The following is a 72,089-nucleotide window of genomic DNA, read 5'->3' on the forward strand; positions in this document are numbered from 1 at the left end:
TTATGCTTAAATCAATAAAAGAATATATATGAACAATGCATAAACACTTATAATAATTCCCTTTAAAAATAAAAAGCAAACAAACCTAATAAAAGTACCCGATCTGTAGACAATCTGTTCGTTGTAGAATTGTGATGATTAAGAAATATTATCAAGTAAAACTCAAGTACAAAACTGTGACCAGATTTTTCCTTTTTCTTCCAAAATTAGAACCCTTTGCATGAGTTTAAGAGATGGATTTATAGCCTTCTTTACAATAAGAAAGGGAAACAAATTCTCCTACAAACACTCAACTAAAAACATAACAAATATTATAAAAGTAAATGGTTACAAAAGCATCAAATACTTGAAGTCGAACCAATAGTATTTTCTCATTGGTTTTGAATTTCTAGAAGTAGTGACGACTTTGGAGGAGCTCTAGGCTTGATGTGCACCTGACAGCTCAAAATAGATGCCTTCACAAGTGGAAAAATTTGAATTGTAGGTTTCAACCTCGTACAAAAATTCCTTGCATATAAAATCTAGAAACACAAAATAAACAATGGAAAAAGAATAAAACATATAACAAATATACACAAAGATTTTCCCTTGGATCCAAAAACTGAGACTACTGGATTGATTTTTCATTATATTCCTTTCAATGTTACAATACATATATATACATGTCAAAGCATCCATAAACCCCAATCCATTAACCCTGGATTAGAACATAACTGCAGTTTCCCTAACGGAATCTACAAAATGCCATGGACATAAACCATCATGCCCAAAACCATGTGAAAAATCCATGCACAAAACCATAGGTAAGTCCCGCCACCTAAAATAGTCTCCAAAAAGAATTTCTAGGCGCGTTGTCCCAAGCCCTATGCAGGGGGCTACTGCCCCCATGCATACCCCCTGATAGAGGGGGTATCTTTGCCCCCTGTAACTCTCCTACTGCACCCGACGCAATGTTCAGGGGGGATTACGCCCCCCTTGTGACCCCCCCCCCCCCCCCCCCTCCCCCCCGCACGTCGGGTAGTTGTGGAAAGAATATAACACACACCCAACATGAATGGATGTATTGGTAAGTTCTTTTAGGACTAGACAGTGGCTATGGGGCTTGATCAGAAATTACCAATTAAGCTCAACATTCACCTTGGTTAATTGGTCAATTCTTTTAGCAAACTCTGCCAGTTCCTCAAACCAATCCTTTTCTAATTTGTCTACATTTAACAACAAGTCCTCTAGATGAATGGATATTAAATTTGATTCAAGTAACAAATATGTAATGGATTCCACTATAGAATTAGAAAAATCATGTGATTCATTGACCAACTTCCTTACCAAACGAATTTCTGCTTGTAGCTTTTGAAAATAATATATTTTGGCATTTCATTAAGTTTGGAAAAATCAAAATTCTTTCCCTCAATACTATTCTGCAATTTTAGTAGTTTGTTCAAATCTCATTTGGTGTCATACAGTAGGATTCAATATCAACTAACTCCTCAGTCAATGCATCTCCCATCCTGCACTTTGTTTGAATCAAACACAATGTCTCACAAACAAGTTGATGTTGTTTTTGGAGTTGAGCATTAAGCTAATAGGCATCTTGTTTGAATTTGATTAAATGAGGGGGTTTGACCTGAATCATCTCTAACTTTTAGTGTAAATCCTTGGGTTTTCCATCCATTAGCTTTATCTCTTTATCATGATTATTTACAGTGCATTAAACTATTTCTTCAGCTCTGTCAAGGTGATATCCTTTTGTTTTAACTCTATCTACCACTACGCTTTTAATTGTTCCTTTTATTCTACGTATTCTTGTTCCATGGTGGTTATCCTTTCATTCATCTCATTCAACAATACATGTACCTCTATTGCTTTGTCTATAGTTGCAGAGGCATAGGTACATGTAACTTAAGTCATTTTACCTAGCTCATCTATAGTAGGAATAGAGGATCCTTTCCAAAGGACTTCAAGATAAGTAGTTAAAGGAGATTTTTTCGGGACTAATGCTGAGGACTAATCTAATTTTCTCTTTTCTCTTTCCCCTTTTCACCACAATTTTATGCATTATGCTATAAAAACTATCCATAGGAGGAATATCCTTGATATCCAGGAAGATTTCAGATGTAGGATGAGCAACGATAATTTCTACTTCAAGATGAGTCACTATTGGTGTCTTCTCAGGTGCCATTTGACATGACAAAGTCATTTTCTTAGTGTTGGGATTACTATTTGGATATTTATATTGAGAATTAGTCTCTTCTTATAGACCATGATTTCTTGTGCTCCTTTTTTGAATTGTTTAATGATTTCTTTAAATTCTTGCCATACCTTTTCCCACTTCAAGTCTTCTATATGAACTTTTCCTTCACGGATTCAAGAACAGGTTATTCCCATTTGTTGTAATTGAGTGGAAACCACTATGTCCTTTAGGGACGAACATATTTCTAAAAGAAGTTGTACTAAATTCATAGGTAAAAGGGACAACCTTGAATTTCTAAAAGCGATGAACTACTCTTGTTTTTTACTAACAATTTTTCATGCAAAATTGTTTAAAATCGTGTTGTATGAGGGGGATTCAACAAACAAATCATCAAACTATTGTTCTTTGCTACGAAACTTTCAAACGCCAAAGGTTGTAGCAATGTGGCGTGCTACTCCATTATTTTCATATGTCCTAATGGGGACGATGACCAATTTTAAGGCCTCTATAGGTTGCACCTCTTTTTTTACATGACCATAATTAGCTAGCAATAAATTCTGAGAGGGAGAGGAAACTAGATCCAAACCCTTTTATTGAAGTCTTTGAGTGCTTTAGTTATTCCATGGGCTAACCTCTAGTAAGCCACTTCATTGCATAACAATTTATGAGGAATGTAGAGAGACAGAGCATGAGTTGTTGCATAACTTCCCCAAACTCTTATATACATAAACAATTCCTCACCGAACCATTTCCTAATTTTCTGAAGGTTGTCCATGGCTTTTAGGGACACTGTCGAAGGCTTGGCTTCAAATACTATTTCATAAATAGGAATGATGACTCGGTGGAAGATTTCAGATTGTCAAAGCACATTATGTTAAATATCAATTAGGAGAGGATCAAAAGGGGTCCATTTCCATCCTATGGCTGGGAAATCCAAGGAAAAATAAAGGAAGTCCATAATATATGTAAACATGTAAAATGGTTGAATAATGTTTTCATAAACTGATTTGGATTTAAGGAGGAACACAAAAAAATACAGAGATAACCATAAATACAGAGATGCAGGGGAAATAATACTTCATTTCATTACTGTAAAATACTGAAATATGCTTACAAACAAAAATGGAGATAAACCAGCTAGGGCGACGGTAGCTTATCTCTGAAAAGATATGTGGTGGCTACATGCCTCTGAACTGTGTTACAATGAGGCTCGAAGGCCTATTTATTGTTGAGAAACAATGGAAAACCCTAAACATCCAAAACTTAACCCTAGAAGATGAAATGCCAAATCGTGGGCCCCGTTTGGGTAAATTGGTACATCAACTTCCCGGGGTCGTAACTTTGGCATACGATCTTCATTTGACACGTACAATAGCTCATTAGAAATATCTATTCGAGCACTACAATGTTGGGAAGAGCAACATTGATCCACGGACCCATGTTGCACCCAGATTTCCCAAAAAACGTCATTTAGGGCCTTAAAATGGCAGGACCCAAAAAATCGCCAAAAATAGTAAATTGTGCTACAATTACGAAAACTGAAAAGATGAAAGAGACAGTTGTGAGGGTCCAAGTGGGATAGATGGGTGGCCACCAACATCCACCTAGATCATTCCTCCCCCCTTAGGAAGTAATGGTCCCCATTGCGTTGAGTTCCTCCATGTGTTGAACTTGGTCCCTGGTGAGCTATTTCGCAATCTTTGATGTGTCCAGTAATGGTGGGAAGCATGGTAGGGGGCGATCGACATTGAACACTCGATACAAGTGAAGGAATGGAGGAATGTTGTTCTCCAAAGAATTGTTTCCCACAACCTTGGTATTGGTGTAAGGACCATGTCGGAGTGGTTTGAGCTTCTGATGGGCTCTTCTAAGGCATTCTTTTTGCATATGTCACCAAACTTTGTCGCCCACCTGAAGCTTATGTGTTACCCCTGTGGGTGAAGAGAAGTTGTTCGTGTGTTCTGTCATGACCATATCCCTTTGTTATTGCTACTGCATGGAGGAACCCTTCATGGGGTTTTTATGTGGCTACGATCTTCCCCTTGCTTTGGGAGCGAACTAGATAGAAAATAAATTTCCTAGTCTGGGAGATGATCTCCCTGCATTTCTTAGTAGAGATCAAAGAGGTGGCGATAGGTGGGGCTACCCCCGGTATCCTGTATAATGAATTACCCAAACTGATAATAATAGTGCGAGGCCTTCACCCATACACAACATGTCGCCTCCACAAGTATGGTTGGCCTAATAGTACATCACAAACATCCAGAGGTGCAACATCACACAATACCTCGTATGTGAAGGCCTTGATGCTATAGGGGACACTACATTACTAGAAAACTCAGAGATCTCGTCCTTAGTGAAGCCTCCCGATATTGTACGGCTGTAGGTGTGGTGTAGTCGGTAGGCCCAACCGCTTGATGACCTCTGCTGAAATTAGGTTCTTTTGGCTCCCACTGTCAACAATGAATTGTAGTGGTGAACCCTTCACCCACATTTGTGAGTGGAAAAGTTTCTCCCCTTCCTCTGGATCTTTGGGCTCATTCTTCTGGATCTTGGCAGTGGCAACAGTGGCGCTGGGCACCGCATGAATGATCTACTTTCCTTTTCCATTCCCCTTGTCGGGTTCTAACTCAGGGTCGAAACATGCATCTAATTCTGAAGCCTTCAACTCGACTACCAACGATTTCCTGGCCCGACACTCACTTGTGTTATGAGTGGTGCTCTTGTGGAACTCACACCACTTTCATGTGTCCTTCTTCAACATCGTGGTGTTTTTCTTTTCTTGTGGCTTTGACGGGTTGTCTTGCATCACCCTGCCTTGGCTTTGTCCTTTGGTTTTCGGATTCGCAGATCCAAAGTTTGCTTCTTTTGTTTAAACTTCTGCTCGATTTTGATATCATATCGGTACGTCGTGCCAGGCGATCAGATGTTCAGGAACTCCATCTCCTCCTAGATGTATCTGTGTAGGAAACCACAGTATTTGAGTACCAAATGTAGCTCAGAATTCTTGATACCTAATTCTGTGCAAAGCGTATGAAAAATGTTTGTGAACTTTGGCACATCTTGGCCCCTTCCCTGCCGCAGCATGGTCCATTTCATGTCTTTTTCCTCATAGCTTTTGACAAGGTAGTACTGCTCCTTGATGGCATCCCGGAATGAATCCCATGTGGGTACGACTGAAAATAGTGAGCCTATACTTTCATGCTTCTCCTCGTAGTAGATTTCCCACCAGTCCTTGATGTGGGGGGCTGCTTTGAGAAGAGCGAAAATAATCTTTTCTCGACTGGAAAAATAATGAAAAGAAAAATAACCCTCTAGCAGATTTAATCATTTATCGCTGGCATCTGCCTCTATCTGACCCTCAAATATGTGGATTTCAAAACTAACTTGTACCTTAAATGGTGTGTCGTTACCAGAGTAGCTGTCGGAAGCTGATGAGTCGCCCATGGGTAGCCGATGAAGGATCTGGGCAAAGTTTTCCATCATTGCGTTCCTTTGTCGCTCGAGGGCTTCTTCGAGCAATATTTTGATCGAATCTCCTGCCCCATCGTCTTTCTTTTCATCCGCCATGGGAGGCCGTCGGGATTTGTGAGGCTAGTCTTACAAAGGTTCGACGAGTTGAAGCCCTAACTCTTTATATCCCAACCTCGTTGGGGACATGCAAAGAAAAACAAAGAAAAAGCAGACCGCTCTCATACCATTGATCCGGATTTAAGCAAGAATGAAACAAATTACATAGATAACCATAAATACAGAGATGCAGTAGAAATAATACTTCATTTCATTACTATAAAATACTAAAATATGCTTACAAATATAAATGGAGATAAACCAGCTAGGGTGATGGTAGCTTATCTCTGAGAAGAGATGTGGCAGCTACATGCCTCTAAACTGTGTTACAATGAGGCTCGAAGGCCTATTTATCGTTGAAAAACAATGGGAAACCCCAAACATCCAAAACCTAACCCTAGAAGATGAAAGGCCAAACTGTGGACCTCATTTGGGTAAATTGGTACATCAACTTCTCGAGGTCGTATCTTTGGTATACAATCTTCGTTCGACGTGCACAATATCTCATTAGAAAGATATATCCAAGCACTACAACTTTAGGGAGAGCATCATTGGCCCATGGACCCATGTTGCTCCCAGATTTCCCAAAAAATGTTGTTTAGGGCCTCAAAATGGCTCCGGAAGTTCACAAACCGAAAAACTGCTAAAAATAGTAAATTGTGGTACAATTACGGAAACTGAAAAGATGAAAGAGACAGTTGTGGGGTCCAAGTGGGATAGGTGGGTGGCCAGCAACATCCACTTGGATCACAAACACTTTGAGAGGTGTAGAAATCCATAATGTTCTTAGCTAGGTAATTGGAAAATAGGGTGGCCCAATCAAGGTTATCGCCCTCAAATGACCCATCAATTAGGGAAACCCAACAATATGGAAACTCAAAAATGTTGGGATAAGCATATAATTTTCACAACTCGTGGCAATTTGACATAAAGGAGTAGCAAGTGAGGCTATATAATACTTACTATCCTCCTCTACTTTATGTTTATTTGGGTCTTTTCTCCAATATTTTATGGAATCAATAGCTTCTCCATGTTTATTGACACAATCTTGCACATATTGTTTGTCAAAAGTGCATTGTGGTTCTGAAAAACAGTACATCGCTTGAATGTATTTCAACATGAATGAGACAATCACTATGCCCGGATGTGAATTTTTTTCTTTGAAATGTAGACCTTCTCTACTACACATCTGACCATATCGATATATGGCATTAATCTAGGCCTCACTATAATTCCTTTCAAGAAGGAATTCACTACTTCTTGAAGGGTTGCCTCTGACGAAGGTACTTTGCCATCCACTATCACAATCCTCATTGTAACTCGTGGCCCTTCATCTTAGAAAAATTATAAATATTCTCCCACAAAGTACTCCTTGAATCTCGTGTACAAACTATGTCTGAGAAAAAGCCTGAACCAAGAAGCTTATCATCTATAATCTCCTTGTTCAGGCCCGTAGGTTGCAGTGCAAGATCTTTCCTTTTAGATTTTTCATTCTTCATTTCATCTAGTTGGGAAGTATCAGAGCTCCCCTATGAAAAGAGCAGAAAAAATTAGCAAAGCAAAGTAAATATGTGTAGTAGTAAAAATGAGCAGAGTGGGCCTACTACTAATAAAATAGGCAGTTGTATTATATAAGCGGAATTGGGGCCTCATACTCACAAATAAATCCTATAATATTATATGAGTGGGAGTGACAGCCAAACCTTATCCACATGCTATCCAATAATTGTGATGACGTGGATGCAAGAGACCCGCGTGCCCGTAATCTTTTGGAATTAAACTTTAAATAGTTATGGGTTGCCGGGGTTCTAGGTACCAACTTGCCTAGTAATTAAGCGCCAAATCAAAAGTGCACTTTCCAAAGTGTTTAAGAATATTGGTTGACATTGCAATGGTTTTTTAAAAGGCATATTTTACGATTTTTAAATGCTTAATAAAAGAAAAATGTGTTTTTTAAAGGGTCAATTATAAGCTTAGAAAAAACAAAAGGGTCCCCATTATTATTACAATTTAAAAATTAATGGGGGTTTTTGTTTGCTACAACACAAAGACAAACCCAAATCTGACTAGATAGAATGATCATAGAGGCCTTTAACCATGGGATCACATTCCATCCAAATAAGGTTTTCATTTTGCATACTCGCAAAATCCCATATTGTGCCTGACAATGCTTATTTGCACCAAGCACTAACCAGTCCATACCTAACTAACTCGTGGGTTTTTTTACTAGATCTTCAACATTATGAGAAAAACTTGTCCATCTAACTCGTTTAAGTAAACCAATTCCTATCATATCTCCTATGGCCCCTATGGCCTTCGTGAGCGACCCACATTCATGTGTACATATAAAAAAAGTGAAATCTATCGACCCCTATGGATACAATCTTGTGTTCGCCTCCACCTCTCTCATCTAGAATGAAGGAGGGATGGAATAGACACATTGTTGTAGCTCCACCCAATCACATACACAAAGAAAAACAATCACTAGACTTACCAAAGGAAAGAGAAAAAAAATTCATCCCTACATCATTCTCGAAAGTCCCAATTTCACAATAACTTTTTCTGCTCCAACGAAGATCACCAAAAAAACCATAGCAAAGTGCACCATCACCACCATTGTATGAGTTAATCCATTTAAAAATTAGAATTATAGATATATAGATATTAATTTATAAAATGTTTAAAAGTTTTAATAAAATAATTTATTTAACCTTTTCTTTAGGTTTAAAAAATGAAAATCTTGTTTCATATATATAAAATGTGGAATTCTTATAACTTTTAAATCCGATAGAAAAAGTTAGCTACGTAAGTATAAATACCTTATAATTAATATATAATTTAATGTTTTATTATTGTTTATTAGGTATATAATTTTTAATTTAATTTTAAATTTTCAATAAATGAATTCGATACTATGTATTTTATATTAAGATTGTGCATAATTAATATCTATTTTTTTTGCTTATTAGCGTGGTATATATTTAATACTTATATATAATTTTAAGTGAAATTATAATTTTGAATTTTATTTAAAATATGAAATAATTACATTGAATTTCAGAATTATATAATTTAAATTCTATTTAAAAAAAAAAACAAAAAAAAAACAAGAAGCTAGCTAAAACTGTGCTGTACCAACCAATTTTAAAGAGAAATTAATTTAAAATATTTTAGACGAAAAATAATTAAAAAAACAAACCCGAACACACCAAAAATTCGAAGACTTAAATAAAGCGGTCATATTTTAACCGGATGTCCAATGCCTAACGCTTTATCACTGTTCATTGAGACCAGCTGTGTTTATCATGCCATATTTTTTCTAAACGTATTAAATGAGTTGAGTTATATATATTTATTTTTGGATAATTAATTTGTTAAAATTTAAGTGTGGATATATATAACTAGGCTTATTCAATTATCATATATAAACTACTTATTCTTAACCCATATTTTCACATATACAGATACAGCCATATACAGCCAGACTCATTGAATTCCCATTCCCATTTGCCAAGTACTTATTTTCTACCCATGTTTTCACTGCAGCTATATCATACGTTTGGTGGGCTGAGCAAACCATTTAAGTGAACACTCCAGCTGTCAGGTCATGCGTTTGGTGGGCTGAGCAAACTATTTACGTGAACATCATAGTACCAACTGTGCGTTTTTCACGGCAGTATTCAGGTCATGTGTTTAGTAGGTTGAGCATACCATTTCCGTGAACATCATAGTACCATGACTCTGGCTATAATGCTCGAATTGTGCTTAGCAGTACTGATAGTTTTTCCCTGTAGTTTTGTCAAATGTGTGGAGAATGGTCGGTTCTAGCGTTTTCGTGGTCCAACGACAGCCTAATTGTTAAAATTTTCAATGATTTGGGAGACTGTCAAAAGCGTGCATATGCTGGAGTTTTATGAGAATAATGTTTTTAGCACCATTCTAGAAAACGTATCATTTAAGGATGCCGTTTTATGGGAATAATGTTTTAGCCACCATGCTGACAAACGTATCATTTAATGATGCAGTTTTATGGGAATAATGTTTTAGGCACCATGCTCACAAACGTATCATTTATTGTAAGGCGTGTGTTAAACGGGACTGAAATGGGTAGGATTGGAAAGAAATGGATCCTAAAGAGGTGGACACAAGATTGGAGAGTTGCCTTTAATGTAACTTTTTGAAGTTTCTAGCGTGTCACCTAACAAATTGTGGTGAAATTTTGATTTGTGTTATTTAAACTAGTTTTTTGACTGTATACATGGATTCAGCACTCTGTAAAACTTCTAGGGCACTTCTATTGTGCCAGTTTACCCATAAACTTGTGATTTCAATGAATTCCTACCAAATTTTAGAGAAATTAAACTGGAGAAATCCACCAAAAAAACTTCCAAAAAATAGAAATAGAGACAAATCCCAAGACTGGGATGTGACAGACCTTACACGGTAAGGTGTGATTGTGATACCTTGCAAATCTTGATCATCAAAATCATTTCCGTTGGCACTCACTGGGTAGTGAGAGACCTTACATAGTAGGTTCTCGTTGTGATACCCATACAAGTTTTGTAGGGTCATCCAAATCCTTTCAATTGGCACTATGCAAATTTGAGAGATAGAATGGTCAGTGCAAACACTGACATTTTTCAATCATTCCATGAATTCGCTTTTGAGGTGACATTGATTGAAATATTGAACTTGTAACAATGTCCAACCTTGTTTTATAAGATATAATTAAACATGATTTTCATATCGTTTGTGGCGTCGCCTTAGATTTTCAGTAATTCGGTCGTGTCTATAGAAAAAGTTGAAAATTCTCGATTCATTCTATTCGGCGGAATTTCTGGTCAAATTCCAATCGTCTGTCGTGTGATAAAGTTGAGTCAATCTGATCTGATTGAAGGACTGATGTGATGTCTCAAGTAGACCAACGGGACACTCAAAGGCATTGATGTGATGTTTCAAGTAGACCAATGGGACACTCAACTGCCTTTGCTTCTTAGGATGTTTCTTTCCTAGCGCTACTGGGGACCGGGTGTGGTGTATTGATGTTTTGTCTAATATTTTAGGAATAGGGTTGATGTGACGCCGTCACGGCTTATGTTTTTTTAATGTGAAACCAGGGTTGATGGATGACGAGTGCTTATCTTTCCATGTGGTTGCTCCTTTTATATATATTGGTTATGAATTTGTATCATTTTCTTCTTATCAGTAACCAGACTGAAGCAAGGAGGTTTGTATATGCGATTCCAATCATATCGTAATTGTTCTATAACTCGCTTATGTTTTAAGTTAAAAAGGTCAATAATGGCCCATCGCACACCCCGTGTTGGAGACCCTGAACGCAATATATTAGGAAAGCTCAATGAAGAGAAAAATTAATAAATTTCTATCCTTACTGACTGAATTTCAAACTTTTTCTTAACTATAATGGAGACTCAATTTTGATTAATAAAGGATCCATTCACGAATGGATCCGAAGATATGATAAATGTTGGGCATTTTTTTTACTAAAATATGTTAGTATAATATAATGCAAACTGTGAACAACATTGTTTGATTAGTGCCGCAAAATACAATGCCAATCGTAAACGTTTTTCATTATAATACCGACAGCACGCTCATTCTGGTTGAATTCTGCAACGAACATTTTCAAACTCTTTTTCTCGCCTTCACACGTTAGGGTTAGGTTTTTATTTGCTTGACAATAAATAAACAGTTATCTCTCAAAAACTAGAAAAAGCTTCAAAAATTTTGAAAATTCAAGCCCCATTGCGTTTAAAGCGTCATTATTGCGTAATGAACTTCAAAAGAAATTAAGCCAAAGTATTGTCAAAATGTGAGAAAGAGAGTCCCGCCATTCATTCTGGACGATTTATTGGAAAAGAATAGTAAAATTCCGTAAAATACAACTTTGAAAAAACAGCCATTTTGTAAGAAAACACTGCCCCACCAAAAAAATGTTTGCATCGTGTATAAATTATGGTTTACTGTTTGAGTAAAAATATTGGTTTATACTAGCATAAGATTATTACTGTAAACATATTTACTAATGTGGTTAATACAGGTAGACAAATGTATTTACTAATGTGAATGATATTGGTAGACATGTGTGTTTTTTGGCCGTTGATATATAAAAGGTAGATGGGTAAGCACCTTAGTAAATGTGGTTATGCTACTTAACAACCTAAGCTTATGGGGTGGATTCATTGACTATGGTTAACCAGGGTTGAAAAAGTTCATCATGGTTGAAGAGGTTTGACAAAGGTATTGCTACATCAATCTATAATATTATATTAGTGTTGACATTATTAAAATGTTACATTAATATTGATCATGGTTGATCATTGTTACCCATGATTGACAATGGTTCATGTTAGATTAATATTCATGCTAATTTTACAATAATTTTACAATTAATGTATCAATATATTATTGTTACATCAATATAATAGTGTTACATTAATATTGACATGGTTACTCTGTTACATTAATATTAACCATTGTTCACCATTCTTAACCATGTTTGACAATGATTCATGTTACATCAACTTTAATGTTACATTAACTTTAGAAAAATGGTTGCATTAATTTTGTTGAAGTGGGTTGATAGGGCTAGGCATGGTTCACAAGGTTGATCATGGTTGATGAGGGTTGACCATTGTTGGTCCAGGTAGAGCATGGTGGAATTCAGTTGACAATGATTAATAACTACTACCATGGTTGACTAAGGATTATGATGAAAGATTATGGTTAACCTTGGTTTATCGTTGTTGTCCATCGTTGACCATTATTACTTGGTCAACGTTAATGTTGTCCATAGTTGACCATGATCAACCATGAAATCTTACATTAATGTTAATGCTAATATTATATTATTGCTATAAAAATGGTTACATTAATGGTTCAAGAGGGTTAGCCGGGTTGACCATGGTTGATGAGGATGGCCATGGTTGAAGAGGGCTAACCATTGTTGATCGAGGGAGACAATGGTTGACCTCTCTGGACCATGATTTTAACTGATTACCATGGTTGGGATTTTTTTCTTTGTGTTGTCCAAGAATTTATTAACGTAGAAATTTTGCACAATCTTTTTTTACACAACCACATGTCACATAGCAACAAAAAATTGCTAAGGAAAATATGACATGAAAATTATTTTTTGGATTGTATGTTTGTGTCATTTTATTTATACAACCACATCGAGATGTTAGTTGTGTAATGTGATTTTTCTATAATGTGTAACATTCACCAAAAAGGATGTTGGGAGATGAATAAGCTGGGCGGGATGACAAGAATGCGCTCTGAGGCGATTCGACAGTGAAAAACAAAAACCTAGCCGCCATTACACGGACCTGCCATAGCTGCTGCAGGTTTCTCCACTGACGGCCGCACATGGTACCAGATGCAGGAGGGGAGAGCTCTGCCTCCCCTCCACAGGACATGCACATATCTGACAACAAGCAAAAGCCTGTGACTCTGCCCTCCGCAGACACAGATCCGGAAACAGAAGAAACCCAGCAAAGGACGCAGAAAGAAAAGCTGCATTCAGCTCAGAATGAAGAGGATACAGAAAACAATGATAAGCATACCAATGCGGAACCATCTAAGACAAAAGCGACCTCAGCCACCTGCATACCAAAAGCGGCAGAATCGATCAAGGTGGATCTGCCAAGCCACCGTATCAACAGCGAAATACAATACATGCAGGACTACGCCCTCATTGGAAAGTTTCTGGGATTTTGGCCCACAGAGAAAGCCTTACAAGGCTGGATAGCCTCAAAATGGAAGCCAAAAGGACAAGTGACGTTGCAGCTTGGCCCAAAGGGCTTCTTCACAGCTATCTTCAACTGTCTCGAAGACAAAACGAGGGTATTTGAAGGCGGCCCGTACTTCTTCAACTCCTCCGGTTTGTATCTAACGGAATGGAAGCCAAGATTCAACCCGGACAAAGAAGACTTTAGCTGGGCCCCTGTATGGATAAGAATGTATTCACTTCCTGTGGAATACTGGAAAGAAGAGACGCTGGCTGACATTGGCAACAAGCTGGGGACCTTTATCAAAGTTGCAACCGAAACAAAATCTCGCAAATACACCTCCTATGCCAGGATCTGCGTCAAGATGCACCTAACCAAGACCCTTGCAGACACGGTAAGTCTCTTTCACGATGACTATGAATGGAAGCAGTCTTTAGATTATGAGCACATCCCCTTTCGCTGCAGAAAATGTCATGAACACGGCCATCTCTTCCGTGACTGCCCCTTAAATGTTCAGCCATTGGCTCCTTCCAATGAGGCATCTAAGGATCAAGATGGTTATACCAAAGTCCCCACCCGCCGCCGGCATGCCAAGAAAAACCAAGCTATCCCAGATCTAGGACCCAAGGTGAACCTCCAGAACCGTTTCTCTGTCCTAGCCTCACAGGATTCTCCAAAGCTTCCCCACTCTGAAAACCCTGATCAACAGATTCCCAACGAGCCCCCCTCCAACCGCTCCATCACCTTATTATCCTCGGACCCAGCCTCCTCCAAACCCGCAGATATATCCTCATTGGCGAATATCAAATCTGTCTCAGATCTCGAACCCCCATTCCCTTCCAAAGGGAAAATCATATTGAATGAAAATCAAATAGCATCAGATATGGATCTTGATGCAGCACTAGCCTTGAGTCTTCATGATAATGCAGAGGAAATGGAACAAAACATCCCAATCATTATGGAGGAAGACAGGGTAGATGTAAATCTGGAAGAGTTTGACATCTCTAAGCTTGACATTTCCAAATTGGAGACTGCATGCAAACAAAAAGAGTATGACTCAATCCCCCCCTGGCAAATAGACAAACTTGAAGGAGTTTTGTCGCGAGTACATCACCATAAAAGTCTGGGTATTCAAGGCGGGAGTCACTGGGATGGAAAAAAAATCCTTAAAGAAACAAAGAAAAGAGGCAGAAAAACAGACCTTCAGAGAACAATAACAGTTGGGGAAATACTTATGGATTCGGGGCTATTTCCCAAGCTGACAAAGTTCTACAAACCCACAACGCAATCTCCATGAAGCTCATATCCTGGAATGTAAGAGGACTCAACAGTCCCTCTAAACACAGAATGATAAAAAACTTGATTATGCAAGAACAACCAGCAGTAGTCTTTCTCCAAGAAACAAAAAGCAGTAGCACAATGATAGACAAGCTCGGCAACAAAATATGGGCAGGTAGTAGGTCAATATCAGTAGACGCTTCAGGGGCGTCAGGCGGTTTGGCCATTTTATGGAACCCGCAGATTGTTATGTTGGACAATTTCCATGCCACTCTCCATCTTATTCAAGCCACCTTCCATCTCATAGGCACCAACATTCATGGGCACCTCACCAATGTATATTTCCCTCAGTCGATTCAGCAAAAAATGGACCTCCTGGATACGATCTCCCTCCTTAACGCAAATAGACTCTTCCCCTTGTGGATTGGAGGGGGTGATTTCAATATCATAAAATCAATGGAGGAAAAACAAGGGGGCAGAGTCCGGCTCGACAGCGACAGCAATGGCTTCAAGCAATTCATACAGAACAATCAGCTCATGGACATTCCTACCTCCAATGGTATTTTTACTTGGTCCAACAAGCGCAAAGGAGCCCACCAAATTGCCTCAAGGCTGGATCGATTTTTAATTTCTGACAATGCGATCCACCTCGGAGGAGACTTCAGCACCTCAATCATTCCTCAAAGCGGCTCGGATCACTGGCCAATTCTGCTTCATTGGTCAAGACCAGGTCATGGCTGCAATCGACCCTTTCGATTTGAAGCCTTTTGGCTAACAAACAGCAAATTAAAGGATGTTGTCACTCAAGCCTGGACATCATATTCACCACCAGCGGGAGCCAAGATGTATCAGTTTCAAGAAAAGTTAAAACATCTGAAACAAGTTCTAAAAAGATGGAATCGCACTCATTTTGGCAACATACAGGAGAGCAGACAAAAGCTGGAGCAGCAAATGAAAGAACTTCAACAAAAATTCATTCTGGCAGGACGCACAGAAGAACAAATTCAACAGGAGCAGAGCCTTTGGAGTCAGATAGAAGAGCGCCAACAACAAGAGGAAATTTTATGGAAACAAAAATCCCGAATAAGCTGGCTGAAAGAAGGAGAGAAAAACACAAAGTTCTTCCACAAAACTACCATACAAAGGCGCATGCACAACAAAATCACCTTTGTCAATAATCAACAGGGTGATAGAATAGAGGTTCATGAAGAAATGGAAAAAGAATTTACAGGCTACTTCAAGGACATTCTAAAGGAACCTGAAGTCAATCGGGATGAGGCAATCCGAGCCATCACGCAGCACATTCCCAAAATAATCAATGAGGACCACAACAATCAGCTACTCCAACCTGTTACACTGAAGGAAGTAGAAGAAGCCATGGCCCAACTCAAAGATGGCAAAGCACCAGGGCCAGATGGATTTACAGCCAACTTCTTTCATGAATTTTGGGAGCTCATTAAAGTTGAAGTATGGAATCTAGTGGAAGAATCCCGAAGCATGCATTGGGTCCTCCCTGCCCTCAACTCAACTTTCATAGCCTTGGTACCCAAAGAAGCAGCCTCCAGCAAGCCTGAGAAATACAGACCAATAGCGTTATGCAATGTGATATACAAACTCATTTCAAAGGTCATTGCAAACCGACTCAAGCCGCTTCTACCAATGCTCATCTCTCCAGAGCAAACGGGGTATGTCGAGGGACGGCAGATCATGGATGGAATAATTCTCTCAAATGAAGTCATACATTCTCTAAAGCTCCTCAAAAAACCAGGTATGCTTCTCAAGCTAGACCTTTCCAAAGCCTTCGACAAACTTAGCTGGAATTATATTCATAAAATGCTCTTAGCTTTTGGTTTTAATGCAACCTGGACCAGATGGATCATGAACCTCATAACTTCTCCAAGTTTTTCTGTCTTACTGAACGGATCTCCCTCACCTCCCTTCAAATCCTCCCGTGGCATTAGGCAAGGGGATCCTCTCTCGCCATTTCTCTTCGTTTTAATGGCTGAAGGATTAAGTAGGCTCCTCAAATCAGCAGTATCCTCCCAAGCTCTCAAAGGATTATCCCTCCACGGCCGCCCTCCCCAGACTCATCAACAATTTGTTGATGACACTCTGCTCTTCGGGCATCCCTCTGTTAAAGAAGCCTCCGTATTCAAATCTCTTCTAAATATCTTTGCTGAAGCTTCCGGCACATCCATTAACGCCGCCAAATCCCAGCTCTTTTTCTTCAATACTCCCCCCTCCACGCAAAGGAACATTGCCAGAACTCTGGGATTCACAATCTCCCATTTGCCTTCTAAATATCTAGGAGCCCCCCTCTCTGATTCAGCGATCAAACAAGTGTCTTGGAGGTCACTTCTGGACAAACTTGAATCAAAGCTTTCCTCATGGACTTTCAGGGCTCTAAATTTAGCTGGTAGGCTTGTCCTCATTAAATCAGTACTACAAGCAATGCCGCTCTATCTCTTCTCCATCTTGGCAGCTCCAAAAGGGATACTGAAGGCTATTCGCATTCTGCAACGCAACTTCCTCTGGGGTTCCACTGCCTTAAATAGGAAATGGGCTCTTGTCAAATGGACAGAGGTGTGCAAAACCAAATCAGAGGGAGGGTTAGGACTTCGGGATCCGCTTCAAAGCAATAACACAATGGGGGCTAGAATATGGTGGAACTGGGTCTCCAAGCCAAACTCCCCATGGGCTCAATTATGGCAAGCAAAATATGCCAGGGGCAGCTGCTGGAGTGACCTCATCAGAATCAATCCCACGGCGCAAGGTTCACTCATCTGGAACAATGCAAAAACGCAGAGCCGCTTCATTCAAGAACACAGCTTTTGGGAAATACACTCAGGGACTGCCGCCAGATTTTGGGAGGACTCTTGGCAACAGCTCCCAAAACTCGCAAATTTGTTCCATAAACCTCTTTGGCAGGCTCATATGAAGCAAACAGGTATCACCCAGGTACACCAGTTCTGGCAGTCTTCCTCAAATCACGATTTTCAGACATGGAAACCAGCGCAACAATGGCAAATAGATTGGCAAGGAGAAACATACACAGAAATAGAACAAGAACTCAAAGAAAGGAGAATCCGCCACTCCAATCAGCAGGACAAATTACGATGGGGTTATACAACCAGGGGCACCTTCACCACTAAAGAAGCTCACCATCTGCGATATTCCAATCTCCAAGAGGAAAAAGATCAAATTTGGGAGAAAGTCTGGCACAAAGGGCTATGGCCCAAGATCTCCACCTTCATATGGCTATTAAGCAAAAGGCGCATCCTTACTTGGGATAACCTAATAAAAAGAGGATTCATTGGGCCCTCCAGATGCCCAAACTGCAATACTAATAATGAAACTATCAGTCATCTAATGGAAGACTGCTCCCTAGCAAAACAGATATGGAAGAAAGTCGAAAATTGTAATATGAGAGCAATCCCTAGACAGGCGGACGTCACGGAAAATATAAGAAACTGGGCCAAAAATCCGTTCAAATGCCAGATTCTAAACTCTCTGTGGAACATCATTCCCGGCTTCCTGTACTGGACTCTGTGGAAAGAGCGCAACCACCGAATTTTCAACAACACTTACCGATCCATGGATGATCTCTGGCTCATCCTCAAACAAAATATACAGGAAACCTTGGCCATCCGAATCTGGAATGATACTGATATGCCCGAGATCCCACAAGAATGCAGAATACTGAAGGAATGGGATCTTGATCTCAAGCCCCTAGTCAAGGCAAAAACCTCCCCTTGCTTCATATCTGCCTCTCCTTCATCCTGGTCCCCTCCTGCCTTAAACTCCTACAAGATAAACTTCGATGGCGCTGCCAAAGGCAACCCCGGCCCTGCAGGCTTCGGAGGGGTCATAAGAAATCATTCAGGAGATGTGATACTCTTGTATTTTGGCACATTAGGCAAAAACACCAATAACGCCGCAGAGCTGGAAGGACTATGGAAAGGAATATGTTTAGCTGAACAATATAACCTCTCCCCCCTTGAAGTTGAAGGGGACTCGCTCATACTAATAGAGGCAGCCAAAAGAATACAAGCTGGAGCCAGAGCTGTCAAAATTGCAAAAAGTTGGAGGTTGCTAAGTCGTCTGGAATCCCTGGAGGAAAAGCTCCTCATTCCCCACAACATAACCTTCAAGCATGTCAGAAGATCAGCAAACCAGGTGGCAGATCGGTTGGCAAATCAAGGAGTGGCTCAGTCGATAACTTACTTCTCGGGTGCTCTGGATATGGTTGAAGATGATCAACTTAAGAAAGAATGCATCTCTCTGGTGCAAAAAGATCTCCTTCTCCCGGATGCGGGTGTTAATGGAGTTAATGCCGCGTGTTAATGGAGTTAAGGGGCATGTGGCTTGTCACATGGGCAACTGTCAGCCCGGACAAGCCACGCCACTCCAGGACGCAGGCCCCTTAAATTCGCCGGAAGGCGAAGCAATGGGCGCGATTGAAATGGTTTATGCGGAGGGGAATGTCGTTGGACTGTCCAGTCGATTGCAGGGGGATGTTGTTGGAATGTACAGTCGATTGCAGGCGCCATTCAATGCGCTGCAACATCCGAGGAATATGGGAGCTATTAAGGTTGCAACCCAAACCACTCTGCCGCAATCCTTCAAGCCATTTGAGTGGGTGTCAGCCTGGTGTAAGATTTCTCAGGGGAATTTTGGTTTGGGAAGCCATCGTCAGATGTCCAGGGAACGGCTCAGGATGAGCAGCCGCAGAGGAGGGTCACGGGGTCGTTCTGCCTCTCAGAGGCCTGAAATTTCGCCCTCCTCTTCAGTAGAGATCACCTCAGAGCACAATAGGCCTCCGGGCAGCAATGTAAGAGGCAGCAGGGGCATTCCGGAGTGTGGTCACACGGAACACCCGGCCATTCGTTACAGAATCCCCTGCGCATTTGCAAACAACACTCTTATAGTTTCGGTCACCGTGGAGCATTGCAGCAATATTCGGGGTCGTTTGGATACTGTGACTGTGCCGAGGGTTGATATGGAAACTCCTCCCGTCGATTTCAGGCGTCCAATTCAGAAGGATGAGGCTGGCCCCAGTGAACCTGTTCAGCGGAGCGCGCGCCAGGAAGAGGAAGACTCGAAGAAGCTCAAGGGTCCTGCAAAGGACGAGCCTCATACCACGGATGAAGACTAACTTCGAAGACGCCAAGTCTGTGCGGCAAGGAATGAATCTCTCTGACCATCTCATTTTGCTCACTTTGTATGTTTGTCATGGGGTTTATGTTCGCAGTGTCGGTCCAAATCACCATAGTATTAGTCCACGCGTCAGTCTACATGTTCACCGTGTCGATTTCTATATACACCGTGTCGAATTATGTTCACCGTGTCGAGTTATGAATCCATCGTGTCGATTTCTGTATTCACCGTGTCGAATTAGGTATCCATCGTGTTGCATCATGTATCCACCGTGTCAGCAGGAAGGTAAACTGGTCTCTCTGCAAGTTTAGCTATGACTGATATCTTCATGGAAAATCTCTTTGAAGAAACAGGGCCTCGGCCCAGATGTAATTTTTGCTGTAATTTTGGCATTTTTGTAATATAATTAGCTCAGTTTTAACGAGAAAAAAAAAAAAAACATTCACCAAAAGGAAATTTCTAATTATAATTATGATGTTCATTTGTTTGTCAATAGGTAACTAGACTAACATTTTTCATCACATTGTACCAACATTTGTTTCGTCGTATTTTGATGCCATTTTATTTTTCACAATAGAATTGAGATGTTAGTTTTGTAACGTGACATTTTGATGAAACCAAAATTTGTATTTTTTAAAATAAATAAAAAAGACAATTGTTTTAAATAAATTGTGTTAAGACTTAAAACAATAGATCTCACATTAACACCTATTCATATTAACAAGATATTAAATGTGGTTGTAATGTTGCATTGTGATAGTGGATAAGCATAGTCAAACATAATCAAGCACATTAGTAAACCAATGTGTTCTAAACCATATTACTATTAACATTATTAACATTTTAAAACATTGACTTTGGTGAGCATGGTTTTAAGTGTGGGTGAGCATGGCTTCACCATGTTCACCATGGGTGAACATGGTTTAACTAATCTCACCATATTTGGCCATATTTTTCTATGATAGATTATGATTGTCTATATTGATGTCGAATGACTATGGTTTACAATGTTTGACCATACTAAACATTGTTGGCTAGGTTGAGCATGATTTTTGAAGATTGATTATGGTGACTATGATTGACCAATGATAACGATGATTAACCATGACTGACCTAGTGATTCGAATTGGATCATTATATTGTTTGTCATCCATCTCGATGCATTTCTAGTGGAAAAACTGGAGGAATCATCTCACGAGGTTTTTTTTATCGGCAGGACCAAATTTGGCGAAACAACATCTCAAACCTTTCAAGAGCATTTTGAGGCATCAAATGACGTTTTTTGGAGCTAAACTTTCTTATAATTTAGTGTGACACATTTTCATGCTATTGTAAATACACAAATCTTTCCAACGACACAAGAATAATGTCAATCAGAGCTCGCATGCAAAAGTTATGTCACTCAGAATTTGACCTTCTTGTTTTCACACCTATAGTTTGGGAGGAGGTCACGTCAGCCCCCATATTCATAGAAAAGGGGCTAGCCACATTTTTGTGATGTAGAAGGCTCTAGAGGAGTATATATTGTAACTCTAGTTAAGAGTTGATGTAGTCGAAATTAACCACTAGTAGGCTATCAGGCTATATTATGACTGAGCCACTAGGAGGAAGAGGCATTCCATTATTTCGAGAGAATTTGTTAGGGTACAACCCTAACCCCCTTATTTATGTAATAGGGTCGAGTCATAGTTATAGTTAAGTAAAGAGTCAATAAATATTAATAATTGTAAGTGGTCGACCCACATTTAAAGAAGGGACCACAGTTAGTTGCAAATGGGCCATGGTATTAGATAGATAGTATTAATAAGAACCATGGTATTGACCCATGGTATTGCATGTACGAATCCTATATAAAGGATAGAGACTCCCGTCGAGGAGCATCGTGTCTTATTTTGTAATTGATCCCAGCTCTATTGGAGGTTGCCCCGTCAAAGAGGGAAGTGAACATTCCTTTCCTTTCTCAATAATATAATACATGCTATTATTTGTTATTGTTCTTTGTTCTGGGTATATTTCTTCGCATATTTGGTATTCTGGTATCTTCTCGCAGGTCAAGAGCATAACAAGTGGTATCAGAGCACTTTCCATGGCCGGTGGGATCTCCATTTTTAGCAAATTTTTCTTTTTTTGGCTATAGACATGTTCCAACGTCTTTAAACCATGGGATTTGTCATTGAGCGCATAAACCTGCAGATTTGGGGAGGCATGCACGCAGGAAATACAAGAGGTGGTCACGCTTGCTGGACTCCCTTGTAACCCCTATGGGTACCCCATCGAGTAGTAGCGCATTAGATAGAACCACACACGGACTGTCTTCCAAGTACCCTCTAGGTATATCGGGAGCCCCCTAGGCTCTCATGAAACCTCACCTTAATAAGCAGTCGGTCATCTTGCTACTACAGTACACCGAGAACAACAATCGAAGAGATTACTCGCTCGTAAAATAGGGTAGTTGGGTTGTAGAGCTAAGGGTACGGTTGATCGTCCTTGCTTAGTGTCCTGAAAGATTAGGCCGAGTACTATTGTTGGACCCTTATGTATATTGCAATATGTAGCACCTGAAACTCCTTGAGATCATAGTTCCCTTGTCTCTCTCTAGACCAAGCATCATCTTTGCCAGATTAGATCTAGCAGGTGGGGTCCGGTTGCAACCACAATAATTAGTTCTGCGATTCAGATCTCTTAGATCCACCATTCAAATCTATGAGATCCGCCAATCAAATCTATCAGATCCGCCGTACAGATCTAGCCATTGGGTTCTGTAGCAGTCACCACAGTCAGATTTGCCATTCAAATCTAGTACCAAGTGTTCGATCACAGCTACATTCCTACTCATACTCTATAGTTGAGGGTTCGCCGAGAGATCTGACTATTTGTGTGGGCCCCTATACCTTGGCATGATTCTCGTAGGACATTGGGAAAAATTTACTTTTCTGGAATTCTGCTATTGCAACATTCCTAAGTTAGGAGTAAAACTCCTTTTGGAGTAAAAAAAAAAATTGAGACCCTCCCGAGAAGCTTATAGAAGACTTAGCCCATAAGAATCAGGTTGACGAGCTGAGCAATGTGGTACCATTCACTTGTTAGTGTAAAAAATTTCATGTGGTCCCAAATTATATTTATTTTTTTCGCAGTAACGATAAGTGCACCGGATCAGTGCATGATACAAACGAGAGCTCAAGCTATGGCCAATGAGAAGATTGACACCCTTGAACAAAATTTGGACGCATTAATGACAATGATCAAGACCTTGGCTGACACAATCACAAAGGGCAAGTCGAAGGAACAATCGGAGGCATATTCTTTCAATGAAAATATTGAGGATGAGTCTAGCCATTCTCTTCACCTCTATAACAACCACCAACATTCCCAATTGCGACTACCCAAGTTGGACATGTGTAAATTTGATGGCTCTCATCCGGCCACATGGCTAACACAAATAGAGCAATAATGCACATTGAATCACATCAGAGATGATGCAACTCATCTAAGTGTGGGGAGCATGTACTTGAACAACAAAAGATGGCAATGGTGGCAGTGACATCAACATTGCTATGGAAGGCTTGTGACTTGGCAAGTATTCGAAAAAACCATTGTGGATCACTTCGACCATGAATCTAATTTTATGGGGCATCTTACTAAGCTCCGACAGACAGGAACAGTGCAAGAATATATTGCAGCCTTTGAAGCCTTAGCCTTCCGCACATGAGGTCTACGAGATGAGTTTTACATGGAATGTTTTGTCAGCAATCTCAAAGAATCCATACAAGCCCATGTCCGACTACAACACCCAATCTCATGGCAGGATGCTTGCAAGACAGCTCATGAAGTAGAACACGCATTAGCGGCTCAGTCGACTCATCCAAATTTCATAGCCAAGGGTCGCCCCACCCAGGCTCCAAGCACTACCCAAACACTTAAGGTTCAAAAGGTGTCACCAGCAGAAATGGTGGAAAGAAGAAAGCAAGGATTGTGTTACTACTATGATGAGAAATACTCCACGGGGCATAAATGCAAGGAACCCAAATTCTTTCAAATCGATGCTACTGATCACAGGTCATCGGAGGAAGCCTCACCCTTTGAGGAGCCAGAAGAGGAAGATGAGGACAACCAGTTGGAAAATGTGCTCCCAGCTACACCTGAAGAACCAGTTATCTCGCTTCATGCTTTGGCAAGGTTTTCTTCTCTCCAAACTCTCAAAATCATAGGTTTTATTAAGCATCGCCCTATAGTAGTCCTGATTGATAATGGTAGTACACATAACTTTATCCATCAAAGAGTTGCTAAAGCAGTGCATCATTTTGTCAGAGCAGTCTCTAATTTCCAGGTCCAAATTGCTGATGGGGGGACAATGAAATGTGAAGGCTGCTGTGAAAATGTCAAACTTCAAATGGCGGATTATCAGTTAAAGACCCACATGTTTTCTATACACATGGGAGGGTGTAACATTTTCTTGGGTGTTGAACGGCTCCGCACAATCGACCCAATCACAATGGATTTCCAGGAGTTATATATGAGCTTTAAGCAGAACAAGCACACATATACCCTCCACGAACTCCAGGCGGGTTCTCCCTCTATCATCAGCTCGCATAGGATGGAAAAATTGTTAAAAAAGGGCCACCATGGAGTTATAGGCCAATTTAATGCCATCTAGGCCTTCAAACCCACTACTCTTAATATTCATCCTTAGATACAATAGATCTTAAACAACCATCTACCGGTCTTTGACAAGCCTCATGAGCTTCGACCCTTGAGAGGGGAACATGATCATATCATTACTTTGGTGCCAGGGGCCCAACCATCAAATTTGCGCCCATATAGATATCTGTTCACCCAAAAGAATGAAATTGAAAAAATCATCAAGGAACTCCTGGAAGAAGGCATCATTCATCCTAGCATTAGTCCTTATTCATCGCATGTGATCATGGTGCTCAAGAAAGATGGGGAATGGTGTATGTGTGTAGAATTCAAGGCCCTCAACAATTTGACGGTCAAAGATAAATTTCCCATCCTGGTTGTCGATGATTTGATAGATGAAGTAAATGGGGCTCAATTCTTTACTAAGCTCGACCTTCACTCGGGCTATCACCAAATTCGCATGAGAGAAGTAGACATTCCAAAGACTGCTTTCCAAACTCATGAAGGCCATTATGAATTCCTAGTCATGCCATTTGGTCTTTGTAATGCACCATCCACTTTTCAAAGCCTCATGAACCACCTGCTCAAACCATATCTTAGAAAATGTGTCCTTGTTTTCTTTGATGACATCCTCATCTACAGCCGCACCTGGGCCACACATTTTCGGCATGTAGATCTACTCTTGCAACTGCTATGGAAGCATAAATTATTTGTCAAGATGTCCAAGTGCTCTTTTGGCATGGAAGAAGTTAAGTATTTGGGCCACATTTTGGGGTGTGAAGGTGTCACGGTGGACCCCAAAAAGATCCAGGCAATGCAGGTGGTGGATTCCATTATTGTAGCAATGATGCTGCAACTCCTGGGACTCCCTTCTTTACTTTTATCAACCCGGTTGTTCGTAACAAACTTGGAAGCGACGGTGCTATATGCATGAGTACTAGCTCTTACCGTAGGCTGTCACTTGATCAGCTGGCACAAGTTCGCTAGGAGCTTAATCCAACTTCTATGAGCTCTTAGAAGAAGCTTCTAACTATGATGGATGAAAGCTAACTCAAAAGAGGCTAATATACTTGTAGAAAGAAGCTGAAAGCTGAAAGGAAATGCTAACCCTAGCAAACCCTAGTTTTACCGACTATCCCTACTAGTGCAAGAAAAGAGATGAAAGGTGCGGATATCGATGCCATTGACTCTTCTAAAAGTAAAATGCATGTGACTAAGCTACTTCTGAAGTAAAATCTTGAAAAACATCCTTTTTTATTTTTGAGTAATCTTGCAGAATTATTATGCATGTGCTTTAACTATTTTTGACTATGCAAAGGTTGATTGGCAAAGGGAAATGGAGTGGGTGCTTGCAGGAGGTTGAGAAGGTGAGAAGAGGGCCTAAGGGGTCTGTAGCACCTTTCCAGAGAGTTTCACAACAATTAGATCTTGAAAAACTGCTCACGTGAACTTCTACAGGGGTTCTACAGGATGTTCTATTGGAAGAGCCGAAAGAGGATTTTAGAGGGTTGATGGTGGAAAAACGGTGGGAATGTGAAAGTGGAGGATGGATAAGGATGTTAAGGGGTCTAGGACCTGGTAAATGAAGCTAAGGAGTGATGAAGGTGGTTGGATTTGTTCAAGGATGGAGGGAGCAATGTTGCATAGAAATGTAGAAATTAAGGCAAATCGGGAATGTGTGGCGAATGCAGGGGAGGAATCTTGGATTAGGGGTTGGAGTAGGTTGCATGATGAAGGAATGGTAGTTAGGGATGTATTACAGGTGCTCTACACACTATTTTCCAGAATTGATCGAATAAAGATTGCAAAAAATAGAGATCTATCTATTTTGACCTAATCTGACCTAAAAACCAGAAACATGATGAACAGAAGTTTATAGACAGGTAACCATGCTAGATAACTATGGAAACTAAGCAAGAACAGATCTAAACATGCAAGTACAACTGGTATCAACTTCTCCAACTAAAAATCTAACACTAGCAATTGCATGGAAAGGAAAAAAATAGTGTTTTTGTGGCAGCAAGTATGCCTTGGTCTCAACTCATGGTACCAAGGAGGGAGAGATGAGATCAAGGGTTGCTTGATGGCCTTTTTGCATATATTTTCTATTATCCAACTGTCAAATCAAACTGGAGCATGAAAAGCTATTTTAATCATCAAAAACAACCTAAGTAAAGCAAGATCGTAACCTAAATAACAAAAATTATTCTATGAATGCAAGGAAAACACATAAAAGTACACAAAGGAGGTACTGGCACTTGGGTTGGGCCCAACCCCAAGAGCTAAAGTCTCCTAAGAAAAGCTCAGAGATGATGTAAAGTGAAATTTATCTCCATTACTAAAAAATAACCATGATGTCACAAAAATGTTTACATCAAGAGCTCGAAAATGCGCTGAAAGGCAGAGCAGCACTAAAGTGCGAAAAACAACTGTCCAATAGTTAAAATACCAAGGCTTGAAGCCTTCCTACTTATGCACCATGAGGACCTCCAACAGCCCTCCTTAACTTGAGGGGCTTGGTTGCTCAAAACTGCAAGTAATCATCCACTTCACAAAATCTGCTCGGCTTCCCTTTGATATCATCTTTGGTGGTTTGTTGAACTCTGAGCTGATGATGGAGAACTCAAGGAAGGGGCCATTTAGTGTAGGAGACACCCTTCCTATTAATCCTCAGCCTTGTTCCCTCATATTTGGCTGTCAACTGGCTCATAAATGCTTGACCTTTGTCCAAAAGATGTCCAAAAATCTGCAATAAGCACGTATTAGACTTTGTGGTCAAGTGACTATTCTCATTCATTCATTTAACATAAATATATTCAAAAGCATGCATAAAAATATGAAGAATGGTGGATTAATTGTGAATAATATGCAAAATGAGCCCAATAAGTTACCCATTTTTGGGGCTCATCATCAACCCTTGCTAAATGTGTTGCTCATCCTTTGAGCAACTAATCTAGCTCATCATCTTTGATTGCTTTGATTGCCTCTCTAACATCCAAGGCTTCCGAGGTGATGTCCTCTTCTCGGTCATGAAACCCTGTTTTTCTCTCTACCTCCTCCCACTGCCTGTGCTCTTCTTCTTCTTTGACTCCTTCGAGTAGTCGTAAAAGCAATGGAGGACTGAACTTTAGGCCGATTCAGTTGTCCTACAGATTTTTCATTGACTGTTTATAGAGTGGTACTCTTGCCAAGGCCTCCCTCATCTTTGTTGGGGAGTGGTATTCCCTTATTTTCAGACTGTGGGACAGTGTGTTCCATCTCCTTGTGCAAGCAAGAATGCAGTTATCCCCCAACAGTCTTTCTATGTCCTGAAAGTGAGCAATGGCCTGAGCTTGTCTTTCAATGTAGTCTACGAGAACCTGAGGGTTGTTGGCCAGGTGCTGGTGGGCATATATTAAAGCTGAGGGATCTTCTAGTTCTGCCCTGATCATGAGTGGCTCACTTAGCTCTCTGTCCATAACTTTCCTAATTTTTGCTGCCCTCTTTTCCTCATGGTTTAACCAAGAGGCCATGGCCATGAGTTGCACATCTCCCAATGCAGCATTGGGGTCCCATAGATTTATGTTTGGAAGTGCCAAGTTGTGTAAATAGAATTCTGCTAACTTGGCCTTATCTTCTGCTGAGCTACTTTCACACAAATCCATAAATTGATGGTAGTTCTGAAATGGAGTAGTGCCCCTTTGGGCCAAGGTGTTAATTTGAAATTGCAACCATTGATCTTTAAGATATAAGGCATATGACTTAGCAGGTTGCCTACATTGTAAGGCCTCTACTGCCCAGCTAGCCATGCAGGCCAGTTGGTCCTCTTTTTCTTGCACCTGTTGTTTTAAAAACTGTATTTCTTCTACTGTCTGTGACTCCTTCTCCTGTAGTAGCTTTGTCAACATCTCCACATCATCTTGCAGCTTTGCCTCTCTCTGTTGTTCCTCAGTTGTTTCTTTATCTGCTAGAGGTCTTTCTTGCTGTTGTTGCGCTCCAAAATGGATGGCCTATCTTCCTTATGACCTCCTTGTAGTTGTAACTGTTGTTTTAGCACTTCATTCTCCTCCTGTAATTTAGCTCTTTGGCTGCTTTCCACGTGCCTCACCATGGCCAACTCTTTTCTTTATTCTTTGAGCTGTTCTTCCGGGTGGCCTATGTCTACCACACCCTTGGATTTGGCAATCCTCATCCAAGTGTGAGTCCTACCCCATTCTTGTTCCAATGCAAAGAAGAGTGGTACCGCAAACTTCTGTGCGATGATCTTCCCACTTTCTAACAGGTTGTAATATGAGCCCTATTGGGCCATTAATATGCCATTATTATTATAACTTTTGAACACTTATTTCATCCATTTTTACTTTTCTTTATCATGTAATTTATTATAATTTATTATATAAATCCAATTTATAATGATTTATGCTCTTATGAATGAATATTATTTATTCTCCTTTATTTCTAATAAATTGATGATTATGCATGATTTTATCAATGATAGTTTTAATAAATTGGCTATAATATTATTCACCAATTTTATCCTCCAAGATAATTTCCATATTGAAGATTTGATCATTAAAAGTGTCAACTCAAAAATTCGCTGGAATAAGGAGTGACAATTTTGCGGTTGAGATTCTGAGCAAATGAAGAAGAATATGGAAAATCCGAAACATGGGTTTTGTCCAGAACCGACCAAATTAACATAAAAAGAACGGTTTGCCCAAATTTGACTTGTATTGAGAGAAACGCAGGGTTCTTTGAGCACGATTTTCTTAGATTTGTTGTGTGGCCGTTTCCCAAATCTTAGCTGCAAAGCCAAATTCGTCTTGCTCTTCTTGAAAGATAGATGGAAATATATTTTCTTGTTGATCAATTGGTTGGAAGCAATCCAATTTTGTAATAGAAATCATGTTCTTATTATCTTTGTTGTAACTTCTCTCTGATCTCTTTCTATTTAAATGAAAATAGAGATCAGAGATGGGGATGGCTAAGAGCATGGAGAATTAAGGATTTAGAATTAGAGATTTAGAATTAAGAATTCATGATAGTATAGGAAGAAGAAAGGATTGTTTCATGCTGTAAGTCTCAAAGCTTCAGTTGTTGTAATGATTTCACCATTTAATGATTAATACCTGATTTGGGAGTTGTTGTTCATTCTTTTCATCTGAAGTAACCTAGCAGCATCCGCTGGCGGCTAAGGGCCCAGCCTCTGGTGGAGTAAGCTGGTTATGCTGTTGTATATTATATTTGTAGTTCATGTGTGGTTTTGCTTATCAGCTTGAATCGGTAATCTAGTGTGTTTTGTTATCTTATATTGCAGCTCTGTTATATTTCATATATCGTTCTCTGCAATAAGAAAACCATAATGTGCATTCTGATCTTATAACGTATAGCTATTCCTTTAAAAGTTGTTAATGTAACATTGGTGTTCTCTACAGAATGCTATTGCTGTTTAATTACAGAGTAATCAAGCTGTAACCTTCTTAAGCTGGTATTAATGTATTTGTTTATGGTTTATACTTCATACGATTGCTATTCAATTGACATTGTGGTTCCATTATGAATTGTAATTGTTACCCTTTCTAACCAGGATTAGTAGTTGCGGTATCAGACTCAGATTACTATTTTTCTTAATATCTCTGTATTCTGTGTGTATTATTTATTTCAGCTCCGTAGGCTCTAAGCGTTGTTCTATATTTCATTTCTAATTAGGTGCCACTCTATTTCTGTTTGCTTTCCAATTTATTCTTAGAGTAAAGATTGCTATTTTTTTGGCTTTGTTGTTGTTTGTTTCCATTAATTAGAGTTTGTTGTTCAGATTCCTTTAATTACAGTTTGCTGCCCATTTACTTTGTTGTTCATTTCTTTTGATTAATTGCAAGAGTTTGCTTTTAAAAGAGTTTTCCTAATTTACTTTCAATAGCAGCTTTAGTTTAAATTCTATTTCCTTTTAATTGCTTTCATATAGGGCTGTCAACTGTAGAGAACATTGGTTACTTCTTCCTCGTTCTCAGATTGATTTTCTTATTCTAGTTTGATTTTAATTGTATCAATCTCTAGAGGAATGAGTTGTTGCTACTGTATCCTCGATTGATGTTTCCTGAGTGAATAGTTGGATTTTAGAGCATTTGAGTTTATGTTGTTGTAGTTAGATTTCTTCTCAAGCATCCATTTACTTCTAAGCACTATACTGCAAAACATTACTCTTGAGCAAATAGCCGCCTTAGACTGAGGACACTCTTGAAACAAAAAGTCGTACCTGGGTTGACTGATCCGGATTTAAACAGGAACGCAACAAATTACAGAAATAACCATATACACAAAGATGCAGCAGAAATAATATTTCATTTCATTAATGGAAAATACTGAAATATGCTTACAACCAGAAATGGAAATAAACCAGCTAGGGCGATGGTAGCTTATCTCTGAGAAGAGATGTGATGGCTACATGCCTCTCAACTGTGTTACAAGGAGGCTCGAAGGCCTATTTATTGTTGAGAAACAATGGAAAACCCTTAACATTCCAAAACCTAACCCTAGGAGATGAAACGCCAAACTGTGGGCCCCGTTTGGGGGTAAGTTGGTACATCAACTTCTCGGGGTCGTAACTTTGGCATATGATCTCCGTTTGACGCGTACAATAGCTCATTAGAAAGATCTATCCGAGCACTATCATTGTTGGAACGGGCAACATGGTCCATTCCATGGACCCATGTTGTCCTCGGATTCCCAAAAAACCGTCGTTTAGGGCCTCAAAACGGCTCCGGAAGTTCAGGACCCGAAAAACTGCTAAAAATAGTAAGTTGTGCTACAATTAAGGAAACTAAAAATGCTAAGAAAGACAATGGTGGGGGTCCAGGTGGAGTTGGCAAGTGGCCACCAATATCCACCTAGATCATTCCTCCCCCCTTAGGAAGCAATGGTCCCCATTGCGTTGAGCTCCTCCATGAGATTAGGAAACTTCTGCTGAACTTGTTCCCGGGTGAGCCACTTGCCCTGCTGAAGGAGTTGGCCTGCTTTGACAACTCGATACAGTTGGATATTCTGTTGGCGAGTGTTCTTGATCTGTGTGTCCATGATCCGATCAGTTGCAACTTGTTCCATGCAATCTGGATTTAATTCTGTGGGTTTGAGCTGTTCTGCAATGTCGGATGTGTCTAACAATGGTGGAAAGTATGGCCGAAGGCGGTCCACATTGAACACTGGGTGCAGGCCAAGGAATGGGGGAATGCTGAGCTCAAATGCATTGTCTCCCATAGCCTTAGTAATGGTGTAAGGACCATATCGGAGTGGTCTCAATTTCCAATAGGCTCCAGTAAGGCGTTCCTTTCGCAAATGCAACCAGACTTTGTCGCCCACCTGAAACTTGTGTGGCACCCGATGTTGATCATGTCGCTGCTTGTACTTGGCATTTGATTTCTCAAGAATGTCATGGACCTGCTGGTGAATATGTTGAATGCGCTCAATGAAGCTGGTGGCCTTATCTGTTTCGGACTGGACATGAGCTGAATTCATGTGAGTAGCTGCAAGTGGCATGGCCACATCAGTGGGGCATAGTGGCTGGAATCCCAAACCCACCTGAAAAGGGCTATGGCCAGTGGAGCTGTGAAGAGCTCGGTTGTAGCTGTGCTGAACATAGGGGAGGCTCTCGTCCCATGTGCGTGGATGCTTTGAGTTATACATGCGCAGAATGTGCACAATCATCCTATTGACAACCTCTGTCTGGCCATCAGTTTGAGGATGGAAGGCTGTGGACTTCGTGAGTTTGGTGTCTAGCATTGACCAGAGACTGGACCAAAATGTGCTGAGAAACCGATTGCCCCGATCTGAGATGATAGACTGTGGGATCCCAAAGTGCACCCACACTCGTTCAAAGAAGAGTTTAGCAGTGGCTTCTGCTGTGATATTCTTCTTGCAGGCCACCATAATGGTCATCTTCGAGAACCTGACGACGACCACAAAAACACAATCATTTCCGTGCTTAGTGGAAGGAATGCCTGACATCTAATCCATGGAGATGGATTCCCAAGGTCGACTAGGGGTAGGCAACGGGGTATAGAGGTCGTGCTTCTTAATGGCCGATTTGGCAATGGCACAGGCAGTACATGATCGGATGCACTTCCCAACATCATGTCGAAGATTCGGCCAATAGAAATAATTTTGCAGTACTGCCACTGTTTTCTCGACCCCGAATTGCCCAACAGCCCAACTGTAGTGTGCTTCCCAAATCATCTTGGCACGTTCGCTTGAAGGAACACAAAGGTGACCGAGGTGGCATAATAGGGCATCCTGGAGGTGAAAATCTGCAACCTGTCGACCCTCCAAGAGTGTCTGATATGTGTGGCCGAATTCTGGGTCGCTTTTGTAGAGAAGTGGCCAATCAGAAGTCTCATGCCCACAAGAGTTGAGCACGGTGGTTAGCGCCATGATCGGTGGTCGACTGAGGCAATCTGCAACATTATTGGTGCTGCCCTTTTTATACTTGATATTCAAGTGAAACTGTTGCAGGTATGTAGACCACTTCTGATGGCGATCATTCTGCAATTTCCCTTGGGTCTGTATGAACTGCAGAGGTCGGTGGTCTGTGTGGATGACCGTTTCCTTCCCCAAAATGGAATGCTTCCATTGTCGGCAGGCCTGTACAATGGAATACATCTCTTTATCATAAGTGGGGTACTCCCGGACTATGTCTGAAAGTGTTTCACTATGATATGCCACTGGATGTCCATGTTGAGTAAGGACTGCCCCAATAGCATAGTCAGAGGCATCTGTCTCGACCTCAAATGGTTGTTGTAAATCTGGTAACGCGAGCACTGGTGCCGTGCAGAGGCGATCCTTCAACTCCCTGAATGCCTTCTGTTGAGATTCAGACCAAAAGAATTTTTCTTTCGCCCCGCCCTTGGTGACTTGACTCAAGGGCCAAGAAATATGAGAAAACCCCAACACAAACCTGCGATAGAAGTTGGCAATACCTAGAAAGTTGCGGAGCTCTGTTAGAGTGGTTGGAGAGGGCCAATCCTGAATGACTTGGATCTTGGCTGGATCGACATGCACCCCCTGTTCATCAATGATGTATCTCAGATACTGAACCTGGGTCATGCCAAAAGTGCATTTCTCCAAATTGGCACATAGCTTGTGTTGCCGTAGTGTTTGGACAACCTGTCGGATGTGGTGGAGGTGCTCTTCCCAACTCTGGCTGAAGATCAAAATGTCATCTAAGTATACTACTACAAAGGAGTTGGTGAATGGCCGCAAGATGTCATCCATTAGCCTCATAAAGGTTGCAGGAGCATTTGTCAATCCGAAAGGCATGACCAACCATTCGAAGAGGCCCTCCTTGGACTTGAAGGCAGTCTTCCACACATCAGAGGGTTCGATTGGTACCTGGTGATATCCCGACTTCAGGTCGATCTTGCTGAAATATTTCGCCCCCTTTAGTTGGTCTAGGAGGTCATCAATCTGAGGGATCGGGTACCTATTACGGACAGTGATCTTGTTCAGCGCCCGATAGTCAATACAGAGTCTCCACGTCCCATCCTTCTTCTGTACCAACACGATCGGGCTCCCACAGGGCGATGAACTCAGACGAATGTGACCTTTCTGCAAGAGCTCCTGAATCTGCCTCTTGATTTCATCGTTCTCCAGAATGGAGTGCCGATAAATTGGTCCATTGGGTAGCAGCGCGCCTGGGGTCAGATCGATGGAGTGCTTGACTTGACAGTGCAGAGGAACCCCTGCCGGGGAGGTGAATAGTCCTCATACTCCTCCACAATCTTGTCCATCTGTAGTTGTCGTGCAGAGGGGCCCCGTTTGGAAGCCGCGACCACTGTCTTCTTCTTTCCTTGAGGGTGTATCATCAGGAAAATAAATTTCTTGGTTTTGGAAATGATCTTACTGCATTGTTTTGCAGTAATCAAAGAGAGGGCAGCAGGTGGTGCTACCTCTGGTATCTTGAACAACTTATTTCCTAATGTAATAATAACAGCACGGGGCCTTGATTCATACACAGCATGTCGCTTCCACAAGTATGGTTTTCCTAGTAATACATCACAAACTTCAAGGGGAGCAATGTCACACAATACCTCATCTATGAAGGGCTTGATGTTGTATGGAAGGCGACACTGCTGGCTCACGCGAAGATCTTGTCCTTGGTGAAGCCACCCAATCGTGTATGGTTGTGGATGTGCTGTGGTCGGTAAGCCCAACCGCTTCACGACCTCTGCCGAAATGAGGTTCTTTTGACTCTCGCTATCAACAATGAACTGTATCGGGGATCCCTTTACCCACATCTGGGAGTGGAAGAGACGCTCCTCCTCCTCTGGATCTTCGGGTTCATTTTTCTGGATCTTTGCGGTAGCAACAGTGGCGCTGGGGTCCGCATCAATGATCTGCTTCCCTTCTTCATACCCCTTATCAGGTTCTGACTGAGAGTCGGAACATGCATCTGTTTCTGAAACCTTTAGCTCAGTCACCAGTGACTTCTTGGCCCGACACTCACTTGTGTTGTGAGTGGAGCTCTTATGGAACTCGCACCATTTTCCAGTGTCCTTTCTCGGCTTCGCGGCGCTGTTCTTTGCTTGCAGCTTTGGCTGGTTGTCTTGGGCTGTCCCCCCTTGGCTTTCTCCTTTGTTCTGTGGTTTAGGGGCACCTTTCCCCTACTTTGGATTCGCAGATCCAAAGTCTCGCTTCTTTTGTTTAAACTTTTGCTCGACCTTGACGACATACCGGTATGCTGCGCCGAGCGAGGGGATGTTTAGGAATTGTATTTCTTCCTGGATGTACTTGTGAAGGCAGCCACGGTATTTGAGTATCAAATGTTGCTCTGAATCCTTGATACCCAACTTTGTGCGAAGGGTATGGAAAAGATTGGTGAACTCCGGCACGTCTTGGTCCCTTCCCTGCCGCAGCGTGGTCCACTTTATGTATTCATTCTCGTAGCTCCCGACAGGGTAGTACTGCTCCTTGATGGCATCCCGGAATGAATCCCAGGTGGGTGCGGTGGAAAATAGTGAGCCAGTACTTTCATCCTTCTGCTCGCAGTAGGTTTCCCACCAGTCCTTGACGTGGGGGGCTGCTTTGAGGAGAGCAAAAACAATATTTTCCCGACTCGAAAATTCATGAACAGAAAAATAACCCTCTAGCAGATTTAACCATTTATCTACGACATCTGCGTCTATCTGACCCTCGAATATGGGGATTTCAAAATTAACTTGTACCTTAAAGGGTGTGGCGTTTCCAGAGTAGCTGCTGGAAGCCGATGCGTTGCTTCTGGGTAGCCGCTGAAGGATTGGGGCAAAGCTGTCCATCATCGCGTTCTTTTGTCGCTCGCGGGCTTCTTCGAGCAAGATTTTGATGGGATCTCCTGCCCCCTCGTCTTTCTTCTCGTCCGCCATGGGAGGCCGTCGGGATTTACGAGGCTGGTCTTGCAAAGGTTCAACTAGTTCAAGCCCTAACTCCTTATATCCCGACCTTGTTGGGGACATGCAAAGAAAAACAGAGAGAAAGTAGACCGCTCTGATACCACTGATCCGGATTTAAACAGGAACGCAACAAATTACAGAAATAACCATATACACAAAGATGTAGTGGAAATAATACTTCATTTCATTAATGGAAAATACTGAAATATGCTTACACCCAAAAATGGAAATAAACCAGCTAGGGCGATGGTAGCTTATCTCTGAGAAGAGATGTGATGGCTACATGCCTCTCAACTGTGTTACAGGGAGGCTCGAAGGCCTATTTATTGTTGAGAAACAATGGAAAACCCTTAACATTCCAAAACGTAACCCTAGGAGATGAAATGCCAAACTGTGGGCCCCGTTTGGGGGTAAGTTGGTACATCAACTTCCCGGGGTCGTAACTTTGGCATATGATCTCTGTTTGATGCATACAATAGCTCATTAGAAAGATCTATCTGATCACTATCATTGTTGGAATGGGCAACATTGGTCCATCTCATGGACCCATGTTGCCCCCGGATTCCCCAAAAAAACGTCTTTTAGGGCCTCAAAACGGCTCCGGAAGTTCACGACCCGAAAAACTGCTAAAAATAGTAACTTGTGCTACAATTAAGGAGACTGAAAATGCTGAGAAAGACAATGGTGGGGGTCCAAGTGGACTTGGCAGGTGGCCACCAATATCCACCTGGATCATTGAAAATTAATGTGAGGTAATTAGGAGCTAAAAAAACACCTTTTTATCGCTCCACAAGCCCAAGCTAGGCTGAGGGCTTGGTTCCAATATCTCCTCGGTCTTTTCCTCTCCCTGTGCTTGTTTGGCTGCCTTCTCCTCCAATTTCTCAGTCTCTTTTAACTTAGCTAGAGTTTCCTATAAAGATGTTTTAGCTTCCTGTAGAGCTGCCTTTGAGTCCATCATCCCAATTCTCTCTCTCCAGGTGGAGGTTTTTGGGCTTCCTCTTTCATAGGTGATAGATATCTTTGAAGGAGACTCTTCTTTTGGCTTAGTGGTTGTGTCCTCAATGACAATTGGTTCCTTTGATTATGGCTAGGGCTTGCCCACTTTGATCCTTGTGCTTCTCCTGACTTTAAAGTACATGGAGGCTTGCCTCTTACTCTTTCCTTTTTATTTTCCAGGTGTTCTTAATGTAGCAAGCACAACTATTGCCCCCCTTGCCAACATCTCAGGTGATTTCTCCTCTTGCTGCTTTTTTTGTTTGCTTCCTGTACAAATATCTGTGTCCACTGTTTATGTCTGTGTTGCTTCCATCTCAGTGTGTGTCTTTCCCTTTCCTTTTTCGGTGCCTGCTTTGGCTGTGGCAGCCTTCATTTGATCTTTCTCGACCTTTTCTTTTCTACTCTGCATACGCTTTTCGCTTGGTGTTTTTGTTGTTGTTTCTTCCTTTGTTTTAGATTCAACAATCTGGCCAATTTCTCCTTTTCCTTTCTGTTCTTCCTATGCTTCCTCTGTTTTTCCCTTTGCTTGAATGTCCTATGTTCCCTCATCATTGCTTTTCTCAATTCCTTCAGTGTGCTCACCCTCCTCTCTGCTGGATGGGGTGATGTTTTCAGCCAAAGTTCTAATGTAATCATCCCTGGACATGTTTCTGAAGATTTCCCAGGATATGGGGACAGTGTAGGTGTGCAAAGCATCTTCCACCAACATTTTGATGAGCCTGTGATGGGCCAACTGATCTGGGATCCCTTCATTTAACTTTGTACCACATTCAATTAGTGACTAAAGAAGGAAATAAGGGATTCTCAGTTTCTTGGCAGGCGAGTCAATCCCATGCCTTAATTCACACAACAGCCTGAAATGATATCCATAGATGATGCTAAACCTCCCTTCACATGTGATGCACTTCATAATTTGATAACTAACTTCACTCCAGAGAGGAGGCAAGCTGGTTCTTCTAACCCTGTTTTTGTCTTCTACAGGATGCTCCTCGGGCAGAAAGAATGATTTCTTAGTAACTTGGCCCAATGACCTCTCTTCCTTGCTCAAAGGGAGCCCCAATGCTAGACCTGTAACTCCACTGATGAGCTCAGGGGTGAGTTCTAGGGTCAAACCCCTAAAACTAACTGTGGCATGTGTTTTTGAACGTGGTCTCAAGGACATTAAAAACTCTTCAGTTATTTCCTCATCATAACCCTGAATTTTGTTAAAGAAGGATATCCAATTTGCTCAAGTGAAAAGGTCCACCACCTCAGGGTGCTCGTGCAACTTGCTAGAGTCTGAGGGTTCTTTCTTTATGAATCCTCCTGGCATGGTGTTGAGCACTCCTTTTATTTCTTAACAAGAAGAGGAAATGCTCAGGTAAAGAACAGTCAATCACTGAAATAGGGGATAGATGAATTTGGTTTCTAAGAAGGAATATCTCTTGTGTTCAATATCAACTAGCAATAATTCCTCTCATTTTAAGACTTCTATCACCCAAAATTCGACTGTCTGTTTATTAAAAGAAGAATTTTGTTTTTACAGACCAGAGCATAAGGACACAGGTTCTTTTCTCAGCACACAGATAGATATGCAAATTTAGTTTTTTTTCTCCACACACAGGCTGGCCTCTATGACTGCATATATCTTCCTTGCAAGAGAATTTAAAAAGAAAACATGGAGGATATTTCTAATGCAGAAAAAACTGGGGAAACTCAGTGAAATATGCAGGAACTTTTCACTTTCTTTCTCAATACACAAGCAGACTTTTCCTCTGGTTTTTCAAACTGATGTCGTTCAATTCACCACCTTATATAAACAAATCATGCATAGAGAAGTTTTTTTCAAGCCTACCTCGTTTGGAGCTTCAATTTCAACAAAAATTCAAGGTTTCCCTTCTCTGCAGAGCTGTTCTACCTTTCTTGTAGAACCCTTCCTATAGAAGTCTCCCAGCTCTTGTAGAATAGAACTGTGCTTCCGGTAGAGCCTGACAGGTGGGAGATTTTCGAAAACAGGCAGAAAAACTGGTGGAGGATGACTGGTTAACTGTTTTTGGAAGCGGTGGATGCATACTCCAGTCGAGGATGTCGTAAGTGCAGAATGAACAGAAGGTGGTGCATGTTTCAGCTGGGCATCTTTTAACTGCGGCGTGATTCGTGGTGAGGAGATGAGGTGACCAGACCGGACCGTTGGTCCGACATCACGACCGTAATGTTTCTGCGTGTTTCTGACCACCATCACCAACCCTCTAATATTATCCGTCACCACCACTACCAATCCCAATGATTTCTCCCTGAATGGACACTCCACACATGTTGGCTACACATCTAATTGGCAATTTTGAATGTAATGGGGCTCGTTTCGATCCCACAAGGATATGTAACTGGTCGAGGGTGGCGAGTTGACTGGCCACCGATTCCACTCAATCCGAACCATTCCCATAGTCATGCAGCTTTTAAAATATGATTTATGCAATTGACGAATGAGTTTAGGCACTTACCTGCGTCGTCATGACCGTGTTATGTAGATTTCAGGTTTTGGAAACAATTCCTTCGTTTGTTGTTGCTACATGCACACTGCATGCTTGGCCTCGGTTGTTGCTGATATTCCTACATTCAAGAAGAGCTCCATGCATTTCTTTTCTGCCATACTTTGTTGTCCCTGTCTCTGGAGTATGTCTTCCAGAGGGATCGGATGCTACAGGATGTCCTGTAGCTGCTTCTCCTCCTGGAATACAAGCTAGAATGAGTAGGGTTGTACTGCTGATGAGGGCCTCGGCTAATGAGGAGTCTAGATGGGGGGTAACAGGTATGGTGAGTGAAGAACTACTACTTGTTTTGTCATTAAAAAAAATTTGCTAGCAGTATGAAGAAAACAGGCCTTCTGTGTGTGACTGTGCAGGCATATAAAGAATGAGTGCAATGGAGGTGTACGAAGATGGAAAAAGGCGACATATGGCGATGGATGGAAGCAAGGATGTTTATAGGCCTCATAGATAGATTCCCAACCTTTGGGTCCTCTTTTGAGATTGATTTTGGCTTATCTGTAGGTTCTACAGGATCTTACTGTAGAAGACACAGAACTTCCTGTAGAAGACACAACGCTTCCTGTAGAAGGTGAAATTTTAGCCTGACTGAGACCAAATCTTAAGAAAGGGTATTGGTCATGGATTGTGAGGGATGCTTGTAGCCTGGTGCTGACCTCTGTCTTTGTCTTGTTTGATCCTCCTGACCTCCAATGTCCTTCCTGCAACCTGCAATTATTCAACATAAATTAGGTTTATTTCTTCTTTTTCTTTTTTCTCTTATTTTTTTAGTCTGAGATAGCTGGGGCGCCTCCAAGAGGTTTTCCACCCTCACTGTCTACCCTGGGCACCTCCAAGAGGTTTTCACCCAAGGATCTTTTATTCTTTTTCTGATTTTATTTATTTATTTTTTTGTGTTCAAGGTGTGGGTGGAGTGGAGACAGGGGCCTACTCCACTACCAACACTGATTTGTCCAGAGTTTCAATGAACTCCTGCTTAGAAAGGGGCTTCCTGTAGATTTTCAATCGATTCTCATTAACGAGCATGGGGATGGCTTCCTCATCAATGGTCCTGATAAGGACTGAACCATTGTCGTTGCATTTCTCCACGGTATATGGTCCCAGCCATCTTGTCCTCAACATTCCTTCGATATCCTTGTATCTGGAATCATATAACAACGCCCAATCTCCTGGCTGAAATTTCTTTTCTTTAAGGTGCCAGTCATGCCATATCTTTCTTTGAAGTTGGACGACCTCTGAGTGGAGAAGGGCCTGCATTCTCTGTTCATCTAATCCATTTAGCTATAGTAATATTTCTTGTTGTGCATGGCTGAGATCTAGGTCCAGCGGAGCTGCCAATATCAATGTGTTATATTCAAATTCTATGGACAGCAAAGCCCTCTTCCCGTAGACCAACTCATAAGGTGTGAAACCTGTTGTAGTTTTCCAAGTAGTGTTGTAAGCCTAGGTGGCCTCAACCAAGTGATCTGCCCAATCTTTTCTGTTGTTGCTCACCACTTTAGTCAAAATCTCTTCCAAAGATCTGTTAGTGACTTCCACCTGTCCATTTTTTTGTGGATGATAAGGGGTGGAATTTCTGTGCTGGATCCTGTGATGAGCGAGCATGTATTCAATTAGGTTCGAGGTAAACTGAATTCCTTGATCTGTGACTAATTATCTTAGGTAATCAAACTTGTAGAAGATATTTTCCCTCAAGAACTCAGCCACTTTTTCTTCTGTTTTTGCCTTGATTGCATTTGTTTCTGCCCACTTTGTTAGGTAGTCCGTGCACACAATGATGTAAGACTTTTGTTTTGAAGGAGGATTGATAGGACCCACAAAGTCCATGCCCCACTTCTCAAATGGCTCAAAAGTCACTTGAGGTTGGAGGGGAATTTCATCCCTTGGAGTCGGTTTCCCCGTCCTTTGATATTGGTCACATTGGCTGATGTATCTCCTAACATCTTGATGAAGAGTGGGCCAATAGTAGCCTGCCTGTAGAATTTTGAAAGCGGTCCTTTTTTCTGCAAAGTGGCCTCCACAAGGCCCATCATGACAGGTTAGGAGGATGTCAAAAACTTCCTCCTCCCTAACACAATGCCTCAAAATCTGATCTGGACCAAGTTTGAACAGGTTGCCCCCAATCCAAGTGAATGGGGCGCTTTTCCTCACGATCTTGCTTTTCTCCTTTGAGGACAGGTGCGGTGGGAACTGTGCTGAAACAAAGTAATTTTCTATATCAGCAAACCATGGAGAGAGTACTGAAATCAATCTGATTGTATTAACTTTAATCAAAGAAGAACTTTACAACCTTGGTGCCTTGATGTTGTACAAGCTCCTCCGAGGGTCTAGCAAGAATCTCCTCTACTTTGACAAGTTTCCCTCTCTTCCCAATGAAGCCAAAAGGTATGTAATCTCTCCTCTCAACCTTAACTAGGAAGTCTCAATTCCAACAACATTTACCCTAAACAAAGTTCAGCTTTCAACCTCTCCAGCAACCAGCCCAATGCCTTAATTCATAGTGCAATGGAGGGAATTTACTAGGTCCACCTTCAAAGGGATAGAGCCCTCCTTCAAAGGGATAAGCTCCTCTCATCAAAGGGTTAGCTCGTTTAGTTATGGGATGCATGAACCACCTAGGAGCAAACCAACCACATCAAGATTCCTTCTAGAAGTGTCCAGAATTAACCCAAAGTGAGTTTTTAAGAATAAACTTGCGCCTTTTTTACTTTTACAGGGGTCCGCATCCACTCCTTTAGAGACAGAGCAGACAGGTCCGCACGTAACATGACCAAGGGGTGCAGGACCGCAGGTAATGGTAAGAGAAAGTTCGGAACCAAAGTTTTATTGATTTTCAAGGACTTTCTCTCATTTTTAATGCTTGACATGAAGAGTTGAGGTTTGAGACTTGCAAAGGAGGACAGTATGAGTGGTGATAGACTCTCACTGGCTGCAGATAGTCATGGTGACAATATTTTGTGTAACAAGAGATTAATTTTCTACATCAATATCAGTGATTGTATACTTCATGTGTTTTTCTCTATCAATCCTATTCTGATTTGGTTTTCCATTATATGGTAGCCAGAGATGAGACCAATTACTAGGGAAATAACCATTAAGTTTTTTAGACTAGTCTATACTCAATATAAAACCATAACATTTTGGAATGTTAACGACTATAATGTAAATTATTCAGAAATATTTAGTATTTGATGACAATCTAATTAAAACTTCATTCATCTATCCTAAAACTTTGACCTTTTATTTTTCTAGTTGAAGTATTTGAGTGACAAATTTTTGTGGCTTCACATTCAATTTTAAGAAAACTGAATCAGGCATCATGTTTGATGAAGCGCCTAAATCAACTAGATAGTTATGAACATTTTTTTGAAATACTTCAAATGTTAAGAGGAAAGGAGGTGTGTGTGAATCCAACCTATTTCCAATGAGGATAACATTTGTTGGATGAATCTTGTCTGAATATGAAGTAGGAGGCTTAGTATCATTTTTATTCTTAGGATCCTTAGTTGTAACAATATTTGATGGCAATGAAGAAGTTGGGACAACATTCAAAGTATTAATAAATAATTTCTACTATTTTTTTAGTTTACTCACTTCATAGAGTGGTATAGTTCCCTTAGTTTTCTGCATATATTCAACAATGTTATATTCAATACTATCAGATTCAATCAAGGTTTTGGATGAAGGTAAAATTGAATAAGAAGTTTTATGAGTACTAGATGAAGAACCGATAGTTTGGTTAGAATTTTTCTTAGGCATACCTTTTTTAGCTAAAAAATCGCTTCCAACCTTTTGATTTTTTGAGCGTGTATCTATAGGTCCTTTAATTCTCATTGTAATAGGAAGATCTTCTTCATATTCCTCATCTAAGGTAGGTATAATGCAATCCAAAATCTTGTTTGCTTCAATTACTTCTTCTTCTTCTTCAATTTCATCTTCAACAGGCTGTGCTTCCTCTTCTTCATCTTCTTCATCATCTTTATCAACAATGGATATCTATATAGGTAACTATGTAGGGGGGTATAGTTGGCTGAATTCTTCTGATAGGTCTAAAAAATCGCCTTGAGTAATAAATTTCAGCTACTTCCTTCTTTAACTCAACCATTTCATTTGGAAAATTCTTAATAACCTTTTGTAATCCTTCCATGTCATATGTATCGTGGGTACTTTTCTTGTTTCGCTCATCTTCAAATGTCATTTTTTCGTAGGCTTCCTTTCATCGACAAAAAATTTCTTTTCCAGTTTCAAAATTATCTTTTCAACAACCAATGCTTCTTTCAAGTTTTTTGGAAGTGTTTGTTCATGTTGTATGTTGAAAAACATCACTATAGAGGAGGGAAGATCACTAATGTACCAATAAAGTTGTACTTCTTCACCTGGCCTAGCTGTAACTAGGATATTATTTAAAATTTTATTAAATCTGGAGTTAAATTCTTTACCTTTTTCATTAGGTGCGACTTTGAGAAACATAGTAACCGATCAAATGAAAAAAATACCGATTAAATGTTTTTTTAAGGTAGAAAAAAAATCACCAAATTTTGAAAACTAGTTATTCATAATACACTTTTTTTTGGAGCATATTTTTGGTACTTTAAATTTTCCTATGTATCAAGTACTAACATTTTTTTTAGATGTTAGTGATTTTCCTGTTGATTTTGAAAAGCGTGGATGCAGCATCAACCACTTTTTTCTACATGGCTTATTTTTGACACTTTAAATTTTCTAATAGATTAAGTGTGAATAATTTTTTAAATGTTGATTATTTAATGATTTCTCAAGTTGTCTTATTCATCTTCTTGTTTTTCATCCTAAGGGGTTTATTTTTTTAAGTTTTTCCAAAAATGTGATTTTTGTTTTCCTTTGTAACGTTTTTTTATAAAGAAATTTTTAATTTGTTTTGCAAAGTTAAAAAAAATAATAATAACATTAATATTTTGAGATTACTTTTTTTTGTATATTTATATATCGTTAATGAATACTTCAATACACATAAAATAATTGACGCTCAAAAATAACAATTTTAAACACTTGAGAAAAAATATAGATTTTGCATATAGATATAGTTAAAAATATATGCATTTCAAGACATTTTTGGTGGAAATGACATGTTCAACAAAATAATTTTATGTAAAAATTGAATATAAAGTTCAAAAGCTAACAAATTTTATGAAATCTTTAAGAATTTTATATTCAAAGATAATGATATTTTAAATATTTTTTCAAAAAAAAAGATTCAAATGAAATTTAAAGTAAAAATAACAAAAAAAAAGGGGACATACAATTAAAACAAGAATAGAAACATTAAAAAAAATACAATTAAATTAAAAAGAAAAAAAAATATGAAAACAACTCAAAAAAAATTGACTCAAAAAATAATTAAAAATCAATGAAATGAAAAGAGAGATAAAATAAAGATAAAAAGCTATTAAAAAAAAATTAAAATAATAATTACAAAAAAGAACATTAAAAAAATCTAATTAAAAAATAAAATTAAAGAAATAAAAAAACAGAGAAAAATAAAATTTTAAAACAATAATTAAAAATCCACATAAAAAAATTATTGAAAAAATAAAAAAAAATAATAATAATTGAAAAAACGTAAATTAAAAAAAACTCGTTAAAATTAAAAAGAAAAAATAAACATTTAAAAAAATTTAAATTTATAAACAAAAAAAAATTGAAAAAGAAAATGGGCCTTGGCGGGTGGGGAGTTCTGGGAAGCTCCCCACCTGCCCAGGCCCCAAGCCCTCTAGGCAGTAAGTTGATTCCTGGAGCCTCCCTCGCCTGCACAGGCCTAGACCCGTTATTTTTTATCTATTTTTTAATTTTCAACGTATTCTTTTTTAATTTAATTGTTCTTTTTTCAACTTTTAATGTTTCTAATTTTTTTCCTTTTCCACTGGAAAAATCGTAATCTTTCATTAATTTTGAAAAATTACATGTTGTAGATGCTATTAGCATATGCTATATCCTTCTTGCCACTAAGGGCTCAATCAAAATTTATAGTTTACCAAAAACTTGTGCTACTATGAGCTTTCATCACCACGCAGGGTGTTAAGTCATTTTCTGTTATTTAGAAAAATATATAAAAAGAGTCTGTTATATGGCTGTACATATGCCATGCAGGGCAATTAACACATATATAACCTGTAAGATGTATACACAGAGTTTTCAATGCATGTTTCTCCAAAAATTACATAAAAGTCAGTAATCAAGGGCTCTCTGCCTTGTGGTAGATCTGATCAATGTATGGTCGGTGGTAATAGCAGTATTCATTTGCCCCACGCTGTTCCTAGATTATCCGCTCTCCTCGGGGAAGTGTTGTGGCCTCCTTGGATAGCCCGTCAGCACAGCTGTTATGTTCCCTGTAAATGTGATTGCATGAGATGATGTTAAACGGTGCCTTAAATATATGTACTTCATCCAAAATATTACTGAGTGTGTGAGAGTGACAAACAATAATATTATTGAACCAATTCAGAATGATCTTTGAGTTCCCAAATATATTTAGGCTCATACAAATTATGACCCAATGAGAAATGCAGAAGATGATGAAGAGTAATTAGTTCTGCAAAATTGTTAGTTCCAGCTCCTAGTCACATCTTTACTTTGAAAAAATGCTGATCATTTAGGTAAAGAATAAAACCACCACCACAACCATGGTGTTGCGCCGCACCATCGAAGAATGCCCAAGGTATATTTTTATCAATAGGTGCAGGGTCATGTGGTCTCCAGGGACGAGGTTGATGAGGTTCAAGCATCTCGTTATAAGCAGATATAATGCAGGCCCAGATGTGTGGCCAACACACAAGTCGGTTGTCAAAAATAATGTTTCTAATTTTTATTTTTGAGCAATTTTTATTTTTTTTACTTTTTGGTTTTTTAAATTGTATGTTCTATTTTTTAATGTTTTGTTTTGTTATTTTTACTTGAAACCTTATCTTAATTATTTTTTCAGAAGATAATAAAAAAATAAAATAACTTAAAATGTCATCATCTTTGAATATAAAATTCATCAAAATTTCATAAAATTTGTTATTTTTCCAATTTCTTCATAAAAATCCTTTATTTAACATGTCACTTTTTGCTCCCTCACTCGATTTATTTTTTTAATTTTTTTTTTAGTACTTTTTATTTTATTTTAACTTTTTTTATTATTTCTTTTAATATATTTTTAGTTTTTTTTTTTTAATTGTGTTATTTTTAACATTTTTTGTTTTTTTTTAATGTTGTTGTTTATTTGCTTGTTCTTTTGTTTGTTTTATTAATTTATCTCATCAATATTATTTATTTTTTTGTATGTTTCTTTTTTTTGGTCAAGTTTTTAAATTCTTTTCTTGAATTATGTTTTTCTAATATTTAAACTTTTATTTATTTATTTAAATTTTTATCTTTTATAAGGTTTTTTTTTTAATTGTTTTGTTTTGTCTTTCTGATATTTATTTTTATATACTATTACTTTTTGACATGTTTTTAATTTTTCTATGTTTTAATAGATATATTTTTGTTTAGTTGTTATTACTTTTTAAAAAAAAATTGTGTTTTTTTTTTTTTGAGATTTTTTTTCAATGTTTTCATATTCACAATATATTCAATTTGATATATATGTAGAAAAAAAGTATGTAAAAGTAATAATTCTATGAGAACAATTTGTTGTTGATGGTGTACTTCCTTTGTAGTTGATAAGAGTCTGGAAATGACAATTTTTGTTTTTGCGTAATCTTCAATATGTTTATTAGTTTCTATTTATTAAAATCAAAAGAAATATGATTTTAATATTACATTATTATTAGTATTATTATATATAAAAATAAAAATAAAATATATATACTTCTTAATAATGAACTGTTGTTTTTTAAAAATAATTTGCAAATTTCAAAATCTTAAAATTATTTAAAAATAAAATAATTACTCAAATTTCCAAAAAAAAATTACTTTAATGTAGAGAGTATCAAAAGCTCGACAATCACATATAAATTCATTTCTTTCGTAAAGTTGTTCATTCATCATAATTGAAGTGCTTCCTTTTTTCCGAGGAAAAAATCAAAACTTTTTATTAAGAGACTATAAAAAGTTTTACATGCAATTTGGTCATAAGCCATACAGCTGGCTCATATGTTTTCTGGATCGGCTCAACATCATGGAGCTGTTTCTGTTGTTTTTAGAACCTGTACAGTCTTCCTCCCTGTTGGAGGCATAGATTATCTCATAATGAACAAAACAAGAAAAACTGGGGTCTCCTTCGACGAAGGAAAAACAACCCCTTACAACAAAAATTAAAAGTCTATCACCATGGAGATACATATAACATTATATATAAAAGTCTGTTTGTTGTAGCTATGTACCGGAGAAAAACTTTAATGGAGACTATATAAAATATAAACAAAAATATATATCCGAGAAGTGTGCTGTCAAAAAGGTGATAGAGCTGTGATCAAAGAGGCTGAGCATAAGGAGGCTGATCTGATATGAAAGACTGCCCCTGTCTGATCTCTTCTACTGTCCAGCTGCCCAGATCCTGTTGTAGACCAGCCTTAGATAGCTGATCTGCTTCCTCATTCCTGTCCCTGTAAATGTGGCATATCGAAAACTTGTTAAAGGATGCCTTCAAAAAAGAAATTTCTTCAACAAGTGTCTTCAAAATCTGATTTTGACAAGATGCATTTCCATTGACCCAGTTTATGACATTTAGTGAGTCCCCAAAAATCTGTATTGTGTTGATATTTCTGTGAAGGAGCCAGCATAAAAGGTAGCATAAGGCAGATAATTCAGCATAGTTATTTGTGCCTGTACCCAACCCAACAGAAGCTTTTAAAGAGTGATCCAGATTGATATGTATACACAGGCCTGCTCCAGCCCTATTGTTTTGGGAAGCCCCATCAAAGAAACCACAAGGTATGCCCTCCTGTATAATGATAGGTTTTTGTTTTGATTTAGGATTTTTGTCATCAGGGGGCGGAATGGCAGAGTATATGGCTGTAATATTAGTGGCAATGACGGAAGAAGGGGTGTCCTTATCTTGGAACAGACTCTTGTTTCTAGCAAGCCAAACTCCCCAACAGAAAATAAGGGGCAAGTTTCTCATGTTCCCCTCCGGATAGTTTTGCCACCATTTCCTCCAGGCTGCATCCAAGGGATCATGCCCCCACTGAGCTTTTACCTTGAGCAAATCAGTGACCTCCTCCCATATCTTTCTTGAGATTGCACAAGTTGTGAAGAGATGACTGATGGTTTCCTCATCAGATTTGCATAAAGGACATCGCCCTGGCCCAACTAAAAACCTGGCTTGTAAAGTTTCCCATGTTGGGACCTTCCTTTTTAAAATGCACCAGAGAAAAAGCCTAGTCTTGACTGGGCATTTGAGTTTCCAAATATTTTTGGCCCACCAGTCCGGTACTCCCCATCCCTTCTTTCCCATTAAGAAGGAATATCCATCTTTTGGGGAATATTCCCCAGATTTGCTTTGTGCCCACATCAAGCAATCAGGTTCATCTTTTATCCTGACATTGGATCGTTGTAGTTCTTTGATGAACCCCTCCCACTCGTTCTTCCATCTGACATTTATTCCTAATTCTTCATCATCCTTCCAAGCTTGTCCCCAGATAGTAGACTGTCCAGCTCTTTCCACCTGATTTAATGATGTAATACCTTTACTATCAAGGTGTCTAAGAAGCCCTGGAGATAAGGCAAAAGCTTCATTGCATCCAACCCAGGGATCTCTGCCAATCCTGACCTGTCTTCCATCTCCCACTTTCCAAGCTAATCCTTGCTCGATCACTGGAAAGGCTTCCACCGTGGCCTTCCAGATAGCTGAAGAATTTATTATCTTATTATTTTGACTCTGGATCCATTCTTCCAGAGGGGTTGGGTCTATGTACTTCCTTTTCACCACCCTTGTCCAAAGATTTTCCATAGTTATTAGCCTCCATCCTGATTTTGCTGCTAAAGAAATGCTGAACTCAGGGAGTCTTTTAATTCCCCACCCTCCCCATTCTTTTGGTCTGGCCACTTTGTCCCAGGCTACCCAGGGTAACACCGAGGATTCCTTTGATCCTGCCCTTAGAAATCTGCAACAGATTCTTCTGATTTTCTCCATCACTCCTTTCGGAATCCAAGTCAGAGCGACCCAGTATACTGGGATGGCTAACAAGACTGATTTGATAAGGGTCAATCTACCAGCTTTGGATAGCCATCTGAAACTCCAGTGTAAAATTCTGGCTTCTATCTTTGCAATGAGCCAATTCCAATCCTCTTTTTTATACGCTGCATGCTTTAACCAAAACCCCAGATATTTGAAGGGAACGTCCAGTGGCTGAATGGGGAAAGGGAATAGATTAGCCATTCTATTCCTTTCTCTTCTTTCAAAATCTGCCACATAAGCTTGGGATTTCCTAGAGTTTATCTGCATTCCAGTTGCTTTTAGAAAAAGATCAAAAATGCATTTTAACTCCTTTAGTTCACTGATAGAACCATTGGTGAAAATCAGGATATCATCAAGAAAGAGAAGGTGAGTGATGAAGAGATTGATTGCTACCTCGATACCCTTTACCTTCTCCTCTCTTCTGGCTTTGTGAATCAATCTACTTAGCCCTTCTGCCACGAGAAGAAACAAGAGAGGGGATAATGGACACCCTTGCCTGAGGCCTCTCTGGCTGTTAAAGAAAGAGCAAGCTGCTCCATTGACCAGAACTGCAAAGCTGACATTTGTGATGCAACCCATGATCCAGCTGACAAAAGTATAGCTGAAACCCACGTGAGTTAGCAACATCCTTAGATAGAGCCAACTGATCCGATCATAAGCTTTGGATAGGTCGATTTTGAGAACAGCTCCCTTCTTTTTCTTCAGTCTGACACTATGAATAACCTCCTGGGCCACACCTATGGCTTCATGAATTTGTCTTCCATCCAGGAAACCAAATTGTTCCATTGATATATTTCTTGACAGGATTGGGGCAATTCTGAGAGCAATAACCTTTGCAATAATCTTGTAGATGCAATTACACAATGAAATTGGTCTAAAGTCTTCAAAACTTTCCGGATCATCCTTCTTAGGAATGAGAGCAATAAATGTTGAATTAAAAGGTCTATAGACTTCTCCTTTCTTCCTTGACTCTTCAACTACTTCAGTTATTTCGGATCCAATTTGATCATAAAAATGGAGAAACAGTTCTATAGTCCAGCCATCTGGGCCTGGACTTTTGTCCTTGCCCATGAGCTTCATGGCTGCTTCAATCTCCTCCTTAGTTACCGGAATTGTAAGATCTTCTGCTTCATCTTCCTCAATGAATCTAGGAAAGCTTTGCACAGTTCTAAAGACTTCTGCAATAGTAGCCTCTCCCGGATCTGCAAAAATATTCTGAAAATGTCTTTTTCCTAAACCAGAAAGCTCTGGAAAGGAACTGACTTCCCTCCCTTCTTCATCTTTAAGGCGCCAAATAGTATTTGCAGATTTCCTTCCTTTTGCAAAGTTATGGAAAAACCTAGTGTTCTCATCCCCAGATTTTAGCCAAATTGCCCTACTCTTGATCCTCCATTCTTCTTCCTTATCCAAAAGGATTTTATTTTGCTGCTTCTCCAAATGAAGGATTCTGTCCTTTGAGGCTTGTGAGGAGTATCCATCTGCCTCCATACTCTCCATCTGCTTCAGCTCCTCCCTAATTCTGATCAGCTCCTCATTTTGTTTCAATTTTCTTTCCTTTGCCCAGGAGATTGTAGCTTTCTTCAATCTTTTGAGATTCTCCATGAACAAAAAACATTTATCCTCACCTGTATTGTGAACAGGGTGAATCCAAGTTTCTTTAAACAGATTGCAGAAAGAGGGTTCTTGGAGCCAAGCAGGATTGAACTTAAAAGGGGCAGGAGGTTTGGGAGGAGGAAGAGTAAAGTCTAAAAAAACCGGGAAGTGATCCGAATTCCCTATTTCCTCAACCCACTGTCTGATCATAGGAACTTTGGAAGATAAAGACTCAGATACCAGAAAGCGATCTAGTCTTTTGGCAATCCGATCCTCTCCTATCCTTCGATTCCTCCAAGTGGGCTTTAGTTTGATCGGGGAAGGATCTATGAAGTTATTATCCGTGATGAGGTTAAAGAAAAAATCTGAGAGGGGATCTTCTCTCGCTGATGGACCCCATGCTTCTGCTCTGCCAATGGAAAAATTTAAATCACCTCCCATAATCATCAGAGGGGATTTCATCACAGTTTTTGTCATCAATTCTTCCCAAAAAGATTCCCTGCCCTGACATGGCCCATAGATATTTACTAAGGAGATGGGGAAAGTGAAGTCTGGGAATAAAACCTCCATGCCCACAACATGTTTCATCCCCCATTGATTGATGACTTTTTGCTCGCCCTTCTTTGAAACCAATTGCAAGGCCCCCCGAATGACCAGAGGAGTTTATAGCAGTAAATATCCACCCAGGCAGAAGGGTTTTAAGCATAGGTTCAATCTCAGAAGCCTTCCCCAGGGTTTCTTGCAAAAAGATAACATCTAGTTTTGAGTTAAGTATCCATTCTTTCATGGCCAGTTTTTTAGGTTTGCTGGCTAAACCTCTGCAATTCCAAGATGTCAGGATCATTTAATAACACCCTCAGGGGGATGGGCTGCTCTAAGAACCCCCAGGATAGAATATTGTTTGCCATCTGCAACATCGAGTTTTGCTTTGAGTTTTGCCTTGGACATATCCGATTTCCGGCCTCTCTTGTTTTTGGAACAACTCTGTGAAGGGGTCTGTCCCAAACCACCTAAAGACCCCGGGGCACCATGCTTCCCTCCCAAAGATCTCAGGTTGTAAGGGCAAGGAGGCCGAGATGCTGGGTGTGAAAGGGGGGGCCATTGGTCTTCACAGTTAATATCCAGGGACGGTAAAGCTTCAGCAATAGTGTCTACATTCGGGGAAAACATTATATGTTCCATATATTCAACATTATTATTTTCTTGCTCTTGACAATTTGGGGACGACATATGCAGAGGAACAGAAACATGCTCAGGACAGTTAAGAGAGGAAATAGGGGTCCCTGAGCACATACCCTTTTCAGCTTCGTCGTGTACGGTTTGATTTGCAATATCTTCCTTGACGATCTCTTTCACAGCTTCCGCTTCTTTAGTAGTTTCCTCCACAGCTACCGCCGAATGAATGACATTTGCCTGAGCAGCCTCATGAATATGTACAGCTTCATCCACTGGATCCTTTACAGTCTCCTCTGTCTCCATATGCCTTGTTTCTTGCGTCTCCGACATTTCGTGCTCCATGGGCATCTGAGCATTTGTTTGAAAATTTTCTCTGTAAGCTGTAGCCCTCCGAAAGTGTCTCCTTCTTCTCGTCTGTGGACAGTCTTTTGCCAAGTGCCCATACTCATGGCATTGATGGCATCTGAAAGGCAAGTATTCATAATCTAATATCTGCTCAAACACGTAGTCTTTGTATTGAAGATTGATTTTTTTTGCCAAGCCTCTGCTCGGGTTGAGGAGGACCAGTATACGCGCCATCGCCCTATTTTTTGTCGCCAAAAAGGTCATATCTACTTCCAAATAAACCCCCAGCCTATTCCCAATTGATTTGAAAACTTCTTCTGTCCAAAGGAAAGATGGTAAGCCCGGAGCTCGCACCCACACAGGGAACTCATCCGTTCTCTCCTTGATTGCATCAAAAAGGGGGGTCCATTTCTTTAGCAAAACATGAATGTTCCCAATGTGCCAATTTTGATGGAAAACCCAATCTGTCGATTCTCTATCTACAAATCTGAGCTTAAACCATCCTTTCGCTAAAACTTGAGCTTCAAACTGTAAAGGTCTGTCAGATGCGAAACAGTTCTCACCCCAAACTTGAAGAAATTCAGAAGTGTATTTCTTACCTCTAGCTCTACCGACCAAGGTACAATCTGCAACAGCTAGGGTTTCTTCGATGGAAACCTCCATCCCAAGGACCAGATTGCCTTCTATCTCCTGAGATCCAATGGGTCTTTGCGGTTTCCTTTTCGTACCTTTATTTCTTGACTCCTCCACCGATGATCTAATTCCCTTTCGACCATCAGTTCTTTCAGGGATTGTCTGTGCTATGCCCACATGAGGTTCTGTCTCCGGCTGTGACGGAATCTGACCCGAAAGACCCGCGTCAAAGTTCCCAGAGGGTAAAAGACCATTCTCCAATCCATCAGGGCCTGCCCGCTCCCCAGCTGAAGTATCTCCGAGACCGCTTGCTGAAAGCCCTTTTACGTAAGGGGATTCTCTTAGCAGGGGAACCCTTGTAAGCGAGGGAAAACCTCCTGGAATCCTTGATTGACCAAATCCTGTAGAAATCCCTAAATGGGTTTTATCTTCAAAACCCTTAGAGGGCGCAAACCGGGTTATCGCTGCTTTGCCCTTTGAGTCAAAGGGCAACCCTTCCTCATTTACCCCACTCAACACTATTTATCTTTCTACCTACTTGGAGACGGCCGATAAACCGGTATTGTGAACCTCGCTGCCCGAATCCTTGTCTTGAAACAGAAACAGTGGTGTTTCCGCCTGTGATAATGCCTCCAATCTTGACAGTTCGAAAGCCCCAAAATAGTGTTCCACGTTCTGAGCGGTGGTATCCTTCCCCCACATAGAGAGGATGTCTTCCAAATCTGGGTCTAAGTCTACAAGTTCGGCGGGATTAACCATAGTTACGAACCGTTCCAAAGTATAAGCGTCAGCCAACAGTCAATGGGGATAATCTTCACGGTAGCTTGTTGAAAAAAAAACGGAAAAAGGGCTTTGGCCAACATCAGTTATTTATCTGTCTTCTGTATTCTGCAGTAACTGCAAGAAGTATCTCTGCAATATTTCGTGGGAGCAGGGATTTGTTTTATTGTACTGGCCTAGTGCTTCCTATCTAGTGACTTCAATACATTATATAAAAAAGACATTATATTTAATAAATTGTTATTAATATAATAAACTTAAAATAGAAATAAACTAATATAAATTAAATGGTAATAAATATTATTAATATCATGCCTGGAAATTGTTTAAATTTTAAGGCCTTTCATAGAGGTGATATTTTATCTTTAATGTCATCCTTGGAATTTTAAGGCTTTTTAGAGACAAGATATTTTATCTTTAATACCATGCGTGAAAATTCTTGGAATTTTAAGACTTTTCAAAGACGTGATATTTTATATTTAATGTCATGCATATCACTGGAATTCTATAGTTTTTCACCATCATGATATTTTCATAAACAATTTGGCTTTTACTTCCATTTTAAAAGAAATGTCGAAAATTTACTCTGTAAAAGAAAAACGTTATTCCAGCATCAACATTTTTCGTTTTCAGGCTATTTTTTCATGTTTTTTGGGGGTTTTTTTGTTAGAGTTCTCGTTTGATTGGTAACTTTGTTGAGATTAGATAAGTAATTAATTAAAGTAGTTAGTGTTTTATCTTCTCCAAAAAATTTAATTATTATTCTTCAAAGGTAACCCACTTGGTTGTTGACCCTACAGGAAAGGAAAAGTACCACGATCCAACTCATCCTTCAAATGTATAGGGAAAAGTATATAGAGGACATCCTCCTCGTAGACACCATTGAGATTAATGGGCAACATGAAATTATGGATATGTTCTTCAGCTGTAAGGCCATCATCTTGGTTATACTTTGGTAACCATCTCTCTAGATGTTTGGGAAAAGGATGAAAAGGGAGGTTAAATTTTACAGCTCTCGAGGAGTTCCAAGGTCAATCTTCCATTCTAGTGGTGGAAATAGACCTGGAAGGAGATGTACATGATGAAGGGGTGGATGTAGTAGTAGTAGATAATGATGCCCCGGTGGAACTCTTAGGAGATGTATTTGATGAAGGGGTGGATGTAGTAGAGTAGCAGATAATGATGCCCCAGTGGAATTCTAACAATAGTAGTGACTGTTGGTTGAATAGAAATACAGGTAGTGGATGAAACTTGGGTTGTGGATGTGTGAATGGAAGAAGTTAAAGCGTGGTAATAAGGTGGTAAGGAAGAATATGGTAATGGCTATGATGAAATCAATGGGATAGTAGGTGCCAATAGAGGAGAGGTTGTAATATTCTCACGAGTAATAGAATCAGTCCCAGACGTGAGATTTTTTTTAAGATGAGTTTGAAAAGGGAACTTAGATGGCTTGAATCATAATTTTTCACTCTGATCTGTTGTGAGAAATTCCCTAGAATATTTTTAAAAATATGTAATACTACCCTCAGAATGCACAGTATTGTTAACCTGCTCTCCAGAAATTGAAAAACCTTGAAGCTTATGAATAATTGTTTGGAACTTAGGAGGCTCAAATATCTTCTTATAGGGCTAGGAGGTCTATGAGAAGATTCTACAATCTTAGATCTCGGAGGTGGAATTTATAATGGGATCTATAAGTTGAAGGAGATACTTGTGGAGGAGATTGCATCTTTGGATAGATGCTACTTTTAATATGTGACCTTATTCCCATTTACAGTCTGATGGCCCTCCTTCTAGCATGAAAAATGTTGATGGCCAAAATTGACTACATCAACATTTGGGAATATACCCAGTCAGAGCCCCAAATTAGAATCTTTTTCATTTGGGATGGTGGCTCCGACTGGTATTTTGGGTCTGGCTACCAATAAAAATGGATTGCGGATGTAATGGAAAAGGTGGTAGTGGTTACTGATAAACTAATAGAACGAATGATATAAACTAAAAATAATCTAATCTATGTACTTTACGCAGGTATCTCGAATCATATGTGATAAAAAATAATGTTATTTCCTGAAAGAAAAAGGATTCTTAGAAACAAACATTTGCAATATCGGTTAAAGAATTAATTTGATTAAATAGTCAATCAAATTAATATTAATCTCAACACATATGAAAAGCACTTTCATTTTTCATTGTATTTTATAATAAATTGATCCCACACATCAATAGTGATTATGCTTAAATCAATAAAAGAATATATATGAACAATGCATAAACACTTATAATAATTCCCTTTAAAAATAAAAAGCAAAAAAAACTAATAAAAGTACCCGATCTGTAGACAATTTGTTCATTGTAGAATTGTGATGGTTAAGAAATATTATTAAGTAAAACTCAAGTACAAAAGTGTAACCAGATTTTTCCTTTTTCTTCCAAAATTAGAACCCTTTGCATGAGTTTAAGAGATGGATTTATAGCCTTCTTTACAATAAGAAAGTGAAACAAATTCTCCTACAAACACTCAACTAAAAACATAACAAATATTATAAAAGTAAATGGTTACAAAATAATCAAATACTTGAAGTCGAACCAATAGTATTTTCCCATTGGTTTTGAATTTCTAGAAGTGGTGATGACTTTGGAGGAGATCTAGGCTTGATGTGCACCTGAGAGCTCAAAATGGATGCCTTCACAGGTGAAAAAATTTGAATTGTAGGTTTTAACCCCGTACAGAAACTCCTTGCATATGAAATCTAAAAACACAAAATAAACAATGGAAAAAGAATAAAACATATAACAAATATACACAAAGATTTTCCCTTGGATCAAAAAATTGAGACTACTAGATTGATTTTTCATTATATTCCTTTCAATGTTACAATACATATATATACATGTCAAAGCATCCATAAACCCCAATCCATTAACCCTGGATTAGAACATAATTGTAGTTTCCCTAACGGAATCTACAAAATGCCATGGACATAAAACCATCATGCCCAAAACCATGTGAAAAATCCATGCACAAAACCATAGGTAACTCCCCCCACCTAAAATAGTCTCCAAAAAGAATTTCTAGGCGCGTTGTCCCAAACCCTATGCAGGGGGCTACTGCCCCCATGCATACCCCCTGATAGAGGGGGTATCTTTGCCCCCTGTAACTCTCCTACTGCACCCGACGCAATGTTCAGGGGGGGATTACGCCCCCCTTGTGACCCCCCCCCGCACGTCGGGTAGTTGTGTAAAGAATATAACACACACCCAACATGAATGGATGTATTGGTAAGTTCTTGTAGGACTAGACAATGGCTATGGGGCTTGATAAGAAATTACCAATTAAGTTCAACATTCACCTTGGTTAATTGGTCAATTCTTTTACCATACTCTGCCAGTTCCTCAAACCAATCCTTTTCTAATTTGTCTACATTTAACAACAAGTCTTATGGATGAATGGATATTAAATTTGATTCAAGTAACAAATATGTAATGGATTCCACTATAGAATTAGAAAAATCATGTGATTCATTGACCAACTTCCTTACGAAACGAATTTTGGCTTGTATCTTTTGAAAATAATATATTTTTGCATTTCATTAACTTTGGAAAAATCAAAATTCTTTCCCTCAATACTATTCTACCATTTTAGTAGTTTGTTCAAATCTCATTTAGTGTCATACAATAGGATTCAATGTCAACTAACTCCTTAGTCAATGCATCTCCCATCCTGTACTTTGTTTGAATCAAACCCAATGTCTCATAGACAAGTTGATGTTGTTTTTGGAGTTGAGCATTAAGCTAATAGGCATCTTGTTTGAATTTGATTAAATGAGGGGTTTTGACCTGAATCATCTCTAACTTGTAGTGTAAATCCTTGGGTTTTCCACCCATTAGCTTTATCTCTTTATCATGATTATTTACAGTGCATTAAACTATTTCTTCAGCTCTGTCGAGGTGATATCATTTTGTTTTAACTCTATCTACCACTACGCTTTTAATTGCTCCTTTTATTCTACGTATTTTTGTTCCATGGTGGTTATCCTTTCATTCATCTCATTCAACAATACATGTACCTCTATTGCTTTTTCTATAGTTGCTGAGGCATAGGTACATGTAAATTAAGTCATTTTACCTAGCTCATCTATAGTAGGAATAGAGGATCCTTTCCAAAGGACTTCAAGATAAGTAGTTAAAGGATATTTTTTCGGGACTAATGCTGAGGACTAATCTAATTTTCTCTTTTCTCTTTCCCCTTTTCACCACAATTTTATGCATTAGGCTATAAAAGCTATCCATAGGAGGAATATCCTTGATATCCAGGAAGATTTCAGATGTAGGATGAGCAATGATAATTTCTACTTCAAGATGAGTCACTACTGGTGTCTTCTCAGGTGCCATTTCACATGACAAAGTCATTTTCTTAGTGTTGGGATTACTATTTGGATATTTATATTGAGAAGTAGTCTCTTCTTATAGACCATGATTTCTTGTGCTCATTTTTTGAATTGTTTAATGATTTCTTTAAATTCTTGCCATACCTTTTCCCACTTCAGGTCTTCTATATGAACTTTTCCTTCATGGATTCAAGAACAGGTTATTCCCATTTGTTGTAATTGAGTGGAAACCACTATGTCATTTCGGGACGAACATATTTCTAAAAGACGTTGTACTAAATTCATAGGTAAAAGGGACAACCTTGAATTTCTAAAAGCGATGAACTACTCTTGTTTTTTACTAATAATTTTTCATGCAAAATTGTTTAAAATCGTGTTGTATGAGGGGGCTTCAACAAACAAATCATCAAACTATTGTTCTTTGCTACGAAACTTTCAAACGCCAAAGGTTGTAGCAATGTGTCGTGCTACTCCATTATTTTCATATGTCCTAATGGGGACGATGACCAATTTTAAGGCCTCTATAGGTTGCACCTCTTTTTTTGCATGACCATAATTAGCTAGGAATAAATTTTGAGATGGGGAGGAAACTAGATTCAAACCATTTTATTGAAGTCTTTGAGTGCTTTAGTTATTCCATGGGCTACCCTCTAGTAAGCCACTTCATTGAATAACAATTTATGAGGAATGTAGAGAGACAGAGCATGAGTTGTTTCATAACTTCCCCAAACTCTTATATACATAAAAAATTCCTCACCGAACCATTTCCTAATTTTCTGAAGGTTGTCCATGGCTTTTGGGGACACTCTCGAAGGCTTGGCTTCAAATACTATTTCATAAATAGGAATGATGACTCGGTGGAAGATTTCATGAAAATGGTCAAAATAATTGGATTGTCAAAGCACATTATGTTAAATATCAATTAGGAGAGGATCAAAAGGGGTCCATTTCCATCCTATGGCTGGGAAATCCAAGGAAAAACAAAGGAAGTCCATAATATATGTAAACATGTAAAATGGTTGAATAATGTTTTCATAAACTGATTCGGATTTAAGGAGGAACACAAAAAATTACAGAGATAACCATAAATACAGAGATGCAGGGGAAATAATACTTCATTTCATTACTGTAAAATACTGAAATATGCTTACAAACAGAAATGGAGATAAACCAGCTAGGATGACGGTAGCTTATCTCTGAAAAGATATGTGGTGGCTACATGCCTCTGAACTGTGTTACAATGAGGCTCGAAGGCCTATTTATTGTTGAGAAACAATGGAAAACCCTAAACATCCAAAACGTAACCCTAGAAGATGAAATCCCAAATTGTGGGCCTCGTTTGGGTAAATTGGTACATCAACTTCCCAGGGTCGTAACTTTGGCATACAATCTTCGTTTGACATGTACAATAGCTCATTAGAAATATCTATTCGAGAAATACAATGTTGGGAAGAGCAACATCAATCCGTGGATGCATGTTGCACCCAGATTTCCCAAAAAACGTCATTTAGGGCTTCAAAACGGCTAGGGAAGTTCAGGACCTGAAAAATCGCCAAAAATAGTAAATTGTGCTACAATTACAGAAAATGAAAATATGAAAGAGACAGTTGTGGGGGTCCAAGTGGGATAGATGGGTGGCCACCAACATCCACCTAGATCATTCCTCCCCCCTTAGGAAGTAATGGTCCCCATTGCGTTGAGTTCCTCCATCTGTTGAACTTGGTCCCTGGTGAGTTGTTTCGCAATCTCTGATGTGTCCAGTAATGGTTGGAAGCATGGTAGGGGGCGATCGACATTGAACACTCGATACAAGTGAAGGAATGGAGGAATGTTGTTCTCCAAATAATTGTTTCCCACAACCTTGGTACTGGTGTAAGGACCATGTCGGAGTGGTCTGAGCTTCTGATGGGCTCTTGTAAGGCATTCTTTTTGCATATGTCACCAAACTTTGTTGCCCACCTGAAGCTTATGTGTTACCCCTGTGGGTGAGGAGAAGTTGTTCATGTGTTCTGTCATGACCGTATCCCTTTTTTATTGCTACTGCATGGAGGAACCCTTCATGGGGTTTTTATGTGGCTACGATCTTCCCCTTACTTTGGGAGCGAATTAGATAGAAAATAAATTTCCTAGTTTGGGAGATAATCTCCCTGCATTTCTTAGCAGAGATCAAAGAGGTGGCGATAGGTGGGGCTAACCCCGATATCCTATGTAATGAATTATCCAAACTGATAATAATAGTGTGAGGCCTTCATCCATACACAACATGTTGCCTCCATAAGTATGGTTGGCCTAATAGTACATCACAAACATCCAGAGGTGCAACATCACACAATACCTCATATGTGAAGGGCTTGATGCTGTAGGGGAGACGACATTGCTAGCAAACTGAGAGATCTCATCCTTGGTGAAGCCACCCGATATTGTACGGCTACAGGTGTGGTGTAGTCGGTAGGCCCAACCGCTTCACGACCTCTGTTGAAATGAGGTTCTTTTGGCTCCCACGGACAACAATGAATTGTAGTGGTGAACCCTTCACCCACATTTGTGAGTGGAAAAGTTGCTCCCCCTCCTCTGGATCTTTGGGCTCATTCTTCTGGATCTTGGCAGTGGCAATAGTGGCGCTGGGCACTGCATCAATGATCTGCTTTCCTTTTCCATTCCCCTTGTCGGGTTCTAACTCAGGGTCGAAACATGCATCTGATTCTGAAGCCTTCAACTCGACTACCAACGATTTCCTGGCCCGAAACTCACTTGTGTTGTGAGTGGTGCTCTTGTGGAACTCACACCACTTTCATGTGTCCTTCTTCAACATCGTGGTGTTTTTGTTTTCTTGTGGCTTTGACGAGTTGTCTTCCGTCACCCTGCCTTGGCTTTGTCCTTTGGTTTTTGGATTCGCAGATCCAAAGTTTGCTTCTTTTGTTTAAACTTCTGCTCGATTTTGACAGCATATCGGTACATCGTGCCAAGCGATCAGATGTTCAGGAACTCCATCTCTTCCTGGATGTATCTGTGTAGGAAACCACAGTATTTGAGTACCAAATGTAGCTCATAATTCTTGATACCTAATTGTGTGCAAAGCGTATGAAAAATGTTTGTGAACTTTGGCACATCTTGGCCCCTTCCCTGCCACACCATGGTCCATTTCATGTCTTTTTCCTCATAGCTTTTGACAGGGTAGTACTGCTCCTTGATGGCATCCCGGAATGAATCCCATGTGGGTATGACTGAAAATAGTGAGCCTATACTTTCATGCTTCTCCTCGTAGTAGATTTCCCACCAGTCCTTGACGTGGGGGGCTGCTTTGAGAAGAGCGAAAATAATCTTTTCCCGACTGGAAAAATAATGAAAAGAAAAATAACCCTCTAGCAGATTTAACCATTTATCGATGGCATCTGCCTCTATCTGACCCTCGAATATGGGGATTTCAAAATTAACCTGTACCTTAAATGGCGTGTCATTTCCAGAGTAGCTGTTGGAAGCTGATGAGTCGCCCATGGGTAGTCGATGAAGGATTTGGGCAAAGTTTTCCATCATCGCGTTCCTTTGTCGCTCGAGGGCTTCTTCGAGCAAAATTTTGATCGAAGATCCTGCCCCATTGTCTTTCTTTTCATCTGCCATGGGAGTCCGTCGGGATTTGTGAGGCTGGTCTTGCAAAGGTTCGACCAGTTGAAGCCCTAACTCCTTATATCCCAACCTCGTTGGGGACATGCAAAGAAAAACAGAGAAAAAGCAGACTGCTCTGATACCACTGATCCGGATTTAAGCAAGAATGCAACAAATTACATAGATAACCATAAATACAGAGATGCAGTAGAAATAATACTTCATTTCATTACTATAAAGTACTGAAATATGCTTACAAATTAAAATGGAGATAAACCAGCTAGGGCAATGGTAGCTTATCTCTGAGAAGAGATGTGGCAGCTACATGCCTTTGAACTGTGTTACAATGAGGCTCAAAGGCCTATTTATTGTTGAAAAACAATGGGAAACCCCAAACATCCAAAACCTAACCCTAGAAGATGAAAGGCCAAACTGTGGACCTCGTTTGGGTAAATTGGTACATCTACTTCCCAAGGTCGTAACTTTGGCATACAATGTTCGTTTGCTGCGCACAATATCTCATTAGAAAGATATATCCAAGCACTACAACTTTAGGGAGAGCATCATCGGCCCATGGACCCATGTTGCTCCCAGTTTTCCCAAAAAATGTTGTTTAGGGCTTCAAAACGGCTCCGGAAGTTCACGACCTGAAAAACTGCTAAAAATAGTAAATTGTGGTACAATTACGGAAACTGAAAGGATGAAAGAGACAGTTGTGGGGTCCAAGTGGGATAGGTGGGTGGCCACAAACATCAACCAGGATCACAAATACTCTGAGAGGTGTAGAAATCCATAATGTTCTTAGCTAGGTAATTGGAAAATAGGGTGGCCCAATCAAAGTTATCACCCTCAAATGACCCATCAATTAGGGAAACCCAACAATATGGAAACTCAAAAATGTTGGGATAAGCATATAATTTTCACAACTCGTGGCAATTTGACATAAAGGAGTAGCAAGTGAGGCTATATAATACTTACTATCCTCCTCTACTTTATGTATATTTGGGTCTTTCCTCCAATATTTTATGGAATCAATAGCTTCTCCATGTTTATTGACACAATCTTGCACATATTGTTTGTCAAAAGTGCATTGTGGTTCTGACAAAACAGTACATCGTTTGAATGTATTTCAACATGAATGAGACAATCACTACGTCTGGATGTGAATTTTTTTCTTTGAAATGTAGACCTTCTCTACTACACATCTGAACATATCGATATATGGCATTAATCTAGGCCTCACTATAATTCTTTTCAAGAAGGAATTCACTACTTCTTGAAGGGTTGCCTCTAACGAAGGTACTTTGCCATCCACTATCACAATCCTCATTGTAACTTGTGGCCCTTCATCTTAGAAAAATTATAAATATTCTCCCACAAAGTACTCCTTGAATCTTGTGTACAAACTATGTCTGAGAAAAATCCTAAACCAAGAAGCTTATCATCTATAATCTCCTTGTTTAGGCCGATAGGTTGCGGTGCAAGATCTTTCCTTTTAGATTTTTCATTCTTCATTTCATCTAGTTGGGAAGTATCAGAGCTCCCCTATGAAAAGAGCAGAAAAAATTAGCAAAGCAAAGTAAATATGTGTAGTAGTAAAAATGAGCAGAGTGGGCCTACTACTAATAAAATAGGCAGTTGTATTATATAAGCGGAATTGGGGCCTCATACTCACAAATAAATCCTATAATATTATATGATGGGAGTGACAGCCAAACCTTATCTACATGCTATCCAATAATTGTGATGACGTCGATGCAAGAGACCCGCGTGCCCGTAATCTTTTGGAATTAAACTTTAAATAGTTACGGGTTGTCGGGGTTCTAGGTACCAACTTGCCTAGTAATTAAGCGCCAAATCAAAAGTGCACTTTCCAAAGTGTTTAAGAATATTGGTTGACATTGCAATGGTTTTTTAAAAGGCATATTTTATTATTTTTAAATGCTTAATACAAGAAAAATGTGTTTTTAAAGGGTAAATTATAAGCTTAGAAAAAACAAAAGGGTCCCCATTATTATTACAATTTAAAAATTAATGGGGGTTTTTGTTTGCTACAACACAAAGACAAACCCAAATCTGACTAGATAGAATGATCATAGAGGCCTTTAACCATGGGATCACATTCCATCCAAATAAGGTTTTCATTTTGCATACTCGCAAAATCCCATATTGTGCCTGACCATGTTGATTTGCACCAAGCACTAACCAGTCCATACCTAACTAACTTGTGGGTTTTTGTACTAGATCTTCAATGTTATGAGAAAAACTTGTCCATCTAACTCGTTTAAGTAAGCCAATTCCTATCATATCTCCTATGGCCCCTATGGTGTTCGTGAGCAACCCACATTCATGTGTACATATAAAAAAAGTGAAATGTATCGACCCCTATGGATACAATCTTGCGTTCGCCTCCACCTCTCTTATCTAGAATGAAGGAGGGATGGAATAGACACATTGTTGTAGCTCCACCCAATCACATACACAAAGAAAAACAATCACTAGACTTACCAAAGGAAAGAGAAAAGAAATTCATCCCTACATCATTCTCCAAAGTCCCAATTTCACAATAACTTTTTCTGCTCCAACGAAGATCACCAAAAAAGCCATAGCAAAGTGAACCATCACCACCATTGTGTGAGTTAATCAATTTAAAAGTTAGAATTATAGATATATAGATATAGATATTAGTTTATAAAATGTTTAAAAGTTTTAATAAAATAATTTATTTAACATTTTCTTTAAGTTTAAAAAATGAAAATCTTATTTTCTATATATATAATGTGGAATTCTTATAACTTTTAAATCTGATAGAAAAAGTTAGCTACGTAAGTCACTGCTTGTGTGAATAAATACCTTATAATTAATATATAATTTAATGTTTTATTATTGTTTATTATGTATATAATTTTTAATTTAATTTTGAATTTTCAATAAATGAATTCGATATTATAAATTTTATATTAAGATTGTGCATAATTAATATTTATTATTTTTGCTTATTAAAGTGGTATATATTTAATATTTATATATAATTTTAAGTGAAATTATAATTTTGAATTTTATTTAAAGTATAAAATAACTACATTCAATTCCAGAATTATATAATTTAAATTCCATTTAAAAAAAACCAAAAAAAAAAGCTAGCTAAAACTGTGCTGTACCAACCAATTTTAAACAGAAATTAATTTAAAATATTTTAGACAAAAAAATAATTTAAAAAAACAAACCCAAACCCACCAAAAATTCGAAGACTTAAATAAAGCGGTCATATTGTAACCGGATGTCCAATGCCTAACGCTTTATCACTGTTCATTGAGACCAGCTGTGTTTATCATGCCATATTTTTTCTAAACGTATTAAATGAGTTGAGTTGTATATATTTATTTTTGGATAATTAATTTGTTAAAATTTAAGTGTAGATATATATAGCTACGCTTATTTAATTATCATATATAAACCACTTATTTTTAACCCATATTTTCACTACAGCAATCAAACTAACCTGCTAAAATCTAAAGATAGACATATACAGCCAGACTCATTTAATTCCCATTCCCATTTGCCAAGTACTTATATTCTACCCATGTTTTCACTGCAGCTATATCATGCGTTTGGTGGGCTGAGCAAACCATTTAAGTGAACACTCCAGCTGTCAGGTCATGCCTTTGGTGGGCTGAACAAACTATTTACGTGAACATCATAGTACCAACTGTGCGTTTTTCACTGCAGTATTCAGGTCATGTGTTTGGCAGGTTGAGCGTACCATTTCCGTGAACATCATAGTACCATGACTCCGACTATAATGCTCGAATTGTGCTTGTCAAATATGTAGAGAATGGTCGGTTCTAGCGTTTTCGTGGTTCAACGACAGCCTAATTGTTAAAATTTTCAATGATTTGGGAGACTGTTAAAAGCGTGCATATGCTGGAGTTTTATGAGAATAATGTTTTAGCACTATCTAGAAAACGTATCATTTAAGGATGCCGTTTTATGGGAATAATATTTAGCCACCATGCTGACAAACGTATCATTTAATGATGCCGTTTTATGGGAATAATGTTTTAGGCACCATGCTGACAAACCTATCATTTAGTGTAAGTCGTGTGTTAAACCGGACTGAAATGGGTAGGATTGGAAAGAAATGGATTTTAAAGAAGTGGATACAAGACTGGGGATTTGTCTTTAGTGTAATTTTTTGGAGTTTCTCCAGGGGAACAAATTGTGGTGAAATCTTGATTTATGTTATTTAAACTAGTTTTTTGACTATATATATGAATTCAGCACCCATTTCTATTGTGCAGGGTTACTCATAAACTTTTGATTTCAATGAATTTCTACCAGATTTTAGAGAAATTAGAAGGGAAAAATCCACGAGAAAAGCTTCCAAAAAATCACACTAAAGAAGTGACAGACCTTACAGGATAAGGTGTGGTTGTGATACAACTAGTAAAACTGAGATGTGAGAGACCTTACATGATAAGGTGTTGTTGTGATACGCTTGCAAATCTTGATCATCGAAATCATTTCCGTTGGCACTCACTGGTTAGTGAGAGACCTCACATAGTAGGCTCTCGTTGTGATACCCATACAAGTCTTGTAGGGTCATCCAAATCCTTTCAATTGGCATTATGCAAATTTGAGAGATAGAATGGTCAGTGCAAAGACTGATATTTTTCAATCATTCCATGAATTCGCTTTTGAGGTGACATTGATTGAAATATTAAACTTGTAACAATGTCGAACCTTGTTTTATCTATAAACGTTAGAAAGATATAATTAAACATGATTTTCATATCGTTTGTGGCGTAGTCTTAGATTTTCAGTGATTCGGTCGTGTCTATAGAAAAAATTGAAAATTCTCGATTCATTCTATTCGGCGGAATTTCTGGTCAAATTCCAATCGTCTGTCGTGTGATAGAGTTGAGTCAATCTGATCTGATTGAAGGACTGATGTGATGTCTCAAGTAGACCAATGGGACACTCAAAGGCAATGATGTGATGTCTCAAGTAGACCAATGGGACACTCAACTGCCTTTGCTTCTTAGGATGTTTCTTTCCTAGTGCTACTGGGGGACCGGGTACGGTGTATTGATGTTTTGTCTAATATTTTAGGAATAGGGTTGATGTGACGCCGTCACGTCTTATGTTTTTTTAATGTGAAACCAGGGTTGATGGATGACGAGTGCTTATCTTTCCATGTGGTTGCTCCTTTTATATATATTGGTTATGAATTTGTATCATTTTCTTCTTATCAGTAACCAGACTGGAGCAAGGAGGTTTGTATATGCGATTCCAATCATATCTTAATTGTTCTATATCTGGCTTATGTTTTAAGTTAAAAAGGTCAATAATGGCCCATCGCACACCCCGTGTTCGAGACCTTGAACGCAAGATATTAGACAAGCTCAATGAAGAGAAAAATTAATAAATTTCTGTCCTTACTGATTGAATTTCAAACTTTTTCTTAACTATAATGGAGACTCGATTTTGATTAATAAAGGATCCATTCATGAATATGTATGGAATTTTGTTTATCAAATTTTTTTTCCAAACGAATATTGTGTAAACTACAACGTAAGGGAATAATACCACTCGACGATGATTGGATCCGAAGATATGATAAATGTTGGGCATTTTTTTTACTAAAATATGTTAGTATAATATAATGCAAACCGTGAACAACATTGTTTGATTAGTGCCGCACAATACAGTGCCAATCGTAAGCGTTTTTCATTATAATACCGACAAGACGCTCATTCTAGTTGAATTCAGCAACGAACATTTTCAAACTCTTTTTCTCGCCTTCACACGTTAGGGTTAGGTTTTTATTTGCTTGACAATAAATAAACAGCTATCTCTAAAAAATTATAAAAACTTCAAAAGTTTTGAAAATTCAAGCCCCATTGTGTTTAAAGCGTCATTATTGAGTAATGAATTTCAAAAGAAATTAAGCCAACGGATTGTCAAAATGTGAGAAAGAGAAAGTCCCGCCATTCATTCTAGACGATTTATTGGAAAAGAATGGTAAAATACAACTTTAAAAAAACAGCCATTTTGTAACAAAACACTGCCCCACCAAATAAATGTTTGCATCGTGTATAAATTATGGTTTATTGTTTGAGTAAAAATATTGGTTTATACTAGCATAATATTATTATTGTAAACATATTTACTAATGTGGTTAATACAGGTAGACAAATGTATTTACTAATGTGATTGATATTGGTAGACATGTGTGTTTTTTGGCCATTGATATATAAAAGGTAGATGGGTAACCACCTTAGTAAATGTGGTTATGCTACTTAACAACCTAAGTTTATGGGGTGGATTCATTGACTATGGTTAACGAGGATTGAAAAAGTTCATCATGGTTGAAGAGGTTTGACAAAGGTATTGCTACATCAATCTATAATATTATATTAGTGTTGACATTATTAAACTATTACATTAATATTGATCATGGTTGATCATTGTTAACCATGATTGACAATGGTTCATGTTAGATTAATATTAATGCTAATTTTACAATTAATGTATCAATATATTATTGTTACATCAATATAATAGTGTTACATTAATATTGACATGGTTACTCTGTTACATTAATATTGACCATTGTTCACCATTCTTAATCATGTTTGACAATGATTCATGTTACATTAACTTTAGAAAAATGGTTGCATTAATTTTGTTGAAGTGGGTTGATAGGGCTAGGCATGGTTCACAAGGTTGATCATGGTTGATGAGGGTTGACCATTGTTGGTCCAAGTAGAGCATGGTGGAATTTAGTTGACAATGATTAACAACTACTACCATGGTTGACTAAGGATTATGATGAAAGATTATGGTTAACCTTGGTTTACCGTTGTTGTCCATGGTTGACCATTATTACTTGGTCAACGTTAATGTTGTCCATAGTTGACCATGATCAACCATGCAATCTTTCATTAATGTTAATGCTAATATTATATTATTGCTATAAAAATGGTTACATTAATGGTTCAAGAGGGTTAGCCAGGTTGACCATGGTTGATGAGGATGGCCATGGTTGAAGAGGGCTAACCATTGATGATCGAGGGAGACAATGGTTGACCTCTCCGGACCATGATTTTAACTGATTACCATGGTTGGGATTTTTTTCTTTGTGTTGTCCAAGAATTTATTAACGTAGAAAGTTTGCACAATTTTTTTTTACACAACATGTCACATAGCAACAAAAATTTTTTAAGGAAAATATGACATGAAAATTCTTTTTTGGATTGTATGTTTGTGTCATTTTATTTATGCAACCACATCGGGATGTTAGTTGTGTAATGTGATTTTTCTATAATGTGTAACATTCACCAAAAGGAAATTTCTAATTATAATTATGACGTTCATTTTTTTGTCACTAGGTAACTAGACTAACATTTTTCGTCACATTGTACCAACATTTGTTTCATCGTATTTTGATGCCATTTTAAGTGTGGGTGAACATGGCTTGACCATGTTCACCATGGGTGAACATGGTTTAACTAATCTCACCATATTTGGACATATTTTTCTATGATAGATTATGATTGTCTATATTGATGTTGAATGACTATGGTTTACAATGTTTGACATACTAAACATTGTTGGTTAGGTTGACCATGATTTTTGAAGATTGATTATGGTGACTATGATTGACCAATGATAACCATGATTAACCATGACTGACCTAGTGATCCGAATTGGACCATTATATTGTTTGTCATCCATATCGATGCATTTGTAGTGGAAAAACTAGAGGAATCATCTCACGAGGTTGTTTTTATCGATGGGACCTAATTTGGCGAAACAGGATCTCAAACCTTTCAAGAGCATTTTGAGGCATCAAATGACGTTTTTTGGAGCTAAACTTTCTTATACTTTAGTGTGACACATTTTTATGCTATTGTAAATACATAGATCTTTCCAACAACACAAGAAGCATGTCAATCAAAGCTCGCATGCAAAAGTTATGTCACTCAGAAGTTGACCTTCTTGTTTTCACACCTATAGTTTGGGAGGAGGTCACGTCAACCCCCATATTCATAGAAAAGGGGCTAGCCACATTTTTGTGATGTAAAAGGCTCTAGAAGAGTATATATATTGTAACTCTAGTTAAAAGTTGATGTAGTCGGAATTAACCACTAGTAGGCTATCAGGCTATATGATGACTGAGCCACTAGGAGGAAGAGGCATTCCATTATTTCAAGAGAATTTGTTAGGGTCCAACCCTAACCCCCTTATTTATGTAATACAGTTGAGTCATAGTTATAGTTAAGTAAAGAGTCAATAAAGCCCATATTAATAATTGTACGTGGTCGACCCGCATTTAAAGAAGGGACCACAGTTAGTTGCAAATGGGCCATGGTATTAGATAGATGGTATTAATAAGAACCATGGTATTCACCCATGGTATTGCATGTATGAATCCTATAAGGATAGAGACTCCCCTCAAGGAGCATCATGTCTTATTTTGTAATTGAGCCCAGCTCTATTGGAGGTTGCCCCCTCAAAGAGGGAAGTGAACATTGCTTTCCTTTTTGAATAATATAATACATTCTGTTATTTGTTATTGCTCTGTGTTCTGGGTGTATTTCTTCGCATATTTGGTATTATGGTATCTTCTCACAGGTCAAGAGCATAACAAGTGGTATCAGAGCACTTTCCAGGGCCGGTGGGGTATCCATTTTTAGTAAAAAAAAAAAATTGACTAGAGACATGTTCCAACGTCTTTAAACCATGGGATTTGTCATTGAGCACATAATCCTACGGATTTGGGGAGGCATGCACGCACGAAATACAAGAGGTGGTCACACTTGTTGGACTCCCTTGTAACCACTATGGGTACCCCATCGAGTAGTAGCGCATTAGATAGAACCGCGCATGGACTGTCTTCCAAGTACCCTCTGGGTATATCGGGAGCCCCCTAGGCTCTCTTGAAACCTCACCTTAAATAAACCTTTGGTCATCTTGCTACTGTTAGCCTCCTGTTGCAACAGGTGTTCATTTTTCATGATTGACATTTTTACATGCCAAATATGTCATACTTTGCGGGCTACATTGTTCCATATTTCCACACGATGCCATGAAGGGTGCTAGTCCAAATGCCACTACTATATTCCAATTTTGATGAATTGTTCCAGTTTTGAAAAAATTTTAAAGGGAGGTCCAAACAGTCTAATCTTGGTCTCCCTAGGTTTCAATTTCCTGTTTTAGAATATAGAGAATGATATTTGTCCAAACAGTTTAATCTTGGCAGATCTGTAGATAGGTAGAGAATCAAAGGAGCCCAACTACCTAATCTGGGTCCCTGGCAGAAATAAGTGTAGACTTAGATAGGAGAACAGAAAAAAAGAAAATTTGTAAACCTGGGTCTGCAAGTCTAAGTGCACCCAAACCAAAAAGAAGAAAAAATGTTAGGTGAGTAGGTTGGGTAGGTAGCTGTAAGGTGGAAGAATAATGATTTATGATCAATTTTGTGTTACAAAGTGTTTTATCTTTTCAGATCACAGTTATCAGGCGGTTTTCATTTAGAGGAGCTCAAGTTGGACATCACTAACTCCCCTTTCTTCTAATTCCCCAAGTCACTCACTGATTTCCCCAAAGAGGTCAAGATTTGCTTGATTCCTCTTAGTTTCATCATTTTCCATGTCATTTGTCTTAGTGAAGATCTAGCTCACTCAAGGATTCTTTATTTCTCATCTATGAGTCACTTTTCCCTCGAAAATTACCCTAAGGTCCCCCACCTTAGCGCTTGCTTATCATCTCCATATTAACTACTAACTCTAGTATATAACTCCCTATCAGTTTTCCCCTTCCCCCTACTAAAACTATGTATATAAAACTTCCCTATGTAAATATCCCCTCCCTGGCAATATAGCCATATTTCCTCTTAGTCAGGGAAAAAGCAGTCTAT

General features: G+C 39.0%; 1 protein-coding gene across 1 annotated transcript; it reads left to right on the forward strand.

The window, feature by feature from the left end:
* The first annotated feature begins 14,931 nt into the window (after positions 1-14,931).
* LOC149172007 (uncharacterized) lies at positions 14,932-19,134 on the forward strand. The gene is made up of 2 exons (XM_089426164.1): positions 14,932-16,475; positions 16,662-19,134. Exons 1-2 carry the CDS (start codon positions 14,932-14,934, stop codon positions 19,132-19,134), a joined length of 4,017 nt encoding a protein of 1,338 aa, XP_089282290.1.
* The last annotated feature ends 52,955 nt before the right edge of the window (positions 19,135-72,089 follow it).

Source organism: Pinus tabuliformis, chromosome 4_2, assembly GCF_031772625.1.
Source record: "Pinus tabuliformis cultivar Carrire ecotype Pingquan chromosome 4_2, CPIR1, whole genome shotgun sequence".
NCBI classification, from domain to species: Eukaryota; Viridiplantae; Streptophyta; class Pinopsida; order Pinales; family Pinaceae; genus Pinus; species Pinus tabuliformis.

What these genes read in the sequence shown, in the direction of transcription:
- LOC149172007 (XM_089426164.1), top strand. Translation starts at nt 14,932, where the DNA reads ATGATAGACAAGCTCGGCAACAAAATATGGGCAGGTAGTAGGTCAATA. An exon ending in ATCTCTCCAGAGCAAACGGG is followed by an intron (nt 16,476 to 16,661) that starts GTATGTCGAGGG and finishes AACCTGGACCAG; the next exon opens with ATGGATCATGAACCTCATAA.